Raw genomic sequence first — 72,089 nt, forward strand, 5'->3', positions numbered from 1 at the left:
TCATCATACTGACGCAAATATAAAATAACTCATCAAATACATGTATTGTGAAAAATTGCAACAAACTTTCATAATTTCCATATCATTTTACAGATTCTCATATCATCTTATTTAATTTAATTCATTCATCCCAGTGGCCAGTAATTAGAGCGTTTGCTCTAGAGTCAAGGAGTAAGGAGTCGATCCTTAGGTCGCGGGTTCGAATCCCAGCGGGACGTGGAGACCGGTCCTTCGGATGAGACCGTTAAACTGAGGTCTCGTGTCGCAGTAAGTGCTTGCCAGAAAAAAAAATCCCTCACTGCACAATGGCCCTCAGCGCTGAGTATAGATATAAAATTTGCAGCCCACAAATGGCAATGGTGGCGTCTCATTATGAGTGAAAAATTCCCGAGAGGGACGTTTTAATTAAAGCAAACAACAATCAAACAAAATCATTCATGCCACCGTCTATCAGTACTCACAGTACTTTGATTTATATTTTATATCGAATCTTTAAGATAACTTAATCTCATCTTTGATTTAAACTTAATTCGAAACACTAGTGCATAAAATCATTTCGAATTTGAATCGCTTTCACCGGTCTGTTCACTGTCGACACTCGACACAACAATACATTGAAATCATTTTGAATCTTACATATTATTTTATTTCACACTATCTCAGGTTTATTTTTATCAATCCTAACCGCCAGTGCATTTATTCATTTCAAGTTTTATGCATTTTAATTGCCGACTTAACCATTAAGTTTGCAACAATTTATTTTTCTGTCTCATGTTTTAAACTGCATGTACACATGCATGATAATTGTAAGTGGAGGTGACTTTTTTCAATTCCCGGCATCCTCACAATGTCAAGGTATTGTGATTTCGGAACCTTAATTGACATTGTGAGTATGAATTCTCGGGAAAATCGGAAAGTTTTACGGATACATGCATACATGCATGCAAGTACAGAACGTGCTCTTCATGAATTCGGATGTACAAGTGTACATGTATATGCAAGAGCGCCCCAAATATACGCATATCGAGTGTTTAAAATATAGAGAAATACAAAATTCCCCGTCTCTCTCTATTTTACATTATCTTTGCAACAAAATATCGCTAAATCTGAAATTGATTTTATTGATTTATAGCTTATTTTGAAGTAAATTATCGGTCCGCTGAGTTGATAACGAGTTGTTTTTATAACGGATACATTAAGGGTATTCCGAATCACTTTTTATTGATTTTATTGATTATTTATTGATTTTATTAACAAGTTTATAAATGGTTGGTATTAAAGGAAAGCCAATTCTATGAAAAATCAGATCTACATTACACGGCGAGTCTATCTACGATAGAGCGGCCTTGACAGGGGTTAAATTTACATCACCTTTTGAGTGTATTGCAGGTCACTTCAGGGTATTTCGAATCCCCCCCCCCTCTTGTAGACACACTATAAAACAGCGTTCTCAGAGGCGGATCATGCAGAAAAGCAAATTATACCAACAAAATAATACTTTCAGAAATTACCTGATTGTAAATTGTTGTCATGTAATTAAAATATAATCATGATAATTATGTATTTTTTTTTTCATACATGTGATTTTTTTTAATGCAAAACAATTAACATTGAACTGTAATAATTCTATGAGTAGGCTACCAAAAATGATATAATGATGATAAAAAATTTGTGAAAAGGAATTAAACCAACTCATGTTTAGATATCATGATTATCAAGAATGACATATATATCACTGCATAACTTGCACGTACTCGTACACATCAACAGTGATCAACACTGATAAAGTGTATACGGGACCCGGGATAGTCTTATTAGCTCTTGCTTTGTCAAATCATTACTTTCATACCCCTTGCATTTAAGAAACGATGTTTAAAAAAATTATCTGACAAATAACATGTATGTAGCGTGTGCAAGAACAAGGTACGGTTTCAATACAAATCTGGCCCTGTATTTTTCTAAAATTTAGAAGTGATGTAAGAAATCAAAATTAATCCTTTCTGAATTAAGTAAATCCCATGCAGTAAAAACATACAGATCGTTTTTCCAATATGACCTCCTAAATGCTAATTGTGACGTCATGAACTTGTGCATTTTCCCGTATTTCTTTTAAAGTTGCAGAAGACATCAATTTTCAGTGAAATTTTCTTTCAGAAAACATACAGCGCATGCATCGCCCACAAAGATTTTGAGATATGTGATTTTTCAAAGCATTTTACACAATATATCCAAAACTTGAAGTGGGCGAGGGCTGCGGACACCATTTTCTGAAGGAATATAAGCACAGAAATGAGTCATTTTGAGGCTTTTCTGCATAAAACTTAGAAATGTACAAAATTAATGACGTCATATTTCCAGAATGGTCTTCCTTCATGCCGTATTCTTTAATGATTTATCATATTCATCTACTCAACTCATGTTAAAGCCAATTTCATAACTTTTTTAGAACATTAAATTTTTAGGGCACAATACAGCCCAAACCGTACCTTCTTCTTTATTTGGCTGCGGGCATGTACACACGTGGTTCGAAATACTCCAAACTGTAGGAGGCTACATTTTGAGGTGTTATCAAAAACAAATAATACTCACAGAAGCTTATAAAATTGCCGTTCTATCGATACCTAACATGCCATGTTTCATCCACCAACAACGCCACGACATCGATGAGAAATATCATGCAACGTTTTTACACGGGCATTTTCTTCAAAACGGATAGCAAGTTAATGAATTAAAATATTTAATTTCTACTGGTAAATCAACCTGTCAAATCTAACATGGGCCCACATAATACGACTAAATTCGTTTCATGAATTAACTGGTTCTTAACCAATATATGTACATTATACAGTATCTTTTCTTTAGATCTGTTTGTTTATTATTTTCAAACACAATCTGTACGAAATCCATGCATAACGGCGCTACACCTGTCAATCAAAATCACTCGATATTGTAAACTCAGGCTGGTGCTACGGCAGCATTTCCGAAGTGATTCAAAATATTCTTTCGGTTAATTCTAATTTTTGGCGTTGAATAATAATATTTTGGAACAAAGTTGGAATTAAGGCTGGAGCTGCATGCTGTGAATTTATCACACCTGCAGTCTGCAGTCTTCCCTTCTTACATGTATATTAAGCATCTGTTAAGTAATGAATCAGAGAGCATAATATGCGGAACAAGTTTGATTGAGATTTTTACTTTTCCTCTAAAATAAAATGATTAATAACATAATTTATTCATCTAATAGATACATATAAATGTACATATATAGCTTTTTTTAAAACAAGAATCTAGCTGTAATTGAAAATGTGAAAGTGAAGAGTTTAGGTAATAGTTATTAACAAATGACAGTTCATTCCTTCCTAGTCTATATAGCTTTTAATTACAGTCGTGCCCTCTCCCCTTCAATTGATGTCTTATACATGCTTTTTAATTTTGTTTATGTATCAAGAAATTTCCACAGGTACTTGTGGACAGGAACCCTCCGCCCCAATTCAACCCCGATGTTTGTTGGGACATTTTTTTCCACAAACTATATTTATTACACTTATTCATCAGGTGTACCATAGGAAAAAATCGAGTACAAGTACCTGTGGAAATTTCTGTTTGATCCCCCCCCCCAAAAAAAACTGAAATTGCTTTCTACGGGCTTGACCACAGGTTCTTGTGGACTAGAACACCCCCCCCCCCCCCCGATATTCAACCTCGGGGCTTGTTGTACATTTTTTCACAAATTATATTTTTTGCACTTATTCATCATGTGTACCATATGAAAAAATCGTGAAAACCCCAAAATAATCGTTCCACACAAAAAATGCCTCACTATGTATAGTTCAAAAATTGATTTTTCATATTTCTTGATGAAATCAACATAAAAAAAATTAACACAAAATTAATACCGAATTACATATAACTTGAATTTATCATTTGAATTTATTGTAAAGCATAAAATCTGCTCTGCAGGCTTCAAGGCCAGCTCAGGAACCTAAAGATGTCCTCATTTTCCAAGTCCAGTACAGAACGTAAAATAAATGAAATGAATTACACGATCACTGGGATGAACTCAAAAAAAGAAGGCTCTTGAGGAAAAGATATTTTGATTCTACTTATGGACTGAAATAAACTGATATTCTCTTTTAGTCACTCTTTCCTGGTGCCCTGGGACTCTGAATGTAGGAACAGCTTTTTTTCACAGGTCCGTTGTACGGATTGTACCGGTGGGGGGGGGGGGGGGAGACTTTTCTGAAAATAGTCTTTTGCTGTAGTTTTAATATGTAAATTTTGATTTAGTTGCTGCTTGTCCCCTCCCCACTCTTTGTTCCTCTACGGTCATACATAGGCAAATCCCAGCAAAAATGTAATGACCCCCCACCCTCCAACACACACATTTTTTTTTATTTTTTGAAAATGTGTATTGAGATAGGACTTAAGATTGGAAAATTTTTTCTGTATATCTCTAGATCGAAAAATATAAAACAATTTTTTTTATATTTCCTTATGAACACAACAAGATAATTATGCTTAGCTAATTAAATACTGAATTAAATATTTCTCTTTGCAGACAGTATGACCTGTTCTGCGTTATAGATCATGATGTGAAAGCGTATCGTAATGCACCTTGTAATCCTTTGGATTTTCAGATTTAAGGCCAGTGCGAAAACCCAAAGACGCCGACATTTTTTTTATGCTGCTGTAAACAAAGATCCGGGGGCATACACAGTTTTTGTCCTGTCCGATGGTCTATTTGTCTGTTAGACTGTGTTAGCCTGTTTGTCTGCAAAAACTTTAACTTTGCCCATAAAATTTGATTGGTTGGAACTATTGCTTTCATATTTCTAATGTGTATTCCTTGTAACAATGACTTTCTTCAGGTACCAACATATTTGACCTCTTGACCTTGAACTTGGAGTTTGATCCTCTTTTGCAAAATTTTACCAAACTATAACCTTGGCCAAAACTTTTGAACAGTTGGTGCTAAAGCTTTTATTCTTCACTTCTGTATCCTTTGTGATAAGTCTCCTCCTTGGGTATAAATACGTTTAACCATTTGACCTTGACCTTGGAGTTTGACCGACTTTTAAACAACTTTAGCCTTGACAATAACTTTGGAATGGCTAGTACTAGGGCTTTCATATTTCATAGGTGAATTTCTTATGACAAGGCCTGTCATTGTATACCAACAATTTTGACAATTTTACCTTGACCTTTGAGTATGTCCTACTTTTGAAAAACTTTAACCTTGGTTTTAACTTTTGAACAGTTGGTGCTAAGGCTTTTTTTATACCACATGTGTATTCCTTGTAACAATTAAGACCTTCCCTCGTGTACAAACAATTATGACCTCTTGACCTTGGGGTTTGACCTTTTAAAGAAATTAACCTTGGCCATAACTTTAAAACAGTTGCTACTTTGGCTTTCATATATATTTCACAGTATATTCTCTGTTCAAGACCTTTCTTTGGGTAAAAACATTTCTTTTATCTTTTGACCTACCATGGAGTTTGAAGTACATTTGAGAAACTTTAACTTTCACCATAAGATGACATATGGGGGCATCAGTGTTTCGAAAACACACCTTGTTCAGTATCCAAATCGGGCATAAAACATTTACGATGAACCTTTAAAGCAGTGAGTTGAACCTAATAAATTACGACTATAGAAATTATGATAATTTATTTCGATGTATGGTCTAAAAAAACGTTTATTATACCTCTGTGAAACTAGCTTACAAGTGAAAAATCACTAGTAAAATAGAATTTGATTGGCTAAGAAGGTCACGTGTCCATCATGTTTTTCCTGCAACAAAACGTCGTGTTTCACGATTGTGACGTCACAATTAAACCACTGAGGAGTTAGATTGTTTATAGCAACGCTGCTAACTTCGTTCGCGCGGTAACAACAACTAAAAATTCACCAAAAATCACCTTAATCAATTGAATTGCATACAGATAGTAGATTAAACGTTCTTTGTTAAAATTTTTGCACTTTTCAAAATTCGTTTTTGGAAATACAGCTAACATACGACGTCATGTGACATCACAGTCTAGACGTTCCAAATGTCTCGTGCGGTTTGAAGAGGCGGATCTTAAAATTAAGTGAACAATGCACTCGCCCAACGGTCGCACCGTCAACATATTATCGTTGATTATTGTGTCGATTTAAATGTGTAAAAATGCAATGGGTTGTGTTTGAATGTTACTGGTGTGAAAATCACAAACTTGTCACGTAGGAACTTACACCTGTTTCATATCGTTCTCATCAAATGCATGTTTGCTTTATTCATTGGATCTCCTTTATAATTCCTGCATTGTGCTTGATTCGGTATTATAAACAATTTATTGCATAATAGTGAGGGAGACATGAAGATTTCCTCGCCCATGAAAAATCATATTTCCCTCGGGCGTTGCCCTCGGGGAGTATAATTTTTCATGGGCGAAGAAATCTTCATGTTGCCCTCGGAGAATATGACTTTTTATGGGCGAAGAAATCTTCATGTCTCCCTCACTATCATGCAATAAATATAAAGTGTAAACTTGTCCGAAACATACAAAAGGGTATCGCTGATATCATGCAGAGTGTATCATTGCCTTGATCAGGAAGCAAATTCAGTTGGGGGGGGGGCACAGCCATACATTTTCTGTTGACCAGTTGAGGGGGCACTACCATAAATTTCCTGACAAACAAAAAAAGGTCATCAACTTCCAAAAATTCCTTGACAAGCAAAAAAAAAAAAAAAAAAAAAAGGTCATCAGACATTTTTATTGAGGGGGCACAAGTTATAGTATCTATGTTTACTATAGTAATCTATATATCGGCAAAATTATTGGGGGCACGCCCCCCCCGTGCCCCCCGGTTCCTACGGCCATGTTGATTAAATTCAGGGTCACTAAGGAAAGAATGTTTTGACTGGATGAATGGTCTGAAAGAACATGTGTTAACTTGTCAAGTCGGTAACACATAGATGGGGTTTGCTTATAACCAGAGTGTGTCATGGCTTGATGCAAGGTCATTTGAACGAGTTCAAGGTTATCAACAGAGAAACAACATTCCTTTACTGTCTTTCTGGTGAGACATTGCAAGTTGATACCCCTTACAAGATTGCTTATAGCCTTAGAATGTGGCATGACCTTGACTCAAGGTCACTTCTTCCTGTTCGCAGCTCCAACGGAAGACCTACTCGTTGCTTTGCAACGAGCTCGGCTCTAGTTGTTATTAATGTTTACGTTTCACCGGGTGTGTTCAATTTGTTAAACTCTGCACACATCAATGAGCACGGACTGAGAATACTGGTGAGTTTGTTTTGCTTACTTATATTTCTACTCTTATTATAGCTTGAATATATTTCATTAATACACAACAAAATTTTTTAATTAGTTTTCTTAAGTATTAAGGATAAAGTTTGCTTTATGATAGTGCTAGGATGTGTCAATCAAACGCGTCCCGATATTTGTAGTTTCAATAATTTCCAGATGAAATAAGTTTTTTTCAATTTTATTTCCGTTTGAAATGCTATTGAAACATATAAGTCATGATATAATACCGAAAACTTGAGATCATATTAACTTCAAATCTGTGTCCATTGTCCAAGCACCTTTAAGTGAAAATAGATATTTTAAATTAAACACAAATCGGCACTGCAACTGTGTCCAGGTCTCTTTGAACCTTCGTAGTCTTTCGGCTAATTCAGAAAATGACCCTCACCCATCACATCTAGAAAAGATGAAGTTCCACTCTCTTCAAATAACAACAACTCCTTCTCACGGTTATTCGATCCGTAGAATTTGAAATATATTGTCATTGTATTGTACGTGTTTGTTTCAAGTTTATATATACAATCTGGATGAACTGGTTTGGAAATAACGAAATTTAAATGTATAATGATTTCTTTTTTTAAGTAAGTCAAAATTTTATTGATATTGTTTAAATTGTGTTTGGAAGCACTCATGGGGAACCGGTAGAGTACAAGGCATATGCACTTTTGCTCTACGAACAGGTATCATTTAGCTATTATTAGACAAGGTCGAACTGGTCATGCATAAATTTATTACCTCATTCATGTTCCCAATTAACTTCCAAATATAGCTTGGCCAATCGGATTTCATTTTCTGAAAATCCAGTGTGTTATTGATTGGTTTGGTGAGAGGCACTCCACTTTCTGTTTAGTTTCCGTGCAAAATTTGAGACAAATTGAAAACCGTGCAGGACTGTATCTGAATTTCTTACGGTAAGCATTTTAGACCTACTATAAGGTTATAAGGTAACAGTAATAACAACTGATAAAGTGTCATATTTTTCAGTAAATATCCTATTCCATCTATAGTTTAAAGAAAAAAACAAGTCCAAAGTTTTACTTTCGTTTCTTTAATATTGATCTGTAACTGGCCTGGGACCAGTTTCACAAAGCTAACTTAGGACTAAGTTATATCCTAGGAAAGCTTTTCCTAAGTTCATTACTTATCCATTTCACTAACCTCGTCTTATCTTAGGATATTCCTAAGTTATGTCATAACTTTAAGACAGGTAAATCAATGTCTTAGGAAGGAACTAAATATGGCGGCTCCACTGAACGAGACTCACTGTTATGGAGAGAAAAGGTGTTTAGGGATAGAAATAATCCAGATATGTGTGACTCCCCAAGCTTATGACTGCTCTGTTCTTTGTTACTGGAATCTTCCAAAAGGCTACTGCCGACTTCCCATGGAATTATTTATACAAGGATTTGAAGAATTGTCGATGTGTCTGTATCACTGGTCAAATACCTTGAGTCCAAGGTATATAAAAATGTCTGTTAATGAAACTAGAATTACAAATATATTGTACTTACAGAATGTTTGATTTCTCACGAATTCGTGGATTTCCAAACGATATTAGTGAAACAAATGTAGACGGTACACATGTTGGAATAATTCCCTATATCATACGAAGAGCGTCTTTGTAAACAGAAAAAAATTATATATTTATTATATAAACAGTATGTCTGTATTGCAAAACTTTGCATATCATTTGATTCATCTTTCATGAAATCAAAATTAAAGTAAAATTATGTATATATACATGTAATTTTTTTATCTATAGTAATGTATAAAATAATATCATTTGAATCCATAGTTAGATTTTATATTATAAAAGCAAACATATACATGTATACATGTACAAGTATTATTTAGTATACATTCGACAAACTCATGTTCATAAAAAAGAAAAAGAAAAGGTAGCAAGAGTCAGATTCTTTTGCCCAATGAAGATCTAGAATAAATAAATAGACATTCATGTCTCAGAAAAGTATAAAGATTGTATATTATAAAAATATATTTAACTGCAGTGGGCTGCAAAGGAAAGTGAGAATCGGTGCTACAGGATAGTACATAATATATGTTACATTATAAATGAATCTTCAATTTCACAAACACAAAAAAAGATATAGACAAGTGTTTTTATCAACTTGATGCATGTATCTATAAGATTCATTATGTACAATTACCAACTAAAATATTACTCACTGGACGAAATCTCAAGCATTAATGAAAATTAGTAAAATTTCTTAATTACGTCATTTTTGTTACGTTAAATTTCACAACGTCAAAAGCCCACGCTACATGTTTTAATGATCTCCACTATTTCAACTACAATTCATTTATTGAAAGTTGCTTTTCGAAATTGGTATAATCTTGTCACACATTTTTGATTAGACACTCCTCATTTGAAGGTGCATGATTCTTTTGAACTCATTCAGTATCTGCGGTCTAGGATGGTAGACCCTGTTCCTAAAGAACCCCTACAGAAAAAGACCAAAAATTGAGATTGGCGAATGCAGAGATCAAACTCTTTTCTTGGGGTATTGCATTATTGAAAATTTGTACGCTGATAACTTCATATCATATTTCAAAGTTCAAAATATGCTGGAAATGCTGATATTGCCTGCATAATTTTTCGAAAACATCTATCTGACACTTTTCTCAGGAGTTTGCTAAAATATCTAAGAGTCTACACTTCACCAAATAAATCTTCGACCATTGAAGTCCTTAGGCTTTCTGGAGTACCTTGTCATTTGTTGCATATTACCCGTCCCTTGTTTCTAGCCTTCTGATAAGCATCCTAAAAAGCTTCCATTCTTTTGGAATATTTCCTTCATCAACTTCTGAATGAATATTGGCGACATGTATTGAAAAAAAAACAGCTTTACAATTCAGCAATATCTTGATAAAATAAGTCCACTTCGAAAAATATTCAAATTATGACATCGGCATTTATGTCACAGTTAATCATTGTGATACTAAGATTTCCTTGACTTTTTCATATGGAATAAAAATGCAGGATTTAATGTTTAAAATGATATATAGTTTGTAATAGAATTATGATAGGTAAGAAAAATAATTAGATTTAAAAATGTAACATATATTATGAAACACCCTGAATATATTAATCTACTTTTGACAATTGCAGATTATACCTATAACAAACACAAACAGTTAAACATAAGTGGTGAATTAAAAATACATATAATTAATAATTGAATTAAAAATACATATAATTAATAATCAATATTCATTACTGGCATTAGTGACAAAAATATTAGTGAACTTTTTGTAATTTTGCATAGTTTGCTTGATATCAGCCATAAAAAAAATAGCCACAGAATAAATGGCGGGATGACATTTTAGTTAAATTAGAGAAAACAGAGGAATTAATGATAGACTACGGCATGCATAATGTAAATGAAAATACATTTCATCTTGAACCTCATTAAATTTCCAGTTGAGTTATTACCGTCTTCCTTGGAAGACGGTATACAGAGTTGAAGTATTTTACAGTCTTCGGACTATGCATTTCCTCTCTTTTGCGATTGGTAGAAATTGCATGATGAGAAAATTTTCAATTATTTCATTGGTTGAAATGCTGTTCAAGGCAAGGGAGATAATTTTCTGATGCTCTAATTTTCGTACGACTTAACAATTTTTCAAGATTTTCAATCGTAAAAAAATATGACAAAACGAACAGTGGAAATTGGCAGTAATTAACATGCTAGTTTTTGTTATAGCAATTACCAAAAATTCATTGTTAACAGAATTGATCTTTATTGCATGCAAGCTTTACAGAATGTATTTATTCTTTTCCCCTTTGTTTTGCACAGTCTTTCTAATCTCGGCAGCACTCGGCAATTAACACCTCGACTGATTCGTACATGTACCTCATCTATCAAGAATTATACAGCCTGATAGGTTTAGGTCAGTTTACTGTTTAATGTTGTTGCTTAAGACGGTTAGCTTTTTTGAAAAAGCTCTACTTGTATTATCTCTTCTCTTGGTATTCCAACATGGCTTCCTTTCTCAATCACTATTCTCTGTCCAGAGTTGTCTGCCGCTACCCTTCCGGAGCGTAGTACGGGACCGACAACTCTGGATAAATGAACATTTTCGGAATCTAAGACACCTGACATCCTACTACGGACAGTGGACTTGTGAACAAAAGACAACTTACGGGGAGTGTTTAGAAATACATTTTAACTTTTACCTGAGAATTTTCTTTCATTATGTCTGACATCTATTAAAACGAATAAATCTAAAACAAATTAATAGGTCAGAAATGTAGAGATTGGAAGAGATTAAAAATAGTTCGTTCTTGGCATATTTTACAAACAATTAAACTACCAAATTAATTGATCATAATTAAATATTATGTTTTCTTTATATCATATGCAACATTATGGCGTATTCAGAGGGGTAACGGAAAATGCAACGCCTCCTTTTGATTTTGGAAGAAATAAAAAATAATAAATGAGGATTGTAAAAAAAAAAAAAAAGAAGGAAAAAAAGGGGGAAAAAAGCATTCTGAGAGTATTGCATTAGCAATACTAGTCCCCTACCGGCAAGTGTAATCTGGTTCCCATTAAAAATTCCGTAATTCCGTCAAAAAATCATTGAAGCAGAACGAAATTCAAACTTGATCTGTAACTCATTAATATACACTTACATACCAAAAATCAGCTCAATATCTGCAAGAATGTAGAAAAAAAAATGCGGAAAACCAAGTGGGACAGACTGACAGACAGACGGACAGACAGACAGACGGACGGACCGACTCAGGGGAAACCCAAAGTCCCCTCCGGTTTCACCGGTAGGGGACTAAATATAAGAAGAGGTGAAAAAAGAGAGTTGTGAGTGTAAACATGTTATTGAAATTTTAAGATGCAACAGTCAATAATAAAACTTCATGTTTGATTTATCTTCCTTAGCACAATGAATTCGTTCAAAATTTCAATTTCTCTGGACTGCACACGAGATAGGAAACTGATTTTTTTATTTCAACACTTTATAAACATCAGCTCGGTTAAGATAATATAGACACTAAATGTATATATACACTAATTCATATTCAACCAAGAAATGGCTTAATTAATATGATAGATATAATTCAGAATTTTTGCACGTACATGTGTAATCTATATCAAGTATTTTATCTTTTGAAAATAGAGAGGGAATCTTTTTTAATTGTTTACTTTCATTAAATTTTGAATTCTTAAAATTACTGAATAAAGTCAGCTTAGCAATGTACTTTTTTGTACTTAATTCCTTGTTGTGACTTTTTTTTTCAAAATTATTTTTTTTCATATCCGATTTATTGTTTTAAAAAAAATCAAACAAAAAACAAAGGACAAAAGAAAGAAATCCTTATTTAGAATGGAATTAAAAGTTTCATGTTATTACTTTGATAATTCAAAGTTATTCATTTCCCGAGAAGGTACTTTTTTCTTTAAATTAAATGTTGAATGTCCACAAACAATTCCTCAAACAAAATTGACCATATATTTTTTAGAGTGTCGCCATAACTTACTTTGACAGATTGTTTCTTATTTAAAGATCAAGAGCTCATTAAGGTATCGATATCAAGTTGCAAGTCCTTTACATTTTCTTAGTTCTTGGAGATTTCTGCTTTCTATTTGTTGTTGGGAAAATGGTGCCACTGGAATTAAAAAAATCTCTCGGGAAAGGGGGCAAATCATTATTTTAGGAAAAGTTGAGGGAGACCCCCCCCCCTTTCAATACCACGTGCATGTGTACACTTGTACAATATAGAGTAGTGTTAATACAAATAAGAACGAAATGTGATTATCGAGTACAATTAATCAGAATTACAAAGTTTATTTACGTTATTCACTCTTTGACACGTTCCCTTACGTGTAAAGTCCGCTGTCTGAAGTCAACTGTCGGGTGTCTGAGATTCCGAAAAATGTCCAATAATGTCTCAATCACCTGAAGATTGTGAAGAAAAATCCTTAATTTAGTCAAAACCAAATAGAACCAAATCTTGATAATTTATTTTTGATAAACTTGGTTCCACTTTGTTAATTTAATTAGTAACTGGTGATGAGACCTGGATATACTATTTTGAGCCAAAACATAAGAGTTCTAACAGAATATGGGCATCAAAGAATGCAAAACATCCTTGTTATATTGCTAAAAGGTTACGAACCGTAAAAAAATGTTGTATGTGTTATTTTCTTTGACAATAAAGGCTCTGTCATGCGAGTTCCTGTGTCAAAGGGCAAAACAATCACAGGTTACTTCTATAAAAATGTTGTTATTAAAAAAACTGAAGAAATATTACGAAAGTCGTCTCCCCAAAACGGGTATGAAGTATATCCGACTTTTGCACGACAATGCACCTGCATACAAAGCACGCATTGTGACCGAGTATTTGGAGGCGGAAAAGGTTACTGTTCTACCACACTCCCCTTTTTTAGCTCTACTGGTCAGAGACCAGAAGAGCTTATGCGATAGTAAGGTGTCCGTCGTCCGTCCGTCTGTCTGTCTGTCCGTCCGTCTGTAAACAATTTTTCAAAATGCTACTCCTCCTACAGTTTTGGTCTGATTTCAGTATAACTTGGCACACAAGTAGACTACACTAAGATACATAATTCTATGTATCGGTTTTTGATTTCAATGAACGGTGTTGTCATGGTTACTAAAAATAGAAATTTCTGTGAAAAACATTCAAAATGCTACTCCTCCTACAGTTTTGGTCTGATTTCAATATAACTTGGCACACAAGTAGACTACACTAAGATACATAATTTAGTGCATCGGTTTTTGATTTCGATGGACGGTGTTGCCATGGTTATTAAAAATAGAAATTTCTGTGAAATTCCTTTAAAACGCTACTCCTCCTACAGTTTGGTCCGATTTCAATATAACTTGGCACACAAGTAGACTACACTAAGATACATAATTTAGTGCATCGGTTTTTGATTTCGATGGACGGTGTTGCCATTGTTATTAAAAATAGAAATTTCTGTGAAATTCCTTTAAAACGCTACTCCTCCTACAGTTTTGGTCTGATTTCAATATAACTTGGCACACAAGTAGACTACACTAAGATACATAATTTAGTGTATCAGTTTTTGATTTCGATGAACGATGTTGCCATGGTTACTAAAAATAGAAATTTCTGTGAAATACTTTCAAAATGCTACTCCTCCTACAGTTTTTATCTGATTTCAATATAACTTGGCACACAAGTAGACTATACTAAGATGCGTAATTCTGTTTATCGGTTTTTGATTTCGATGAACGATGTTGCCATGGTTACTAAAATAGAAATTTCTGTGAAATACTTTCAAAATGCTACTCCTCCTACAGTTTTTATCTGATTTCAATATAACTTGGCACACAAGAAGAGTATACTAAGATGGGTAATTCTGTGTATCAGTTTTTGATTTCGATGAAAGGTGTTGCCATGGTTACTAAAAATAGAAATTTCTGTGAAATACTTTCAAAATGCTACTCCTCTTACAGTTTTGGTCTGATTTCAGTATAACTTGGCAAACAAGTAGACTACACTAAGATACATAATTCTTTATATTGATTTTCTGATTTACTAAAACATTGTTGCCATGGTTACTAAAAATAGAAATTTCCTTGAAATACCTTCAAAATGCTACCCCTACAGTTTTGGTCTGATTTTAGTATTACTTAGCTCACAAGTAAACTACACTAAGATACATTATTCTCTGTACCAGTTTCGGATTTCGATGAACGGTGTTGCCATGGTTACTAAAAATAGAAATTTCCTTGAAATACCTTCAAAATGCTACTCCTCCTACAGTTTTGGTCTAATTTTAGTATAACTTAGCACACAATTAGACTACACTAAGATACATAATTCTCTGTACCAGCTTTGGATTTCAATGAACGGTGTTGCCATGGTTACTAAAAGTAGAAATTTTCTTGAAATACTTTCAAAACGCTACTCCTCCTACACTTTTTCTCTGATTTAAGTATAATGTGGCATACAAGTAGACTACAGAGATACATAATTGGTGTTATTGTTTTTAGCTCTACTGGTCAGAGACCAGAAGAGCTTATGCGATAGTAAGGTGTTCGTCGTCCGTCCGTCCGTCTGTCTGTCTGTCTGTCTGTCTGTCTGTCTGTCTGTCTGTCTGTCCGTCTGTCTGTAAACATTTTCTTCAAAACGCTACTCCTCCTACAGTTTTGGTCCGATTTCAATATAACTTGGCACACAAGTAGACTACACTAAGATACATAATTTAGTGCATCGGTTTTTGATTTCGATGGACGGTGTTGCCATGGTTATTAAAAATAGAAATTTCTGTGAAATTCCTTTAAAACGCTACTCCTCCTACAGTTTTGGTCCGATTTCAATATAACTTGGCACACAAGTAGACTACACTAAGATACATAATTTAGTGCATCGGTTTTTGATTTCGATGGACGGTGTTGCCATTGTTATTAAAAATAGAAATTTCTGTGAAATTCCTTTAAAACGCTACTCCTCCTACAGTTTTGGTCCGATTTCAATATAACTTGGCACACAAGTAGACTACACTAAGATACATAATTTAGTGCATCGGTTTTTGATTTCGATGGACGGTGTTGCCATGGTTATTAAAATAGAAATTTCTGTGAAATTCCTTTAAAACGCTACTCCTCCTACAGTTTTGGTCCGATTTCAGTATAACTTGGCACACAAGTAGACTACACTAAGATACATAATTTAGTGCATCGGTTTTTGATTTCGATGGACGGTGTTGCCATGGTTATTAAAAATAGAAATTTCTGTGAAATTCCTTTAAAACGCTACTCCTCCTACAGTTTTGGTCCGATTTCAATATAACTTGGCACACAAGTAGACTACACTAAGATACATAATTTAGTGCATCGGTTTTTGATTTCGATGGACGGTGTTGCCATTGTTATTAAAAATAGAAATTTCTGTGAAATTCCTTTAAAACGCTACTCCTCCTACAGTTTTGGTCCGATTTCAATATAACTTGGCACACAAGTAGACTACACTAAGATACATAATTTAGTGCATCGGTTTTTGATTTCGATGGACGGTGTTGCCATGGTTATTAAAATAGAAATTTCTGTGAAATTCCTTTAAAACGCTACTCCTCCTACAGTTTTGGTCCGATTTCAGTATAACTTGGCACACAAGTAGACTACACTAAGATACATAATTTAGTGCATCGGTTTTTGATTTCGATGGACGGTGTTGCCATGGTTATTAAAAATAGAAATTTCTGTGAAATTCCTTTAAAACGCTACTCCTCCTACAGTTTTGGTCCGATTTCAATATAACTTGGCACACAAGTAGACTACACTAAGATACATAATTTAGTGCATCGGTTTTTGATTTCGATGGACGGTGTTGCCATTGTTATTAAAAATAGAAATTTCTGTGAAATTCCTTTAAAACGCTACTCCTCCTACAGTTTTGGTCCGATTTCAATATAACTTGGCACACAAGTAGACTACACTAAGATACATAATTTAGTGCATCGGTTTTTGATTTCGATGGACGGTGTTGCCATGGTTATTAAAATAGAAATTTCTGTGAAATTCCTTTAAAACGCTACTCCTCCTACAGTTTTGGTCCGATTTCAATATAACTTGGCACACAAGAAGACTACACTAAGATACATAATTTATTGCATCGGTTTTTGAATTCAATGGACGGTGTTGCCATGGTTACTAAAAATAGAAATTTCTGTGAAATTCCTTTAAAACACTACTCCTGCTACAGTTTTAGTCTGCTTCTAATATAATTAGGCATACAAGAAGACTATACTAAGATACATAATTTATTGCATTGGTTTTTGAATTCGATGAACAGTGTTGCCATGGTTACTTAAAATAGAAATTTCTTTGAAATTCCTTTAAAATGTTACTCCTCCTACAATTTTGGTCTGATTTCAATCTAATTTGGCACACAGTTAGAATACACTACGATACATAATATGTATTTCTGTTTTTTTATTTGGGTGAATGGTGTTGTCATGGTTACTAAAAATAGAAATTTCCGTGAAATACTTTCAAAACGCTACTACTCCTAGTTTTCATTTGATTTCAATATAACTTGTCACAAAAGTAGACAACATTAAGATACATAATTCTATTTATTGTTGCATGTTGCAATGTTTCAAATCCAAGTGCTGCTTTTCTTTTGTTATACAAACAGACCAGTAGAGCTACAGTCTCATCAGAGACTTCTGGTTTGATTTTGTTGAATGATGTTGCCATGGTTACTTAAATCAAAATTTCTGTAAAATTGTTTTAAAAGGCTACTCCTCCTACAGTTTTAGTCTGATATGAAAATAAATCTTGCCACAAAAGAGACTAAACCAAGGATCATTATTCTGTATATTGCTGTTGCAAAGTTTCAAGTCAAAGTGCTACTTTTATCTTCCTTTATAAATACAACCAGTAGAGCTACAGTCTCGTCAGAGACTTCTGGTTCCAGATTTAGCCCCGTGTGACTTCTTTCTGTTCCCTAAACTTAAATTACACCTATGTGAAAAAAAGATACAGATCACAAAATGCCCTTGGGTCTGCAATTTTTCAGTAAATGATGGGTGTCCCTATTGAGGAATATAAAAAATGTTTCCAGAAGTGGATTGATCATTTCAGAGAATTTGTGTCCCTCGCTTAGGGAAAAAAGAAGAGCATGCGCAGTTGGGGGAGGGGGGGCCGGACCCCCCCCCCCCCCCGATTTGTAGAATTATTAAATGTATATACATATGTATTTTGAAGCAAATAAAAAATACTAATATGGATATAAAAATTTGATTGCTTATTCTTTTAATATGTGTATAGAAGATTCTTTTTTATATAGAATATTTATCACACTGTAATAATGATTTTATGAGTTTGTACAAGCCTGACGTCATAACTTTTTCATTTCACATGCTGAATACTGTCATTTAGTAAATCCAAAAAAAAAAAAATCAAAAAGGGTCGTCCTGGATTTAAACCCGGCACCTCTCACATGCTAAGCGAGAGCCATACCCCTAGACCACGGAGGCACTTGATTATACAGTAAATTAAATGCAAACAATGTTTATATTCAAGTTTGATATTGTCAAAATTTTGCACAATACATGGTGTCTAATTTAGCCTTTACTAAACAGTTCTAATAGATGTAATGAGAATATAAAAGTCCACCGACAACCTGTATTATACGTAATAACTCTCCACATGCCCCTGTGCTAAAAATAGTGCCAAGCGACTTTTTATACAATAAATAATAATTTAAAAAAAAAACGGAGCGGGACACTTTGAGAGGGACGAGAGAGGCCCTAGGGAGTTATAGTATAAAATTTCATTGGAAAAGCTTTGAGGACAGACCGATCCAAATTAATATCCCCACTTTCAGTGAAAGCGGGGGAGAAAAATCACATTGAAAAGGTCAACATATAGTGGCCAAAAATATGATATTGTTGTACTTACATATTGTCCCCCGCTTTCACTGAAAGTGGGGGATATTAATTTGGGTCTGTCTGTCCGTCCGTTCGTCCGTCTGTATTTCATTCTGTCTGTAACACTTTCGTTTCTGCGCGATATCTCGAGAACCCCTTTAGTTTTCGCAATGAAATTTTGCACAGCAACTCCCTATGGCCTAAAGAAGAACCCAATTGATTTTGAGGTCAAAAGGTCAAGGTCATAAATTCTGTGTTTTAACACTTTCTTTTCCGCGCGATATCTCAAGAATCCTTCAATTTGAGCTTTTGCACTGAAATTTTACATAACAACTCCCTGTGGCCTAAGGAAGACCCCTATTGATTTTGAGGTCAAAAGGTCAAAGTTCAAGGTCGTAAATTCATATATTCCGTCTGTGTGTAACACTTCTGTTTCCGGGCGATATCTCAAGAAGCTTTTGAACTTTTGCAATGAAATTTTACACCATAACGCCCTAGGGCCTCTCTCGTCTCTCTCAAAGTGTCCCGCCCCGGTTTTTTAAAATTATTTATTGTATTAAAAGTCGCTTGGCACTATTTTTAGCACAGGGGCATGTGGAGAGTTATTACGTATAATACAGGTTGTCGGCGGACTTTATATTCTTATTACATCTATTAGAACTGTTTAGTAAAGGCTAAATTAGACACCATGTATTGTGTAAAATTTTGACAACATCGAACGTGAATATAAACATTATATGTGATCTAATGTTTGCATTTAATTTGCAGTATATTCAAGTGCCTCCGTGGTCTAGGGGTATGACTCTCGCTTAGCATGTGAGAGGTGCCGGGTTCAAGTCCCGGACGAGCCTTTTTTTCTTTTTTTTTTTTTTTTTTTTTGAATTTTTTTGTTTTTTTATTTACTAAATGATAGTCCACACTGCACTTCACTAATCACAAAACAACAACAACAGTATATGCATTGTAGCGCATTGTAAAAGGACGCTAGAAAACTACCAAAGAAAGGGAGAGAAAGACGGGGGGGGGGATTAACAAATTTATAAACCTAATTTTTTGGATACTTGAAGCCTCTTAACAACTGAATCTTTTATATAAATATTTTTGCTTGAAACACATTTCCAACGACCGTGTCTTTGTATACATCTTTCGTCAACATTTGAATTGGCTGCAACAGAAGCACCACCTGACTTAAGTGAATGAATTCCAATATTTAAATTCGGAGCCACAGATTTCAACATACATACAATGTTTTCTTTTGCTGCTGTGTAACTAATGGGTTTATTTCTATTTATCAACTTTGCAACACCTTTGCTTCTGAACACTGGCTTAAAAATAAAATCGGAAGACAACAAATTAATATTTGCTGCAGATACATAACTCAAAAACATATTGTATGGACAAGCGCATGTAACACCCTTAGCTATTAACACTTCGTTACCTTCTCTCAACTGATCATTTTTACTTTTTTCAATAAAAAGCTTTAAATAATCATCTTCAACCAAAATATTGCTACATTTTAAAGAGCTAATTTCGTCGAATCTCAAAAACCCTGCAAATCCTAACAATATCATTGCTAAATTTCTTAAAATCAAAATATCGTCTGTGTCTTTATGCAATGAACATAAACTCTGCAACATATCGTTGTCGATGGGATCTTTTCTACGCACAGGTTTTGCAGTTAATCGTTTTGCCGATTCTTGAAGTGATTTTACAAACAAATTTTCTGTGGGATCATCCAAACCGCATAAACTGTGCATCCATTTGATCGAATAAATTGTAGAATTCACGGTGGAATAAGATGCACCATTATCCAATAAATGGGTTATATATAACGCAACATGCACAGGTTTTGCTGGAATTTCACTGTATCCATGATCGCTGGAAAACTTCTTCCATCGCTGAAAACTGTTTGTATACGCTTTATTTGTATTTTCACTTTTGGAAAACAGAAGATACTTTGACATGTGGTTGCTAAGATTTCCCAGATTACTTGTCAAAGGGACACCACTATCTTGTACTGCTCTGTTTACAAACGACTGCAATTTTAATCCTAAAATCAATAAAAAATTTTAAATCACTCATCACTCATATGTACATATACAATATGTATGAAATACATGTCAACCTTTCCATTTTTTTTTTTTAATAATTAAAATTTAATTTTAAGTGCTACCATTTTGAAATCCAGAGGAAATTTGGCAAATACTGATTTTTTACTTTAACCGCAAATTATTAGCTTTTTCTCTGGTAAATATTCCCAAGACTAAACAAAACTTTTAAATTTTTTACCATCAAACAACATCGGCCAGAATGGAGATGATTTCCATTCTGGAATAATCAGTTGCCTTTGCTTTGTCTGAAACAAATTTGTTTATAACTTTTAAAATTAAATTTGGAGGAGGAACCAACCTATATTGTTTTCCTCTGTCCAACAAGCGTTAAAAGCGTTTATACTTTCTGTGCCTGGACACCAATACTTTGAATTAAATCTAATGCATTTTCTGTTGTAATGTGTGGCAAACCTGTCAATTGTATGCACACCCCACAATTTTTCATAATAATAAAAAATTTCATCATCAATTGACCAATCATCCATATCTGTCAAACGACTCAAACTGTCCGCTTTTTTTATTTTCTGCCCTGGGCTTCCAAATAGGATTTATTTGAATATTGTTTTCTGAACAAGTATTAAAAATTTCATCCGCAATATTTTGCAAGTAAGGTTTTCTACTACCAACTTGTAAAATCCCAGAAACATTTTTGTTATCTGAAATAATTTTGATGTTTTCATTGGTTAAATGTAAAATATTACTCTTGACAACCCTCTTAACAGCTTCTAGCTCTCTCCATGTTGAACTATGCTGACTTTCATTTTCTGTCCAACTACCACACACACTTCCGATACTGATTTTTTCGTTGTCATCCGACATACATTCAATAAAACCACCATAGCCTACATCCGAGGCATCACAAAATAAATGAAAATTGCATACATCTGATGCGTCAAAACTTTCAATAAGACAACCATTTCCGTTCAAAGAATTTAAACTTTCCCGCCAAAATTCAATTTCATTTAAAGCATTAGCGAACATTTTTACCTTTGAGTTCCAACTTGCTCTGCTCATTATGCAATCATACAAATGTCTTGTTTTCAGTCTGGCAATATTTCCAATAACTGCCTTCATTGAAATAATCTAGCCCACAATTTTTGCCAATTCTTTAACTTGGAAGAAAGCACTTTTCATAACTTTCAAATGAACAATGTTTAAACAATTTTTAAAACGCTCAATCCTGTCTTCTGTAATAAAAATTTTACCTTTTGCCATATCCCAGAACAATCCTAACCATATTCGGTCTTGGGTAGGATGCTATTCACATTTATCTTCAGCAAACAAAAATCCTAGCTTTTCAAAATGTTGCTTAACGTAAATGCTAACATATTTTGCGCTATCTAAACAAGATTCAGCTCCAATACCATCATCTAAAAAAGTAATGATTCTCATACCCTTTACTCTCAAAAACTTAACCGGTTCTCTCAGAACTTTCGTAAATATATAGCTGCAGTAGATATACCGAAAGGTAAAACATTAAAAACATAATAATGAATTTTCCCATCGACTTCCCATGAAAACCCTAGAAAATCTCTGTGATCATTGAAAATCTCAATATGATGATAAGCGGATTTAAGATCAAATGTGAAAATAAAATCCCCCCTTTTTTTAACATTTCTTTAGCTACTGAAGCATCTTCATATCTGTACTTAAATTTATGTAAATGTAGATTTATATGTCTGCAGTCAAGTTTTAGGCGTGGCTTACCGTTTCTGTTTCTCGCGACAGTCAGTGGATTGACAACTTTAGGAATATTACAAACCTTTGAAATACACCTCTTCTTTAATAGATTTTCTATTTCCTTTGTAACAAATTCTTTGTCATTCAATGCTGACCTGTTATTACGTAATACTACCAATGGTGGTTCAGTTTTGAATGGAATTCTATAACCTACCTTGATCAATTGAACAATGCTTTCATTCGCTCCCATAGCTTCCCATTCACTCACCTGTGACCTCAAACGCCCAACCAGACTAATAATTTTTTTAAAAATTTCGTCAACTTTTGGATAAATTTTATTTTCAAATTCGCTAACTATTGCATTGAAATTTTCACTTATCTTATTCTCTTCTTTTCTTGGGCAGTCCCGGCTCCAATGGCCCTTCGCCCCACAGTCATAGCATCTGCCTGGCTTGCTTGTAGAATTCTTTTCATCCGTCTCCAAGCGAGAAAAAGTTTCTGCAGGTGGCCTCTTGAAGTAAGGTGCAAATCTGTAAGATCTTCTTTTCAAATATCTGTCCTCTTTTGCTTTCCGTTCTACTCTCATTGTGGCTCGATACATTTTCTTTTCATCGTCGGAGTCGGCCGCAATAGGATTTGTTTCGTATTCTTTTACTACTTTCCATCCTAACTGAGACGTGTCTGCTAACTTTATAAGCTTTTGTCTATTCTTTACTAACTCAATACCTTCTGTGATGCTAGATTTGTCTGACTCGATATTTTCTTTGTTTACCGTGGCTGAACTAAGATGCTGTGTGCTTCTTTTAGTTTTGATAGCACACGCGCCTCATGCTTGTATTGATTTTCATTGCCTTTCTTCCGGAAAACGTAATGGTCGCTGAGATTCTCTTCGATTCTGTTTATCTGCGAAGTTGAGATTTGTTGAATATTCTGCTGAAAATTCGAGAGCTTAGAGTCTATCATGGTCTGCAAACTGTTCAATAAATCTGCTTGCTGTCTAGAAACTGCTAAATTGACTTCTTCAGAAATAGTTTGAGCAAACTCCATTCTCCTAGCGTCCATCCCGCAAAAATTAGACTTGCTCGGGCAGAGCGTGCGCTAGAAACTGAACTCTAACACTACAAGAAAACTATTCAAACACGTCATTATCAAAATCTAATTTCATTGGCTGTTACCCAGTATACAAATGCTACTAATACATAAACGAGACTTCCGTTTCGGTACACACAATTTGTTTACATGTCGTTGGGACAACTATTTCTCGCTATACTATCGTAACGCGAGAAATTATAAGTATTCAGCATTTTGAAATGAAAAAGTTATGACGTCTGGCTTGTACAAACTCATGAAATCATTATTACAGTGTGATAAATATTATGTATATAAAAAGAATCTTCTATACGCATATTAAAGAATAAGCAATCAAATCTTTATATCCATATTAGTATTTTTTTATTTGCTTCAAAATGCATGTATACATTTAATAATTCTACAAATCCAGGGGGAGGGGAGTCCTCCCCCTCCCCCGAACTGCGAAAGCTCCTTTTTTCCCCTAAGCGGGGGACACAAATTCTCTGAATTAGCTTGTTCGTTACAGATTTCATCATACCCTGAAGCTTTATTATTTTTCAGTTTGTTAACTGCTTGCAAGATTTCTTCTGCAGAGATTTGACAATTTAAAGGGGTCGAGTTATTATCGAGGTTGACATCAAAATCATCTACAGCACCTTCATCATTTTCAGATTCATTAATTTTTTTCAAAAAATCGTACATTGCTTTGATATCAACTTCAGTTTTACATCTAGCCTTCGAACTATTTAAAATTCTCCAATATTTATTAATACTACTTTTCTGTAGATTTTCTAATTTTGACGTTATAGATAAAGTATGTTCTTTAAAACATTTATCCATTGTTTTCTTTACTTGTGATCTTAAGATTTTCGGAGTTCCCCAATGTTTTGTGTTTGTTGTCAAGACGTTTTTCTTCTTGCAGTCCGGCATGACGCATTGTACGACGTTATGTTGTTGACGTAATGATGTTGTTAAGTGTGCTCCGGGGTTACCAAACATGTTTATTTTAAAGTTAAGTAAATTGATTTCCATTACATCGAATGGAACGAAACTTCATATATCAACAAAATAAATATCTTTACATATGATAATGTGCTCATTTTGAATTTCTTGAAAGTAGTAAAACGAAGATTGACATGGTCCGCGAACTTTCCGAACAACCCATATATATATAATTATATATATATATATATATATATATATATATATATATATATATATATATATATATATATGTCAGAGAGGTTTTGGCGGTCCAGAAGCATCTGATTAAACATCATCCTAGCTTAATAACATGCAAAGGATTTTTTCATGATTGCTGTCAAATGTGTTTAAAGCAACAACTTTTTTAAAGCGTTGCACTTTACCGGGTATATTATGTTTTGTTTGTTGTATATAAAGACAACTTATTCAAATTTTTACATTTTTTAGATTCAAGATAACTTCAAGACAAAAGTGTCAGCATGACCTGCACAACTCCGAAGGAAAACTTTGTAAAATTTTCTTCACTATTATTAGATGAAGGGACATTTACGCTTGCTGAGAGGGTCAAGCAAGAGATTGCCAAAGATAACACTTGCTTATCGTTTGCTGTATTCATTGAAAGAAACAAGCATACACTTTTTCATCTTTTTGAAAAAAGAAATTGTTGCCAATGCATAACACCGGTATACAGGAATGATAAAGTGATGTCATACGAACAGTGGTCTTGTATGTTCAAAGAAACAAAAAAGAAATGCCAAAGGTCAACGTCAAAAATCCAATGTTGTTGTCAGTTTAGTGTAGATTCAAACTTGGATTTATCAACTCTAGATATATCATTGCTTTCTCTTATTTTGATAAACATTTGCTCTCTTGGTAAGATTGAAAAGGAAAAAGTTAAACATATACGAAAGCAAAGAAACAAATATTTTGCACATTCATCAATGACAGAAATGGATGAAAATACGTTCCTCAAAGAATTCAAGGACACAAAATGCACTTTGGAAACTATTGGAAAAATAATAGGAGATGAAATGCATAAAAAGATCAAAAAACAAATTGAAGACCTAGAGGCAGCCACAATAAGTAATAATCTTTGTAGGCATCTCATCGGTATGCTTCATCTTCAGAAAGAAACAAGTAGAGAAGATATAGAAAGAATAGAAGGAAAACTACTTCATATTCAAAATACATTGGAAGAGATTCGGGTAAGTTTTAAGCAAAACCAATGCTGCATTCTGAATTATAAAGAAACATGAAAGCAGATAAGCGAATATAAACATGATTTTGATTATAGGATAAGGAAAAAGGCCTCGAGCGTGAACAATATGAAGCTCAAGGAGCGAGACCGAAAACAAAATCTCATAACTGTAAAAAGGAACAACCAGGAGGTACAATTTTGAATACTAGTATACTTCGTATATGAGGAAAACATTCCTTGTATTTCATTAATGTGTAAAACGAGAACATATCGCATCTCTCATTAGACATTTTTTCAGCATATATCTCAAGTCTAAATTTACCATTTATTACACTTTGAGATGATGTCAAGAGAAATTTTTGGTCTTACTGGCGCTAAGGCTCACCTGCGCCACTTTGCTACTACTTTTCTTTATCACCAGGTTTTCACCCTATTATTCTCTAAGTCCATTATCGCCCAACCCTACCCTGGTAGTCATTATTCGCACAGACTTTACACTACCTGAGGATACTTCCACATCAATATGACTAATCATTCCTTTGCTGTTTTTATGAAAAGATTTTAAAGATTTTTTTTCCTAAATGCTTGTTTTAATCTTCGATTACCTATTGTGGCCCTAACCTACATCCGGGGTCATAATTTTTTATCTACACAATGTTATGAAGCTTTCTCATAAGTCTTCTTGTCCAGTTGTTCTTGAGAAAGAAATTTTTGAAGTTGTTTCCTATATAAACCTATGTAAAACAACTATTGTTGCCCCACCCTTACCTCGGAGGCCATGATTTGAACAAATTTGAACCTACATTAGTTAGGTTTTCACATACCTACTCTAATCTTGCCTTTTCTTGATTATTTCAAAAGAGTGTGGCCCTTCATTTAAAAAAAAATTCTTTTCACAGAAATGCTTTGGGGCAGGTTTTGCTAAAATATGGTTCTAGAAAAGAAGTCAAGAATGTGAAAACTGATATCTCAATAAAAATGGAACGCTTTAGATTAGTCATTTTACAAAACTCTATTAAAAATATGTAAGAAGTTGATTCCTTACTTCGCGGCTTTGAATCCCACTGCGGGTCATGGATACCGGTCCTTTAGATGAGACCGTAAAAACCGAGGTCCCGTATTGCAGGAGGTGCTGGCACGAAAAAAAAAAACCTTACTGCTCAAAGACTTTAAGTGCACTGTACAGGTCTTAAATTGCAGCCCTCCACCGACAAGTGGTGGCATCTCAATGTGAGTAAAAATTCTTGAAGGAGCGTTAAAAAACAACGAACAAATCAGTCGTGGAAATAAAGTATCATTTACTAGTTCTTAAAAGGGTCATTTTCAGAACTGATAAGAGTTCTTGATTGAAAATCCATGCACATGATTTGGATCAAAAGAAAATTCACGACCACAAACTGGCAATTGGAACTGTATATGTTCAAAGACAATATTCTTTCATTAATTGAAATGTACTAGACGTTATTCTTTCATTAAATAAAATGTACTATATGTCTTCATCTGTAAATTGTAACCAAGCATACTGGATAATGTTATTTGAAATATCATTTTTTTTTTCATTTATTCCCATTTTATATTTATGTAGAGACTTCTGATGAGGACGTTTGGAACAACATTCTGATACGCGTCTTAACAAGGGAGTTGCAACCGGGATCAAAAGGAATTCCTCTTCAGAAGCTGGAAACGTCTTTTCGAAGTGACTACGGCTCTTTGAATGGGGTACCAAAATCGTTTAAGGATGTTGCTGGCATAAGGCTCCTCCGATTTCTTCAAAATTTCAAGGAAACGTACACTGTTGTTCAGATTCAATCTAAATGGATTGTCACCTTAAAAACATCGCCACATTATGAAGAATTGTATCAGAAAGAGACTAGAAATGAATATGAAGTTATGTTTGATGGCACACAAAAAAATTTTAACGATCTTCCAGAGCAAACGTTCGCAAACATTACTTCATCTAGGGCTGATAAATCAAATCCAAAACCTTTACATCAAACAGAGAGCAGTGAGGATACTTCATTTCAAAAGACAGAAGACTTTAAAAAATCTTATGCTTCCATTACAGCATCTGGAGTCGCAAGTGATAAAACCGAAGACGAAAAGGAAAAGGACATGAGCAGAAAATCGCCATCGCGTTCATCATGTAGTGACATTGAAAATTTCATGGAATATGTAAACAATTTTCAACGAGGGCATTTTATTTTGTTTTGCTCAAAACTTTCAAATTTGAAATATGTTGAGGCTATTTCTTTGGTACGGTGGCTATGTGTGTTTGATTTTGATGAAAACAGCAGAAGTGATGGTATGTTATCAAGAATTGAGGATAAAATTAGAGAAAGAAGACCATTGCACGTTTGTACATGGAAAGATACTCCACAACTTTCGCACAAAGGAACTCAGTGGTGTCTTTTACGGGGCTCTGTTCAAGAGGCCGAAAGTAGAACACCCTCTGATTATAAATCATGGATGGCAAATATTCGCCAGGATTACGAAAAACATTTAAACGAAATTACAAAGTTTTCAGACTTCACAACTCTAAAAGCTGTTGTTTTCTGGCCAAACGATGAAAATATTCAGTTCATGTTTTGGGCTTTGTTGAAAATGGTAGAAATACTAGGCATAGATGTGATTCTGTGCGATCATTTACTCAATCAATCGACAGATGAACAATCTTTTCTTAAAATCATCCAACCTAATTTTGTTATCAAACAACCGTTACAGGATATATTCAGGCATATGTCAGTTGTGTTGAATGCCAACAAAAATTGCTCGCAAAAGCAGCATGTATATCAATTGCCTACTGCAGATGGAACAAACAATCCAGGCATTGATGATAAAATGGCAGCCGATTTGCGAGAAGATCTTCATGTCCTGTACTTAAATAATCCCTACCAAAGAGGTAGCGAAGAAGATTTCAGTTTGTTTGACTTGGAAGAAGAAGAGAAGAACTTTCTTCGTGGAGGAAATCTTCACTGGTTTGCTTTCTACGAAGCAGGTGTTGGACATTTTGCTGCAGAGAGGGATCTCACAAAATTGATAGTTGAGCGTATAAAAACAAAATATATTGATACATTCAAATCTGGAAAAATTACCGTTTTTCATGAGCCTGGATCAGGTGGAACTACCTTAGGTCAACAAATATTGTGGTCACTTCGAACAGAGACACCATGTTTGCAAGTTGAAATGAACATGACGTCAACAGTTCCCTCCCTTATCAACAGAATAGAGGTAATATCTAAGAAAACCAATCTTCCACTTGTGCTGCTCATTGACGGTGATGATAGACATAAAGTGAAAGGACTTTACAATCTTGTCAATCATCTCATGGTCATTTTTATACATATTCGAAGACTCATAGTAAAACCAAAAACGATCAGTGAAAATGAATTCTGGCTTCCTGGAAAAGTTTCCCGACAAGAAGTTAAGAAACTTGCAATTAAATTTACTTGTCATTGCGACAGTGATTTAAAGAAAGATAAAATCACTGACTTGGTTAAGGATGTTGAACGTGGCAAACTACGTTTAATGTATGAATTTGGGATGACAGTGTTTATGGAAGATTTCAGGGGAATCCATTCCTACGTAAAAGGATATCTTCAACTGGATGAAAACCCTCAACACGATCGAGAACTTCAACCATGGCAAAAAATCCTTGGTTACCTTTCATTAGTTTACTATTATGGGCAAACATCAATCCCATGTCAATTTTTTGTTACGCTTCTGTGCTGGCAGAATAATTACGATGTTGGCATAGAAGATTTTCCATTTCAAGTACGACAATTTATTGTATCTTGTAGGTTTGAAGGAAAACCAAACTGCATTAGAATTTGCCACTACGTTGTGGCAAAAGAAATCCTTGAACAACTTCTGACATGGAGAAAACGAAAACTTCAGAAAGATGAAAAAACCAGTAAATATGGTCTCAGTCATACGGCTAAGATGGGAATGTACGACTTTGTTATCCATTTGTTAGACGACATCAGAAATCGAAAAATAAAGACCTCTGTCAAATCTGGACGAATAACTGATATACTGACACGGACTCTAATTGTTCGATACAATCGTGATGTGGAAGACAATGAATTGGTGCGGGGAAGAATTTCGAGACTTCTTGAAGATATACCTTGCAAAGCACCTTTTACAGAGCGAATTAATATTTTAAAGAAAATAACTGAAATATTCCCAAGTGATCCTAATTTTCATGCCCATTTAGGAAGAATGTACTCCATTTGTCGCCCTGAAGATGAAAAAAAAGCAGAGGATTGTTTCGCTACAGCAGTCAACTTAGTGGCAAGGATGAAAGAAATATCAGATTTTGATGAAAGTAAAAAACTGACGATGAAATACGTATATCATATGTATGGTATTTTCTGCAATCAGAAAATAACAAAGCTAACAAAGAAACAACAATTGCAAGCAAAGGCAAAACTGGCACCAGAGGACTTTGATAGGATAATGGAAACTCTTCTTGCTCATGCAAAGGATGCTTGTCTTTATTTCTCGAAGACAAGAGCCATAACTCTATATGGCTTTGAGGATGGTTATGGCTATGTTGGAGAAATGACAACACGATTACTTATTTGTGAATTTGTACATCGACAGACTTTCTTTAAGGATTTGAATGAAGTATATACCCATAGAGTTGAAATGGTAGATTTCGTGAAAGAGAGTATTACAATAATTTTGGAACTGATTTATCAGTGTTATAGCTGTGTTAATCCTGATGATCTTCATGTGGAATTCTTGAGGAAAATTCATTGGTATAATGCTCTTTTCGAATCAATCATGATTACATATGACTTGGACAATCTTATGAAAACCGAGAATGTTCATACGCGTCGGGTGCATAATGCAGTGACAAAACTTCAGTTTGGGGTGGAGAGCACATTACACACCCTAGATTGTATAACTTCAGCCTCGAGTATAAATGAAATTGTTCGGAATTGTGAAAAGAATTTCAAAGACTTAACTTTTGAAGATATAGACCTTAAAAGAGCAGCCATTGATTTGGATTATAAGGACTGGCTCCATGCAATTCGACATAAGAAATTCGTCCAGATTTACAGTCTTGAGGATGTTTTACTTCAAGTTCGATTCTGGCATGAACTGCTTAAAAGTCCAAGTTCAAAGCTCTACCTGTTTATATTACTTAGTGTTCTCGGTTTTGGGGATATTGAGGAGAGCAATCCAAGAATAGAACTATTGACTGAGGCAAAGGAAATTTTGGAAGATTTGACCAAAATAGGCAGAACAATATCTCGACAACGATCGCCAAAGGAATGGCTTGGAAGAGGACCTGGGATTCGTTGTCTTATACCAGCTAGATTTGACTACAAAGCTTGTGAAACTGAGGATCAATATTATGACTCGGAATATAGTGACAGGGTTGTTCTCAAAGGTACAATCTGCCGACCAAATGAAAAACGACAAACTGGATTTATAGAGCTGGATCTTGGGGATAACATAACTCCAATTCGTATCCATTTTGTACCGATTAGAACAATTGGACCTCTTATTGGTAAAAGATATGCTGGAGAACGTGTTGAGTTTGTTTTGGCGTTTACTTACGCTTCTGGTTACAATGCTTTCAATGTAGCTCTTTTAAAAAAATATCCCTGTGTTTGCTCTCGAATGGTGGAGATTACCAGTGACAAAAGACAAGCCCAGTGTTTATGTGGAGAGTATGTTTCGCGAGAAGATGAATAGAATGAAAGGGATTTGCTATGAACATACTTAAATCGAGTGAATCATTTGAAACTTTGATTGTTATTATTATTATTTGGGAGGGGGGGGGGGGCTTAGAATGTCATTTTACAAAATCTGATCACATGGCAAAATTCTCATTCTTTTAATTGTCATTTATCTACATCACAGTCTCAATGTACATTTAACGCAATCTTCTGAAATGCTTTAATTAGCGATGCTCAGAGCATGCTTAAAAGACTTGGCAGATAGCCAAATAGCCAATTATTTTTCTATTTAGTGTCATAAGAAATAGATGGCACATCACCAAGCCTGTCCTCCACAGATATAAAATATTTTTATCTACATCTTTTCATAATTAAATGAAGTGTGATAGTCTTGTTATGAATATATTTTATTGTGTAATAGATAAAAAGCAATTGCATAAAGTTCTGACAACATCCTTTTTTCTCATTTAAAAACATATGCATTGTTAATGAAATATGGAGATAATGAACAGTATTCAAGTTCAAAGTCCATTTCAACAATACATATTGGGAGCAGAGCAAACACGGACCTCCAAAACATCAAAGATGGGATTAAGTGCCAAGGAGTGAGCATCCCCTGTCGACAGTTCCTGCCCACCGTGTGCTCCCTCTCATGATTGGTAAAAATGGAAAAAAAAATCCAAGAAAATTCAATGTGTGAATAATGGCCTAACAATTAGAATGAAAAACGTCAATCTGCATTTGTCTTAATGATGAAATGTATGGAGATAACGAACAGTATTCAAGCTATAAATTCACATGTACACAATGTATAAATTCCCAAGTAAAACTTTGAAATCGTATTGTTGCCCACTCTGCCTGCAGGACAGTCTATAGGGAACTTAAACTATCTCCCTAGTGAGCTAGTTTTTCTAGTGAAGAGTCTCCCTCGATTTCAGGCTAGTTAAGCTACGGCGAGTCTGTATAGCCCTTGGATGGGTGACTACTTCATGTAACAAGATGATGGCTAGAAGGACACCGGACAAAATGTGATCAGGAAAACTCACCTTAGCTCTCCGCTCAGGCGAGCTCATGAAAATTTACTCCCATAGTATTATTATACTGTGGGGTAAACTTATATTACAGAAATAAGTGAACCAGTTATAATATAATTTAAAAATGTACATTTTTTTTATGCTGAACATACACTTTTGTTAATAGATATATTAATAAATTTAAAAAATTAAAAATTAAAATCAAAAGCCTGAAAGGCTTCAATGACGTCGAAGAAGAAAAACAATTTCAAAAGATCATTTTGAAATTGAAGATAGCAATAAGTCAAGTGAGTGACTCAGGGGACATAATAAAAAAAATAGTTTAAACAAAATATCACAATTACAGTCTGGAGCCTTATGTCATGGTCCGAATGGAGCAGGGTTCGAATTGACCAGACACCGTCGAACATGTTCATGCTAAATTCTTTTCAGTCAGTTGAAGAACTATGAAGGATTTCATGAATTTATATAACATTTTTTCTAATTGCCAATGTCAAAGCATTGTATTAGTGATTGCATCTAAACTACAACCAACACTCTGTTCTGTTACAATTACGATCGAGTTACGATCGGGCGTGGTATACGGTATACTGGGAAATGGAGGAAATGGAGAAATACAGCAATACTGGTCAATATCATCGGTTTTTAGGATAGAGTTGGTTAGAAGATTGTATAAGTAAAGCTAAGATTTAGAAATTCAATCTTTTTTGTCTTGTAGTATTCGTGTTTATGTAATTTTGTAATTATTTTACCTCCTGTTGTGTTGTTTATGTTGCACGGTTATCGTTCCGAAATGTTATTCATGTCATTCAACGCACCCTTTCTGTAAAAATTCATCCGCAACAACCATCACGTTTTTCTTGTGTGAGAATAAAACATAATATTGTTGTTTGCAATAGAATTAATTGCAGATATAATTGATGCAATTTTATTTTCAAGCCATTATTCATTTTGAGCGTTTTCAAAGAAATTGGTTTATAGCTATTGCTATTTTCTATTGCGGATGCATCGACTAACACATTCGGTCGTGTACATATCCGGTTGCGATTTCAACTGGGCGCTTGCTAGATGACGTTCGAGCTCCAAGAGCTCGACGTCATAAAAAAAGAAAGAAAAACATTTTACAGGATATATTGAATTAAAAATGACTTGATAGATTGTTCTGTGTATATGCATTGAAATTTGGGTAATTTATTCATACAGGTAAATCTACCTGTATCCCTTAAAGGGCCCCTTAATTGGGTGTGATAATTAGATGTTAATTTTGGCGAGTAGCTGTTCGGGGAATAAGCCATCTGAAGGCGGTGCTCAGGCTTTAAGATAAAACGTTTTTATTTTTTGTGTATTGTTGTTTGTTATGAAAGTATAACATATTACACACATTCATTTCAAATCAAACATTATACTTTCATGCTTCACATTGTATTAATTTAAAAACACCATACACAACATTTTGTACAAGTCACAAGAAATTTAGAAAAACATGTAATTTTATATTAAATAATTCAAATAGATATCAAAATACAGAGGAAAAGTGCATTTTAAGCATGGAGTAGATGCTCTCTTTGAGTTTTTTTTTAATCATAATTCTAGATAACCTTTTTGATCTGGTTAATCTCAGGCAGCATTTGAACTTTGATATAATGACATACTGAAGATTTCCTGTTTTATTTCACAAAAAAAGTCTCTTTATGCATATGATCCTTAATTGTTCTGAACTCCTGTGGTTCAGCAGTAAGCTTCTTATCATTTCTAGTTGCTCCATGGGTTATAAGATGACTGTATTTGAATATGGAATTTTAGGGAAAGTAAAATTTTAAAAACCTGTAGAAAAAAAAAGAAGTAATGATGGCACTGCAAAGAAATATATCTCATTGCAACAAAATTTTATTGAAAGATCACCATTTCTTACAATGAATACATTACAAACATCAATCACTGAATCACTGTCCTTGACTATTGAACATCTTTACCTTCTTTTCACATCCAATATAACTGTAGTATGCATTAGAGTGAAAGAGCAGTGATAACCTTCAAATTGTGTCCTGAACATTACACTACCATTACATTACCCTTTTCTTTTACCCTGGAATATATTAGGTTTTTCTTTCTTGCCTTTGAAATAATAAACTGATAGTCATATAAATCAACCCCACAATTTGAAATCTACAAAAATTTATGCACTCATGTAAATTTGACCTTGATTTTTTTAAGCTTACATGAAAAGACACATTTTCATGTACATGATAGATCAAAAGATCAAATTGTTCTTCACAAATTCTGTCATCAGCATTCAATTTGATAAGAAGTTATCCTAGTAAGATGGGGACCCTTTATCATATGTCCCTTTTTTAAATGATTAAAGTTACTGTGTTCATTTACATATAATACAATGGGATTCATATTAATTTTAAAATTTTAGTAGAATTTGGATATTGGATGTTACAGTGGACCTTAAATTCAGATATTCGGATGCCAGATGCTACATCTTCAGGACAATTTTTTTAAAGATATTTTGTCTCTTTCATCTGGTACATGTATTCTGCATTTCAGATCATCTTTTTTCAAAACAAAATGCATTTTTACTTTATGGTTATGACATTAATTTTAGCTAGGTTATTACTGATATGTATGCACAAGACTTTCACTTCTCTGATGAGGGAGAAATTACATTATTGCATTGAATAGGGAAACTTATACATGTATATATCAATAATGTTTTTATTGACAAAAATATTTTTTTACAGTATACATATACTGCTATTTATAGACATGGCATTGGCTTTTTTGCACAGTATTTTAAACACAAATTGTTATTATAATTTTTCCATTGAATCTGTAATTTGAAAACATAAAAAACAAGAGGCCCAAGGACCTTGAATCACTTTTTTGATAAACTGTACAACCTATCACTTCTATTTGAAGCCTCTAATTATCCTGTATATTTCGATAGAGCCTTGAAATTCCAAAGGTTACATAGGTCATCATGACCTACATTTTAGATAAAACACTCCGAGAACCCAAGATGATTCTTAGCCAATTACAATGTAGTATCTGAGAGTAGGTCATGGTGACCTACTATCACTTGACATTCTCTGAGAACCCAAGATGCATCAACTGACTAGGTTTGATCATTCTAAGCCAAATTGTACCTGAAATATTTATATAAAGTCATAAAATTTCAAAGTAGGTCATGTTGACCTACTTTTCAGTTGACATACTTTGAGGACCCAAGATGCATTAACTGACAAAGTTTGATGATTCTAAGCCAATTAGTACCTGAAAAAATATTAATATCAGGTCACAGTGACCTACTTTTCAGTCGATGTACTCCAAGCATCCAAGAAGCATCAACCAACAAAAATTGATGACTCTAAGCAAATTAATACCCGAAAAATGTAAGTCAGAGTGACCTACATTCAAATCAACATACTTCAAGGACCAAAGATGCATCAACTGACAAAGTTTGATGATTCTAAGCCAATTAGAACCTGATATATGTAAATAAAGCCATAAAATTTCAAAAATAGGTCACAGTGACCTACTTTTCAGTCCACTAACTCTGCGGAACCAAGATGCATCAACTGACAAAGTTTGGTGATTCTAAGTCAATTAGTACCTAGAAATCTTTAAATAAAGAAATATTGAGGTGACAGTGACCTACTTTTCAGCCAACTTACTCCGAGGACCCAAGATGCATCAACCGACAAAGTTTAATGATTCTAAGCCAATTAGTACCCCAAAATATTTCATTATAGCCATATAAATTGAAAAGTAGGTCCCCATGACCTACTTTTCAGTAGGCATACTCTGAGATCCCAAGATGCATCAACTGACAAATTTTGATGACTTTAAGCTAAATAGTACATGAAAATACATGTATTTAAATACAGTCACAAAATTTCAAAAGAAGGTCACAGTGATCTACTTTTCAGTTGTTGTACTCTGAGGACCCAAGATGCATCATTTGACAAAGTTTGGTGATTCTAAGCCAATCAGTACCTGAAATATTTAATAAAAGCCATAAATTTTCAAAAGTAGGTCACAGTTACCTAATTTGACTTACTCCAAAGACCCAAGATGCATCAACTGACAAAGTTTGATAATTCTAAGCCAAATAGTACCCAAAATATTTAAATAGAGCCATAAAATTTCAAAAGTAGGTCACGGTGACCTATTTTTCAGTTGATGTTTTTCGTGGTCTAAAGATGCATCAACTTACAAAGTTTTATGATCATTGGCCTTAAAATGTCCAAAATATGCATCTAAATCATTTGAAAAAGAATGGCCACAAAATTTCAAAAGTAGGTCACCATGACCTACATTTGAGTCAACATGATATGAGGTCCCTAGATGCATCAACTGACAAGATTTGATGATCCTAGTCCTTATTAGTAAGCAAAATATCAACATTTTAATAAAATGTAATTTTTGGTCAACTTTGAAGTGACCTTGAGACCATGTCCTTATCCCCATGGTGATGCCTTGAACAAATTTTAATCTACAGCATATCCTCATCCCTGTATGTAAGTTTTGTGATAATCTGCCCAGTGGTTCTTGAGAAGGAGACTTTTTTAGCAACCAGTACTTTTGGTTTTATTTACCTAATTATCTCCCCCTGTTTAAGGGTCATAACCCTAGTTTTAGTATAAACAGGAGCCCTTGGGCCAAGGATACCCTGTGACAAATTTGACAATAATTGGTCAAGGGGTTCTTGAGTTTTGGCCCATATTCTAAAAAGTGTACGCACACCACACAAATGGCCATAGCATTAGCTCTTTGAGCTTTTGGCTCAGAAGGGCTAATGATGAGACTATAGCTCTACTGGTTTGTACTTATAACAGAAGAGAAAGTAGTACTTGCACTTGAAACTATGCAACAGCAATAAATAGAACTAGAACTGTCCAAAATGGACAAATACCTGCCACAGGGTTTTTCAGAGAAGGTGCCAAGTCACTAATACTAGTATTTAATGGATCTAAGAGGTGTTCACAATTTGTTTAAACATTTAGAGTGAAAATTTACCAGTAATTGCTCATTATATTTTTTAATGAATGAAACTAAAGCACAGCCTAATAAAACATCAATACTTATGATAACATTTTTTTTATTACATTGAAAAAATAAATAACAATTTTTCAAGTATTCCTCTCAACATTATTCTCCATAGGAAAGATACAGCCAGACATGAATTATGAACTTTTTTCTGTCAGTGACCTTGAACTTGCACAAATGACCTTGGGTCAAGGTCATGACACATCCTTAGGTCATTAGCAATCTTTGTGTAAAATGGAATCTCACCAAGTTTATCCATAAGAAAGATACTGACCAGACACAAATTATGAACTTTTTCTTTCAGTGACCTTGAACTTGCCCAAAGGACCTTGTGTCAAGGTCATGACACACCCTCAGGTCATAAGCAATCTTTTTGTAAAATGGGAATTCACCAAGTTTATCAATAAGAAAGATATGGACTGGACACAAATTATGAACTTTTTCTTTAAGTGACTTTGAACTGCCTATATGACCTTGGCTCAAGGTCTTGACACACCCTCAGGTCATAAGCAATCTTTTTGTAAAATGGGAACTTACCAAGTTTATCAATAAGAAAGATATGGACTGAACACAAATTATGAACTTTTTCTTTCAGTGACCTTAAACTGCCTATAAGACCTTGGGTCAAGGTCTTGACACACCCTCAGGTCATAAGCAATCTTTTTTTACAATGGAAACTTACCAAGTTTACCCATAAGAAAGATATGGACAGGACACGAATTATGAACTTTTTCTTCCAGTGACCTTGAACTTGCCCAAATGACCTTGGGTCAAGGTCATGACACACCCTCAAGTCATGAACAATCTTTGTATGAAGTAGTAGATTCTAATGTTCCTCCATAAGAAAGATATGGACCGGAAACGTTTGCACAGTCAGACAGACAGACAGCTAGACAGACGGACGGGCAGACAGACAAGGTGATTCTTATATACCCCCCAAACTTTGTTTGTGGGGGTATAATAAAGGTCCTTGGTTTAGTCTCTTTGTTGCAAGATTTATTGCAATCAGACTAAAACTGTTAAAGAAGTAGCCTTTTGAAAGAATTTCACCAAAATTTCTTTTTTTAAGTAACATGGCAAGACTGCCAAAAACCAATAAGCAGACAGTGAGACTTATGTATCTCAGTGTAGTCTGCATGTGTGCAAAGTTATATTGAAGTCAGATAAAAACTGTAGGAGAAGTAGCAATTTGAAAGCATTTCAAAGAAAATTCTATTTTTAGAAAATATGGCAACATCATTGGCCTAGAAAAAATGTTTGTTTCCACTTTCAGGCTGAAAAAAATTAGGGTAGGTAGGTAGGCAAATTTTTTTTTGATTTATTTTTTTACTTACTTTAATCAAAACATCTATAGAAGTAACACTAATGACATAAGAAATGGTGCTTTCAAGATTTTTATGACTTAAATTTATAGTAGAATTTTTCATGCATGACAGGGACCAACAAAACATGAACTTTATTCTCATATTAACTGACAAAGCAGTGAAGAGAAGATATGTACAATACATGTATATTAAACAGAAAATATTACATGCATGAAGAAAGGATAACAGAGAGTAATACAAATGTATCAACCAAGAGAGCCAACTCTCTCAATTATAATATCTACCAATTTACAAATTTTGCTAAGTTGATTAATATTTGTTACATTAAAAAGCATTTCAAATTTCAAAACATTTGGATTCGATTGAAAATATGTTGACAAATACATAAGTCTTGAGTTCTTTATAGACACGTCAGTACATTTAAATAAGTAATAAAATTCATCCCCAATTTCATTGCAGTTACATAATTTACAAATTCTATTTTCTCTGGGGATGTTAAACTATCTACCAGTCTCAATAGGTAATTTTGTATTCCCAGTTCTAAAACATAGGTTATGACAGATTACGAAGCTCACCTCAATGAATGTTATCTTTAAGTAAGGCAAATTTCACATCATATTCTTTTTTTTAGTTAGTGTACATCCCAAGATCAATATCCATGCAAGTTTGGTTTAAGTACGACTTATAGTTACTTGGAAATAGGCCTGTTCAAGAAACGTTTATCCTGTTTACTAATCAAGAAAATTTTGGTCAGTTATAACATCCAAAATAAGTCTGGAAGTTTTCATCCTTAGATGCACCATCTATGCAAGTTTAATCATAACAGGCCATAATGTTATATAGCTACTCAAAAAAAATTCTTCGGGTCACTCATCTGGAAAATGTAGGTCAGATTTAGAATCCAAAGCAAGTCTGGAAGTGACCATCCCTAGCTACATCATCCATGCTAATTTGGTTAAAATATGGCTAAAATTCACTCATGTGGAAATCTAGGTCAAATCCAGCATCCGAAGCAGGTTGGTTAGCGTACATCCCAAGATGCATCATCCATGCAAGTTTGGTCAAGGTAGGGCTTATAATTACTTGAGAATGGATGTACTCCAAAAACTTTAACCTGGTCACTCATCTGGAATATCTTGGTCAGATCCAGCATCAGAAGAAAGTGTGGTAGTGTCCATCCTAAGATGGATCATCCATGCAAGTTTGCTCAAGGTAGAGCTAATAGTTACTTGGGAATGGACCTGCTCCAAATACTTTAACCTGGTCACTCATCTGGAAAATGTAGGTCAAATCCAGCATCCGAAGCAAGTGTGGTAGTGTCCATCCCTACATGCATCATCCATGCAAGTTTATTCAAGGTAGGGCTAATATTTACTTGGGAATAGTCCTGCTGCAAAAACTTTAACCTGGTCACTCATCTGGAAATCTAGGTCAGATCCAGCATCCGTAGCAATTGTGGTAGTGTCCATCCCTAGATGCATCATCCATGCAAGTTTTGTCAAGATAGGGCTTATAGTTACTTGGCAATGGACCTGCTCTAAAAACTATAACCAGTGGTCACTCAACTGGAAAATGTAGGTCAGATCCAGCATCCGAATTAAGTGTGGTAATGTCCATCCCTATATGTATCATCCATGCAAGTTTGGTCAAGGTAATGCCAATAGTTACTTGGGTATGGACCTGCTCCAAAAACTTTAACCTGGTCACTCATCTGGAAAATCTAAGTCATATCCCGCAGCCAAAGCAAGTGTGGTAGTGTCCATTCTTAGATGCATCATCCATGCAAGTTTGGTCCAGGTAGGGCTAATAGTTACTTGGGAATGGACCTGCTCCAAAAACTTTAACCTGGTCACTCATCTGGAAAATCTAAGTCATATCCCGCAGCCAAAGCAAGTGTGATAGTGTCCATTCTTAGATGCATCATCCATGCAAGTTTGGTCCAGGTAGGGCTAATAGTTACTTGGGAATGGACCTGCTCCAAAAACATTAACCTGGTCATTCATCTGGAAATCTAGGTCAGATCCAGCATCTGAAGCAAGTGTGGTACTGTCCATCCCTAGATGCATCATCCATGCAAGTTTGGTCAAGGTAGGGCTTAATTATAGTTACCTGGCAATGGACGTGCTCCAAAAACTTTAACCTGGTCACTCATCTGGAAAATTTAAGTCATATCCAGCAGCCAAAGCAAGCATGGTAGTATCCATTCTTAGATGCATCATCCATGCAAGTTTGGTCCAGGTAGGGCTAATAGTTACTTGGGAATGGACCTGCTCCAAAAACTTTAACCTGGTTATTCATCTGGAAATCTAGGTCAGATCCAGCATCTGAAGCAAGTGTGGTATTGCCCATCCCTAGATGCATCTTCCAAGCAAGTTTGGTCCAAGTAGGGCTAATAGTTACTTGGGAATGGACCTGCTCCAAAAACTTTAACCTGGTCATTCATCTGGAAATCTAGGTCAGATCCAGCATCTGAAGCAAGTGTGGTATTGCCCATCCCTAGATGCATCTTCCAAGCAAGTTTGGTCCAAGTTGGGCTAATAGTTACTTGGGAATGGACCTGCTCCAAAAACTTTAACCTGGTCATTCATATGGAAATCTAGGTCAGATCCAGCATCTGAAGCAAGTGTGGTATTGCCCATCCCTAGATGCATCTTCCATGCAAGTTTGGTCCAGGTAGGGCTTATAGTTACTTGGGAATGGACTTTCTCCTAAAACTTAAACCAGGACGTCAACGCTGGGGGTATAGCATAAGTTCATTTCGACTTCGTCGAGGTGAGCTAAAAACAATATTTCTTGGATTGTTTTGGAGGCAAATTCAACAAATAGTCTTCAAAGATTAATTATTTTTTAAAAATTCTATAGTTCAAACCTTTAGTGGATGTATGTAGATTTCTAAACCATCTTTGCTTAAACTGATTTAAAAGAGTGATATATATATATACATTATTTTTTTAGCCAAGATATATTAATTGAATTTTCATACCACAAGAGTCAATCCACATTCATTTAAAATTTTCTGAACAATTCACACCATGGATTCTTAAATATTTTCAATGCAGATAAAAGTTTTGCAGACAATTTATAGCTCTGAGCATTAATGAGTTTACCCCAAAATGAATTCATTCTATTTTACTTTGATATCAATTATTAAAGGATGTCTACAAGTCCTCCATACACCATAAAGTTCGGTGTTGATGTTTTGAAGCTCAAAATATGTTTACAAAATTTTATGTGTAACTTCTCTATTAATTTATAAATATTGTGAAAACCCCAAATTTTGCATCCTGATATAGGAGTATTGGTTAGACAATTTTATCAAACATGTCTAATTTACAATCAATTGCTAAATTATGTTTTCTAAATCTTCCAATAACACTATATTGCTTTGGTTGCTTTGTCATATAATTCTTTCATTGGTATTTAAACTAAAGATTTACTTTTACAAAATGTAACACCTAAATATTTAAAGTTATCAACTATATCAAATTGGCAGCCTTCAAATGTAAAAGATCGAGCTATTATTTTTACCTCTACCAAATATTACAACTTTTATTTCCTTACTATTGACCTTAAGGTGCCACTTTTTGCAATATTTAGAAAAAGTATTCAGCATATACTGAAAATCCTCTGAATTTTCTGACAACAAGATAGTATCATCTGCACATAATAAAACAAAAAGCTTTAAGTAGACATTAATTAGTTTTCTCTTGAGTTTTTCTGACAAACAAGATAAAGTCTGCACTTTAATTGTTACTAGATAAAAATTCCTCAAGGTCATTTAAGTACAATGAAAATAAAAAAGGTGACAAATTCTCTCCTTATAGAACTCCAATAATACATTCAAACATTTCTGAACTTATTCCATTAACTACTACCTTTGATTTGATACCTTTATACATGTTAGTTATAATCTTAAGGTAGTTCTATACTCGGACCTGGAATGCTCAATCATGGTGTCAATTACATGGGCTCAATCTTGAAAAATCTGCTTTTATAAGATAGACATATATCCCAGCAATGGAAAAACATAAAAAAAATTATATGTCAACATATTTATTTTTCTGCTATTGCCTCTCAGACTATATACCTTGAAACGCAAAATACTGAAAATGTACCTGTCCATGAATTTGTCTATATACATGTATAAGAATTAAAATCTAAACAGTCAACTTTAATACACAAAATAGAATAGAAAAATGTTAAGGAACCATATTAAAACATTGTTTTGTGTGAATTATTTTAAATATTTGCACGTTGTTAGGCTAATATATCAAAATTTAGTACGAGAAAATATGCTTCACAGGTCGATTTCAGTCATTTTTTAATATTTTTATGGACTCAATCTTCAAAAATTTGCTTTCTTTCTACTAAATAACATTTAGAAAAAGAACACGCTAAAAAAAATTATATGTTGACGCATTACTTTTCATGATATGGGCTCTGACTCAAACTAAAGGTACACCCATGAAATTTCTCTTCCAAAAGTAAGATATTGCCACAAGATATTCCTATAATAAAGTTAAAGTTTAAGTGTACATTTGTATTTACAAAGTTGTACATATTTAAAACAATAATAATACATACCCAATACCTATTGACCCTAAAATTTATCTTGTTTTACATAAAAAAAAAACTTGTCAGTAAATTAGAGACAATGAATCAGAACGTGATTGATCGATTCTCACAAACTTGATGATCTGGTTAAAGAAGTAAGTGTGCTGCAAGTGAATCAACTATTTTCATATACTAGTATTCTAAAGATAATTTTGCTTTGTGATTAAATGTGAAGGGTTCGCAGGGGAGGGGGTATGCGTCTAATGTAATAAGTATTATTCAAGATATATATTGCAATGTTTGAAATAATAAAATTTGTCACTGTCAAATCATAGCAACTCCTTTCCTTGTGAACTACATGTATCAGTGTTAGCTTCAACTTGTCTGCCGACAATAGTCAATGTTTGTAAGTTTGTTGACGCAGCCAACTCAGAGCAAAATCATTACCGGATGTTTAAAACTACAAGTAAAAGTCAAACCAATATAGTTCAAAAATCACATCTCGGAAATAAGAAGTGTGGTTCCGGTTTTACTAATTGCTAGTGACGTAGTGCGAGTATTGGACTACTTTAAAACATTTTCTATCAATATTATTTTGTAAAACTTTAGTCCAACATGCCAAACCGAATCAAATGCTTTCCCAAAATCTATAAATGCACAGTACAATTTCATTTTGTGCCTTTTAAAAAGTTCAACAAGAGAATATAATGAGAAAATAATCTATTTAAAAAATGATTTATTGTACTCAGTCTGAAAAAGCCTGCTTGGTTTTCTAAAATGAGTTGTACATTATCAGCATATGATGAGTTAAGTCTTTTATTAATAATAGCAGTAAATAATTTTCCTAGACAACTCGGAAGTGTAATAGGCCTATAATTCTTAGGTTCAGTATTGTCCCCTTAACTTTATTTTTGTGTACTGGGATAATGTTTCCACAAGCAAACTAAGTGGGTATTACACCAGAATCAAAAATTTTGTTGAATAATTCAGTGTATAAATTCAACATGCATTGCAGTCACATGTATTTTAATATAAAGATTCTATCATCGCCACAGGCCTTGTTATTTTTCAACATATCAATACTGTTGCATACTTCAGGCCAAAATAAAAAATATGTTTGTTTCCCCTAACATGACCAACCCAATTAAAACGCGCCGACTGGAAAGTTTTTTACATAAGATTATTCCAATATATTTTTTTTAAAGTTTGTCAACTTTTATAAAATAGAATTCCATCAAAATCCGTTTTTATCAGAATGACTGATTTTGTTCCGTGATTTTCAAGCATTTGTTGGAAACAAAATGGTGCCTGCCCAAAACATGCCTCAGTCACAGAGGGTTAGTTCATGTTTTAAAAGAAAGACGACGTATCAACCTTATGCCTTTAGCATATAAGAATCCTACACTACTGAAACACTTTGTTAATAAAATAAAATATACAATGACCTAGTAAGCGTGTTTCGGTTATACACTATTTACCAACCTGTCTTAAAATTAAGTATGTAGAGAGCATGCTTAGGCCCATAGGCCCTCCTCATGATACCTTCATGAGCAGACAAGGGGCCCACCTTGTGAACAAACCAAATCAAGTTTACTGCATTTTATTTAATTTGAGTTTTGATCTTATAAACAGTTCATCAATATTCCTATGTTTACTACATGTATATGGGACCATAAGAGTTATAAATAATTCTGCATATTTCATCCTAATGAATAGAATTCAAACGCCCTTTCTTCATGCCTTTTATTCATGGGTTAAACTTCATGCCTTTGACATTGTGTATGACATTTTATCGTTTTTAGATAAGGATTGTCTCAATAAAATATGGTCAACATACTTTTTCCAAATGGATTTGAAATTATGATACAAGCTTCCTGAGACATCCGTGTATTTTTCTTTAATAAGACCCTTGAAGATTGGTTGTTTCTTTGATTTGAACTCCTTTGATAATTATTGGGACAACATTTATTTAAACAATTGTCTGGTGAAGGGCTCCAAATTTAGACTTTAGGCCACTGAGCATTGAGGGATATTTTTGTGCCAGTATCTACTGTGACACTGGACCAAAGTTTTTATGGTCTCATTCGAAGAACCGGTCTCAATGTCCCGCATTGGGATTTGAACTTGCAGCTTAGAAATAGTTCCTTATTTCGAGACTTAAAAGCGAAATGCTCTAAAACCACTGCACAATTCAAAGCCTGTGAAAAAGTACATTGTGTAACAGTCCAGTGATTTGACAGATTTTCGATACAAGTCTTGGAAGATTTTAAAATGCACGAAATGACAGCTCCCTTTTTCATCATAGCTATGCAATTTATTTATCAGCTCAACACTAAGGAGAAGACAGAATTAGTTAATGATTAATTAATAGAATTAATGCTTTTTCACTATATAATCAATAGAGCCCCCCCCCCCCCCCTCCACAAGAACCCCCAACCCTGAGGCCATACATTTCAAAATTTTGGAAGAGGCATCCTTGCCTATCATAATCATGCACTTAGTATGTTTAAATAATCTCCAGTAGCAAAGAAGAAGATTTTCAAAGAATTAAATAAATGCATTTTCCTTATATATATTAATCAATAGAGCCCAACCTTAACACCAGAACCCCTTACCAAGGGGCCATGAAATTCACAATTTTGGAAGAGTCATCCTTGCACATCATAACTATGTACTCAGTTAGTTTGTTTAATACCCAGGAGCAGAGAAGACGATTTTCAAAGAATTAATGCATTTTCTCTATATAATCAATAGAGTCCCATCCTAACACCTGAACCCCTGACCCAGGGGCCATGAAATTCACAATTTTGGAAGAGGACCCCTTCCTCATCATAACTATGTATTTAGTTTATTACTTTAATGCCCAGGAGCAGAGGAGAAGATTTTCAAAGAATTAATGCATTTTCACTATATAATCATTAGAGCCCCGCCCTAACACCAGAACCCTTGAGCCAGGGGCCATGAAATTCACAATTTTGGAAGAGGCAACCTTACTCATCATAACTAGGCATTTAGTTTGTTTGCATAATACCCAGGAGAAGAGGAGAAGATTTTTAAGAAATAATGCATTTTCACTATATATTCAACAGAGCCCCACCCTAGCACCAGAACCCCTGCCCCTGGGGCCATGAATTTCACAATTTTGGTAGAGGGCTCAATGCTTATTACAATCATGCCAACAGTTTGACTGCTTGATGTCCAGGAGTAAAGAAGATTTTTAAAGATTGCATTAATTTTAGTGGTTTTGGCCCCATCCCTCAGGCCCCAGGGGGGGGCAGGGACCATGAATTTCAAAATTTTTATTTCCCTTCACCCATAGATGCTATATGCCAAAATTGGTTGAAATTGGTTGATCGGTTTCAGAAAAGAAGATGAAAATGTTCGAATGATTACTCACATCCCACAATGCACAATGACGGACGAAAACAGATAACAATAGGTCACCTGAGTTTACTCAGGTGATCTAAAAATCAGAGAGAGCTACATTATTGCAGCTTTAGGAGTAGTAGCATTTTAAAGGATTTTCAAAGAAATTTCTAATTTTAGTAGCCATGGCAACACTGCTCATTGAAATCAAAAACTGGTGCACTGAATCATGTATCTTAGTGTAGTCTAGTTGTGTGCCAATTTATATTGAAATCAGACCAAAACTATAGGAGGAGTAGCATTTTGAACAATTGGACAGACAGATGGACAGCTAAACAGACAGATGGACGACAGACACTTACTATCACATAAGCTCTTCTGGTCTCTGACCAGTAGAGCTAAAAATCACATTCAATAGTTAACTTATATCAAAAGTAAAAATTACTAAGGCATCTCAGCAGTCAGTTGGGAAGATAAGCTTACATATACATGTACATGTTTCAGTTAATGATGTATATTATCACAGATGACTTTTAAGACTTTTTTGGGGTATATTTATCTTTATAGCAGCTCTACCAAATAGTTTGTTTTGGGGGGCCAGAGTACAGTCATTAGAAATTGGCTTGCAGGGATTATAGTATGGCAATACATCCAATGTTACTGTTTATTTTACTTTAAAAACTGTTAAGTTGATTTGCTTATGTATAATAAAAGTATTTAACAAGAGGCCCATGGGCCACATTGCTCACCTGAGCACATTGGCTAGGCAAAAGCACAAGTCAGTTCAGTATTGAAAAGATTACCCTGAGGGTGCTTCCATATCAATATGGCTAAACATAGCTTTCCTGTTCTTGAGAAGAAATATTTTTTCTATATGTTCTTATGTAAAACTTTCTATCCCCCAATGGACCCCAACCAACCCCTGGGGGTCATCATTTGAACAAAACTGAATCTACACTACCTGAGGATGCTTCCATATCAAAATGACTAATCATGGTTTGCAGCTCTTCAGAACAAGATATTTTCCTATATATTTCTATTTAAGACTTTGATCCTCCATTGTGGCCCCATACTACCCACAGGGGTCATGATTTGAACAAAATAGAATCTACACTACCTGAGGATGCTTCCACATAAATATGATCAATCAGGGCTTTACTGTTCCTGAGAAGAAGATTTTTAAAATTTTTCCTATACATTTCTATGTAAAACTTTGAACCTCCATTGTGGCCCCACCCTACCCCTGGGGGCCATGATTTGAGTAAATTTGAATCTACACTACCTGTGGATGCTTCCATATAAATATGAACAATCTGGGTTTTGTTGTTCCTGAGAAGAAGATTTATCCTATATATTTCTATGTACAACTTTGATAGTCCATTGCGGCCCCGCCCTACCCCCGGTGGTCATGATTTGAACAAACTTGAATCTACACTACCTGAGGATGCTTTCATATAACTATGACTCATCATGGCTTTGCTGTTCTTGAGAAGAAGATTTTTAAAGATTTTCCCTATATATTTCTATGTAAAACTTTGATCCTCCATTGTGGCCCCGCCCTACCCCCCGGGGGTCATGGTTTGAACAAACTTGAATATACACTACCTGAGGATGCTTCCATGTAAATATGACTCGTCATGGCTTTGCTGTTCTTGAGAAGAAGATTTTTAAAGATTTTTCCTATATATTTCTATGTAAAACTTTGATCCTCCATTGTGGCCCCGTCCTACCCCCGGGGGTCATGTTTTGATCAAACTTGAATCTACACTTCCTGAGGATGCTTCCACATGAGTTTCATCTTTCCTGGCCCTATGGTTCTTGAGAAGAAGATTTTTAAATGATGCCATTATTTTTTCACTAATTCCTAATTATCTCCCCTTGAAAGAGGGCATGGCCCTTCATTTGAACAAACTTGAATCCCCTTTACCCAAGGATACTTTGTGGAAAGTTTGGTTGAAATTGGCCCAGTGGTTCTTGAGAAGAAGTCGAAAATTTGAAAAGTTTACAGACAGACGGACAGACAGACGGACACCAGACAAAATGTGATCAGAAAAGCTCATGATGACAGCAATGACATTAATATTTAGACCATACCACCACAGTGACTCCTTCGTTGTGTCCTCTGCGACATTGATCTCTTTGTTTTTATCGTACAGGAGATTGACGGTGATGTTGGTGTACAGAGGCTCCTGGGATTTACTGAGTACTTTGTACGTCATCGTTTTAGGGCTGTGGAGCCCGTCTTGTAGCCATCTGCCTCTCCAACCCAGAAAACGCTCATATCTACAAATCAGTGTTATATCAAAATATGTGTATTCATGACAAATTTTTATTACTTCAGAAATTGTTAACATTTTTTTTATATATATATGAAAAATAGAGAAGTGAGCTGTATAAAATGTTTTATCATACCTCTACTGTTATTACTCTATAAAAAATTAATACCATAAATCTTGTCTATTTCCCCGAGAAGATACTTTTTCCCCCATCTGTGGACTACTCCCTGAAAAACCAGAGCTACTCCCTGGGACTACTCCCTAATGAATATTTATTAATAATTTTAACCAATTAAAATGAACAGTGGGCGGAAGGAATCTCGAGTCTGTGACCTAATGTTATTAGCAATGTAACTATGACGTCAAAGCATTTCGACATGCGATGTCAAAATCATACTGGAATTTCTTAGCAAAATGAAGACAACGATAATCCTTCAGAATGTCAGTGAAATTAATTATTTTTTATTTTTTAAATAACTTCATTTTTTTCATATTGATGCATTATATATTTAACAAAATTGGAATCACATGCATTTGTAATTATTTAAATAAATGCCTCTATATTGTTTTAAAAATGTCTAAGTCTCTAGTTAATAAATCTTCTGTGTTGTTTTCGGTATAATAAAACAGTTATGGAATGGGTACTTGGGAAATAGCAAATTTATGGTTCCCCTCAGTAGAAAACTATTTCCTTCCTTGGGGAACCATAAATTTCTATTTCCCTCATACCCATTCCATAACTGTATAATATTAGAGAGAAATTATCAAAAATATTTTGAGATTTTCATTAAAATTGAAGGATTTAGCAACTGTGCAAATCTTTAGAATTGTTTCATGTTTTTAGTATGTACCCATTTTCTGATCTAGATTCCTTTTTGTGCCGCACCATTTTATATCTTCCTATATGTTCTGGAGGTCTTGTTAATAAATATCCTGCTTCTTGTATTCTGAAAAACAGATTATGGTTAAACTTTTCATAAATTGATAAGCAATCTTACTATAATAATTAATCTTCAAAAAAGATGAGACTACATACTAAATAACAGTACATGTATAAACTTTTTAATTATGCTTTTTAATACCAATTTTGTCCTTGGACATTGAATGGAAAAGATGAATCGATTTTCCTAGAATTGTGCACTACATCAAAAAACCTAAAGGTTTGCCTGCTTATATCGAATTTTTTTCCTCCCCTAATTTTGTTACAGTATTTGCACTCTACTGATTATGAGTAACTGAACAGTAATTCAGTAAACTTTCTGATCTAGCTACCTTGCTGAGAGGTCATCATCTTCATTTCCCCATCCCCAGTAAGAATTGGCATAGCCATTGATGACTTTAAAAACATCCTTCTTCATGGCAATAACACCTCCAGCATAATTATAGTACATCACACTGAAAAGTATAGGAATTTGGAATTTTTTCAATCTGATTACATAAAAATTTAAAGCATGTATAGGTATCTTTGACTTAAGATTTTTTTCAATGTTTTTTAAAAAATAAAATTCTAATTGTGCAACATTCACGAACCACTCTGCTGCCTTGACTTTATGATCAATTATATGAATTCCCCATCCATTTATAATTTTACCACATTTTTTTTAGCATACATGAGCCACAAGTTTTTAACTTTGTATAAAGTTATCAAAATGGCTACCTTGGTATTTCATTGGTTATAAAGGGGGAAAGTTTTAACAATTAAAATACATACTGATATCGCATTTCATCAATGGCAGATGATAAATGTCTGGCATGATCGTCACAAATGTATAGGTTTTTATTATTTTCAGGAATCATGTCTACATCATGGAAGACAAAGCAATCATACTGCTCCTCCTTAAGTGCCTCTTTAAATCCTACATTCATCAGCTTCCCTCTGTTAAAACTGTCATTTGTAGCCTACAACCAATGTGAGGAATATCATGCATATGTACTGTAGGTATATGTAAATCACCAAGCAAAAAAGTTTGAATTCAACTCAAAAGTAAAATTTTCACCAAAAAATTTTCCACCAAATTATCAAATTCATACTCTTTGCAATTTGAAGAGTATGACTTATACAGAGCCAATACTGGACAATGTCAGAAAATGTCTGAAGAGAAACCCTTGGAAATTAACCATATGAAAGAGTAAAAAGGCATATTGTACACACCTGTTCTATGACAAATATTTTATAATGAATTTTCTGCTTCCTCAGCATGGGATGAAGTCTAGAGAGCAATAACTTTAAATGAAAATATCTGTTTCTGTATGGAACAATAATGGCCACTTTCTGGTATGATAAGCATCCCTCTGGCTTCCCCACCCCTCCTTTCTGTACAAGTGGGTTCTGATGTTTTATTGAGGTTAAATCATGATCATGAAAAATGTCAACATCTTCAACTCCTGAAAAAATAAGATCCAATAGTTTTTGTAACTTAATTCTTGACAAAATTAAAAACCAATGACAAATTCAACATGTGATCAACATAAAGAAGTAACTTGTCTAGTATAAAGCATAATTACACTTGAAACATAGACTGTTTCACAGAAACTGCAGTACTGCTCTTTTGTAGGGCAAAATGATATAGTTTGGTGAAATATGATGTAAAAGTAATTGTTAAATATATGTCATTTAATTATCTCTCAATAAAAACTTCGCCATTATTATTTTGCCCTGCAAAAGAGTAGTACCGCAGTTACCATGAAGGGGCTAATTCTGTTTAATTAATGAAACAAATATATCTGATAATTCCAATTCATTATCAGCATTGTGACTTAACTCACTGATTGTTAACTTTGGGTACCCTGAATAGCTTAGTGTAAACACTAGTACAAGAAGTATATTATTTGTACCTAGAGAATCCCAAGGAATTCTACACAATTTATCTGCCTCTTCTTGTTCAAGTAAGTGGTATTTAATAAGTGTAGTTGGCTCAGTAAATAAACAGTGACTTCGATAATTAAATAATGCAAAAGTCACAAATCCAATGTATATCACAAACACTGCTAAAGGTACGCTTTTCTTCCCAACTGCCAAAAGTGACACGGCATACCGCCTTGAAATTGTAATCTGAAATATATTTTTAAAAAATGTATACACGTTTTAAAAAAAATTCTCTTCAAAACACTGTTCCACAAGAAAAAAGAATTTGTAATAACAAGAGTAGTTTTTTTAAAAAAAACTATTTACAACTCTATTTACCATCACTAAACATCAACTAGATTTTCTTTAATTTTTGTACTCTTCATCGGAAATTTTATTTGGAAACTAAATGTAGAATGAACATGAAAAGGATATGGAATTCCGGAGCAGAGGGAGAAATACATGCGCGGATCTAGAAGGGGGGAGGGGTAGGAGTCCGCCCGAAGGGATTTTCGGAGTTTGATTTATAGAGGAAAGCAACAAATAATGACCTTGGATCCCCCCTCCCTTCCTAGAAAAAATTAAATCCCCCGGTAAACTTCTTCACAAGCCAAATCCATAGGGGCTTGTCTTCCGGATTGTTAAAAATAAAATAAATTTTAAAAATTTTGAATCTTCTTTAAATACACTTAAAAGTTGTTAAAATAGAGATTCTGACACTTTCAGTCAAGAAAAACCACGTTTAAAAAATACGCACCACACCTACACGTATATACATAAACTCTATGTAGAGTTTATGTATATAGGTGCATGTGGTACACGTCTTTTTTAAACATGGTTTTTCTTGACTGAAAGTGTCAGAATCTCTATTTTAACAACTTTTAAGTGTATTTAAAGAAGATTCAAAATTTTTAAAATTTATTTTATTTTTAACAATCCGAAAGACAAGCCCCTATGGCCATGTTGGCCAAATCTTGTTGAGAGCAAAGCGGACCGAAAACCCCCTTGGCTTGCGAAGATGCCCGGTATTAAGGCTAAGCGACTTGTTCACACCCCGACCGAAGGCGCGGATCCAGGAATTTTTTCCAGGGGGGGGGGGGGGGGTCCATCTCGGTCAAAAATACCTTGACAAGCAAAACAAAACAAAACAAAAACCAGGGACCTATATACTTAGTATATAGGTCCCTGCAAAAACAAAAACAAACAAACAAAACCTAAAATCCATTTCTCAAACGTGAAAAACACCCATTTCGTGGTAGTGATGGTGGGTCCACGATTTCTAAGGGGGGGGGGGATCAAAAGTCATTTTTTTATTTGCTTCAGTATATTCTTTTAATAACTCCGGACCCCCACCCCCTCTAGATCCGCACATGGCCCCGACCCATGAAATATGATTTGAAATCGGGTTTGGAGATTACATTTTTTTTTAGTGGATGTGGACCCCTCCCCCTTGAAAAAATCCTAGATCCACGATATTTTAAAAGACCATTAGATCTTTAGATTGCTCCATAGCTCTTTCTAAAATTGATTAGAAGAACGATATTTAGAGATGGGAGCAACTCCTAGAACTAAACATGCTAAATGAATGATCCACAGTTAACAGGTGCACGGTTAACGGATCCAGATGAGGGGAGGGGGTCCGGGCCCCCCTTTCTGGAGAATTATTATAGCTAACCAGTGGTTAAGTAACCGAAAAGCGAGTTTGGATCCCTTAAAAGAAAAAAACAGGGAGCCCTCGTAAGTTTCATACATGAAGAAACGAGAAATGCACGGTACGAGTCTAACCCCCCCCCCCCTCCCCGGGCTCGGCTGTGTTTGTTTCCTTTATTTATTTCTTCTTTGTCAAAAAAATTATGTTTTTTTTTTACTTTCCCTGCTCAGAGAGCAACAAAAGCCTATTGGTACGAAGTAAAAAATAATAATAACAATAATAATAATAACGCTCCATTATCTTGTAATTATGAAATAATTTTCATGGAATTCAATTTTGAAATAATGTCAAAAGTAACCCCGTTACCTATATTCAATTTAATATCATTTTAAATAAGAGGTCAAGAAAATATGAAAAACTGTTTTCTGCGAGATTGTAGGCAATATTTATACATTTCCTTTTTCTAAGATGAAAAAAATCCAATATTCATACCTGACTTCCTTCATTTTTCATTGAAAATGACAGTTTAGAGTACTACAACAAAAAGGGGGGACCACCCTTTCAATAAACATTTTCAATAGTAATAGGTTAGGTATGGAAATAAGTAGGGGCAGGCCACCCCCTGCCCCCTATACTACGTGCCTGCTGGTGAGGACCCAGAAGCTCCGAGTTTTACCAAATATTTCATTCATTTTCTTGCAAAATATAAATATTGTCATTTAGCTTTTGTTTATAAAATAAAAGACATTATATTAATATTTATTGTTTTAACGCAAAATTAAAACTTCCTTGGAATCTTATTGTACATGTAGTTAGGCTTAATATTTAACCGATATATTGGTATCATATACTCTTTTTTAACGTTCAAAAACACGTATACTAAAAGTTAATTATTAACAAAAAAAATATCGTAATATAAATCATATACTAGTAGATCAGAACATTCAACGATGTGTTAGAAATTTAATTTCTAAAAGATCTTTTAAAAAAAAAATAATCAGTGTATTAAAGAACAATTAAAAATTATTGGATGATTTATTTGGATTTGGCAATGATCCAATAAGGAATTCAAATTTTATTATATAATTGTGATAAAATTCAAATCGAAACAGTATGACACAAACACAGATATTTGTTGGATGGTACAGAACGGAGATTTTTTCTTCGAATACTCCCCCTCCCCTCTCTCCTTTTTTTTTTTTTTTTTTTTTTTTTTTTTGAAAATGATGTGTACGCACTTGCGTATTTGCGTATAGGCAGCTACGCCCCTGTAAAAATTATGTCCAGATACACCTAATTTCACCAAGCTATATTTGTAAAGAATCATTGAAAGAACTTGTTTCTCAAATTTGAGAAATCTGAAGGCACCTTTCATTTACTAGATCTTGACCTAAAAATTATGTCCCGATGTACATTATTTTACAAAGCTATAGTTATTAAGCATCTTTAAATGAATTCATTTCTTAAATTTGAAGACACCTTTCACTTACCAGATCTTGACCTTATGAACAAGAAAAGATCGTGAAATTACGAGAAAGTGTGACGTATTTTTCTTTTATTTGATACTAACAAGCTTTCGTAGGCAGCCGAAAATTTTTCTTCATTTTTCTCCACCGACCTGTTGTAATCGCAGGCACGCAGTAGCATCATTATTGAAAGGGGGGTGTTAATTGATCAAAAAAGGGAAAATTGTCCAAACTTCCGGAAGGGGGGGGGTAAGTATCAATTTAATGGCCATTGAACACTGGGAAGATTTGACCATACAAAAAGTAGTGATGGGTGGGTGGGCAACCGGCCTTTCAATGAACATTTTCATACCAAATTAACAGTAGCACACGGTTTAGAAATGGAAAAGGAGGGCGCAACCCTCTCAACAGCTACGAATGGTTCATTTTTTGGAGGAAAAGTAAGGATTTCATAGCTGTAACTAAAATTAGAATGTGTATCAAAATGTCACCCTTGTTCTAAGCCCAAATGATTTTACATATACAGTTCTGGATTTCAGAGACGTGATCAATTATGATTTTCAACAGTTTTCATTTAATTGCTGTATCAGAGATGCATTTTCCATACAACACCATTATTATGAAGTGATTTAATTGTCATACTCCATCTCAGGAAAAACTGTATTTTTATTACGGCAATACCGCATGCCTGTAAGATTATAGTGTAAATAAAGATAATCAAAAGTCCAATGTAAGTGATTTATATCTCTTTAATAATGTAAATAACAGAACATATTCCTACAAATCATTCATTAACAACAATAAATATATCACAATTTTGTATACAGTGTCTGTATCACAGACATCATAAGTAATAAGAAATTAAAATTCAAAAAAGAATTAGTTACTGATTATCAAGCATAATCCATAAGCATCAAGGGACAAAACTCCAGATATCCTTATAGTTTTCTTTCAAATTCACAATTTAATATTTATAAAATACATAATCATTTCCTCTAAACATGAACTGTGAATCCATATGCTAATCATTATTAATCATTTATTTACAATAAATTTTATCTCTAAAAAAATACTTTTATCAATTTTTTTTTATTATGAAAAAAAAAACTTAATCAATACACTCAGTTCTACAGTTTAAAATGAAATCTGTTGTCTTTTTATGTAGTGCAAATATCTAAGATCATATATCACTAAAGAGTTAGTGTGGTACATGCATGCATACCAACATCAGAAAACACACTTTTTTAAAAATGAAATACAAAATGCTACATTACGAAAAATAAAAATACTTTGGTTTAGTAGCATGAAAGTGTATTAAAGTACATACACAATAATTTCATTAAAAAAAAATTATGCAATGAACGTATCAGTCAATCACAAAATATTATTCTGCATGATTTATAAATAACGGACGGAATTCAAAAATCCATATCAAAATTGATCTTTATCCAGGAAAAGTGTTCCAGAACACATCCATAAAATTCCATACTTTATGGAAGATACAGCTCTAAGACAAAAGGCATTACATAAGTACATGTATATAAAGTTAATATTCAACAGAAAATGCAAAAATGTCAACATGCCATACTTTCCTTTTTTTACGTCTGCTACATTTAAATATGTTCGCCATGAAAAATACATCTTCAAAATTCTTTTAATTACTGTCAGAGAAGAATTAGACATTATAAGTATAAACTATTAACATCTACTCTCCCTTACATGAAATAAACCATGATATATAATTTATGTCATATTTACTATGATATGAAATAAAATGGGTAAGACATTAATTTCAGACTAGCATTTTTGCACAAAAACTGATGTGCATGTAAATAAAATAACAATTGAAAATTACGATAAAAAAACTCATTTATATAGTTTTAAGGATAATAATTAAGTCATTTTTTCAAAAACAATTTCATTTGTGTACTTTATCAGATTAAAAATCCATACCAATATGAAGCATAAAACTAGAAGCAAAATAATCCAAAAGTTCTCATATTCACTTAACAAAGAAATGTCTATTCATCTTCAATCTGTTGAAGTTTCTTTTTGAGGCCAGACATGTCAGTTGCATCAGCCCCACGGGATGGTGTGAAATTGTAAGAGTACCTGCTGGATTTTCTTGATGGGTTATCATTGATTCGTACATCTCTCAAGTTTCCTAAAAAAAATACCAACAATAAACCTACTTTATTCTGAACATGCGATATGAGTACATAACTTGTATGTGATTGCCAATGCTTTTGTGAGACTGCTGCCAGCATTTCAAAAACCTAAAGATCAGTACTTAAAAATTTCAGATGCAACTGAATGTATAGACATTGATTTGTTCTAGATGGTGAAATTTTAATGAAGGTGTAATTTTTAATCTCTTAACAAAAATCAAATGCTGTAAAAATCAATCCCAATCTGTTTTTTTTTTTTTTCAGAACAACACTGGTTTGATAATCAAAAGTGCATGTACTACTGTTTAAATCACCCAAAATTTGCCAAGCTTGTAGATCACAGTCCTGCTTTTACACAGTAAATTTTTAATATGATGATTTGTTTTTAGTTGCATATGACTTACTGTCAAAAAAAAAAAAAAAAAAAAAAAATCTGGCTCATTTTTCAAAATTCACGGAGGAATATATTTTTTTTATGCTAATGTAAACCTATATGCATAAGCAACATCTTGAGGAAAATTACTTCAAATATCAAGCCATCCTTTCATATTGATGAAACTAAAAAAATATTTATTCTCCTACTTCTCCAGTATAGAAATATCCAAAAATATGTTTTTTGTATCTCATTTTCTGTTTCATTATTCAAAACTACTTACTTTCTAAATCTTCATCTTCCATTGGCTTCCAGTCGAAATCTCTAGGATGCCCAGAATCATCAAGAAATGGTGTTGGAAGGAATCCTCTCTTGGCCAGTGGATGATAGTTATCAACAGCAAAGTTATAAGATAATGCTGTGTAAAGAAATAAACAAGATGTGTTTGTGAAACACTATGCCCCCGTATGGCAGCTTATGTCGAAGGTTAAAGTTTCTCAAATGCAAGTCAAAATCCAGGCCAAAAGATAAAAAATGTTGATACCCAAAGAAAGATCTTGTCTCGAGGAAAACACCTGTGAAATTTGAAAGACCTAGATACAACTGTTCAAAAGTTATGGTGAAGGTAAAAGTTTTTTAAATAAAAGTCAAACGTCAAGGTCAAGGTCAAAGTGATTGGTATCCAAAGGAAGATCTCGTCAGAAGGATTACATATGTGAAGTATGAAAGCCCTAGCACCAACCATTCAAAAGTTATGGCCAAGGTTAAAGTTTTTCAAAAGTAGGTCAAACTCCTAGGTCAAGGTCAAAGGGTCAAAGTGGTTGGTATCCAAAGGAAGGTCTTGTCACAAGGATTACATATGTGAAGTATGAAAGCCCTAGCATCAACCATTCAAAAGTTATGGCCAAGGTTAAAGTTTTTCAAAAGTAGGTCAAACTCCTAGGTCAAGGTCAAAGTCGTTGGTATTCAAAGGAAGGTCTTGTCACAAGGATTACATATGTGAAGTATGAAAGCCCTAGCTCCAACCATTCAAAAATTATGGCCAAGTTTAAAGTTTTTCAAAAGTAGGTCAAACTCCTAGGTCAAGGTCAAAAGGGTCAAAGTGGTTGATATCCAGAGGAAGGTCTTGTCACAAGGAATACACATGTGAAGTTTGAAACCCTAAGCACCAATTGTTCAAAAGTTATGGCCAAGGTTAAAGTTTTTCAAAAGTAGGTCAAAGTCCAAGGTCAAGGTCAAAAGGTCAAAGTGGTTGGTATCCAAAAGAAGGCCTTGTCACAAAGAATACACATGTGAAGTTTGAAACCCCAAGCTCCAACTGTTCAGAAGTTATGGCCAAGGTTAAAGTCGCATAAAATTTTGCAAAAGTGGGTCAAACTCCAAGGTCAAGGTCAAAAGGTCAAATATGATGGTACCCAAAGAAAGGTCTTGTCACAAGAAATACACATGTGAAATATGAAAGTCATAGCTCCAACCAATCAAAAGTTATGGGCAAGGTTAAAGTTGACAACAGACAGACAGACAAACAGACAAACAAACAGACAAACAGACAGACAGGACAGAAACAATATACCCCCGGGATCTTTTGATCCGGGGGCATAAAAAGCAGAATAAATCATGAGAAACAAGGTGATATGTGGTGAAGAAACAATAATGAATGTCCAAAGCTTAACATGTTCCAGTCCTCTACTTCCTGTCTAAATCATCATCTGGAATGATTCATAATTAAACTTGATACATACACAAGACTAATACAATGTATCTCCATGGGGCATTTTCATACCAAGGCATGCTTTAAACTACAGAATGTACAAATCATACACAACTATACAAGTGCTTCAGTAGAGGAAGTCTTGTTTACATTCCACAACAATCAGATGAAAACAGACCTGATATATTGTTTTCCTTTACCTGAATACTCAAGCTTAAAATGTATGTCAGATGCTGCATCATCAGACAATGGATAGGACTTGTTTGCATACCATGTGATATAAAGCTGGCAAAAGAACTACAAGCTGACCATAATAAGAGTCAGTCAGGCTAAAAACGTAGGTCAGATGCACCACTAAAATATGTGTCAGACTTAGCATCCATGGATGGACCAAGCTTAAAGGTCTAGTTTTGACACACTTGTCAACAGTCACGAATAGAACTGTTGCCAGTTGCTGACCTTGAATAAAGGTACTCAAGTGTAAATGTAGGTTAGATGCAGTTGCAATGCTCAATGCATGCATCAGAGGAAGCAATTAAAGATTCACCAGTGTGAGTTTGGTTTGGATATTTGTGATACTACAGCTATACAGATCATTACACAGACACAGCAATTCCAGAATAAGCCCCTGGCCCCTGACCAAAACAGGGAATATAGCAATACTGTGCAGAATTTAAATATATGGATTAACTTCCTATACAAACCAGCTGGTGAGGGGATCCACTTTGCCCAGTAAGGCCTTGTCTGTTTCCTCTGCTGTGGATGCCAAAATGTTGCATTGACTTTCTCTCCTGTAAAATAAACAACTTTTTGAATATATAAAGCCCTCCCATTTTCTGTCTTGTTCATAAAAAATTTAATATCTTTGATATGCCTTCTTAAACAGGGATTTTGGGGCATATAGTTTTTGGTCTCTCTGTCTGCATGCTGATCTGTTTGTCCACAAAAGTTTAACCTTCCCTTAACTTTTGAACCGTTAACTAGGGCTTTCATATTTAAATGTATATTCCTTGTGATGAGATCTTTTTGAGAGGTACCACTATTTCTGACCCCCTGACCTTGACTTTGGAGTATGACCTATTTTAAAATCTGGCCATATCTTTTGAACAGTTAGAGCTAGATTTTTCATATTTCATATGTGCATTTCAGTCCCGTAGGAAGCAATTTCAGTTTGGGGGGGCACAGCCATACATTTTCAGTTGAGGGGGCACTATTAACTACCAAAAATTTCTTGACAAGGAAAAAAAAAAAAAAAAAAAAAAAAAAAGGTCATCAGACGTTTTTATTGAGGGGGCACAAGCATATAGCAGCTATGTTTTCTGTTGTAATCTATCTATCGGCAAAATTATTGGGGGGGCACGCCCCCCCCCCGTGCCCCCCCCCCCCCCCCCCCCCCGGTTCCTACGGCCATGTATTTCCTTGACAAGACCAGTCTTTGGGCACCACCGTTTTAACCTTGGAGTTTGGCCTACTTTTGAAAAACTTTAACCTTGGCCTTAACTTTTTGAACAGCTGGTGATAGGGCTTTCGTAGTTCATACATGTATTTCTTGCAACCAGACCTTTTGGGTACCAACATTTTTTACCTCATGACCTTGACCTTGGAGTTTGACCTACTTTTAAAAAACTTTAACCCTAGCCATAACTTTTAAATGGGTGTTGCTGGGGATTTCTTATTTCACCTATGTATTTCTTGTGACAAGATCTTTCCTTTGGTACCCAAATTTTTGACCACCTTGACCTTGGAGTTTTAATCTTGCCCATGAGCTGCCATATGGGGACAAAGGCACCTTGTTTTTAATATTCATTCAAAGAAAATTGCATCAATGCAGATTGCCTCTTTAATCCTTGTATAGTACACACATTACTTCAAGGCAAACACAGTGTTATTTTAATACCTACTCAGAATATCATGATTGAAGCAATTCCAAATTGAAGATAATAGTCACAAGTTTGATAACAATTTAACAGATGCTGGAGATTTATCAATGACTGACATATACCTTAGAATAATTCAAGTCTTACATTTTGAAATCTTTGATACTAACCATAAACTGACTTGACTAGTGCTCTTTGTTTCATGGCTATAACTTCAGGATCCCACATATGAAGCTGGCGTTTATTGGGATGTAGTTGGCGTAGTAATTTCCGCCTGAAAAATCAAATAAAATAGTCTTCATGAAAAATGTGGAATGAAATTAAAGCATGAATTCATAAACAATAGCAAAAACCTATAGTCCCCTTCGGTTTCACCGGTAGGGGACTAAAAACTACCCAGATGCAGGTAAAACTGAAACAGTGATTGTGGTTCAAAATCATAACATAGAATACGTAGATGACCTTAAACTTATCAACCAGGTTTGATTCAGTTATACTGTGCAAGAAAAGGTAGTACATCAAATTGTAACATGGATTAGGGTCTGGACAAGTGCATCTAGGTGCGAGATGCCTATCCAATACCCTTCCTGGTTGTGGAATACTGTTAAATAGAGGAGAAATGAAAGGGAAAGGGGTGGGATGAGATAAAGGAAAATTATGTACACCAACTGAAATAAACGCCATCTCATAAAAGCAACGAAATTCTCGATTCTATTTACTATTCGATATCTTCAACATGATATGAATAAAAAAATTCATTTGCTTTATAAAGTAAATATACTGCTCATGCGATAAGAGATTTAATCACAGGTTTGTTTTCATCACTTCAAAGCCATATATTTTCAAGGTCACAAATGATTCATGACAATGGGAATGTCATAAAACTCTGCATATTATACTTTACACAATAGTATTTAATAAAAGTATAATTTGTACAAAAATTGAACACCTACCTTTAAAAAATGACAATTGATGAATTCAAATCATATTTTCTCTTTCATGTCTATTATGAATACACAACATTGCAATATACCCTTCTCTCTTTTCATAAAAAAAGAATATCTCACTGAAATTGATTTGTCAATAGCAACGTGCACTGTTCAACGACATTCAGATTTGAATTTTGCTGTAGAATGTATTGCCAAGTGTGTGTGATTTTCACTTGAAGACAAAGAGTGTATTGCAATGGATTTGAGATTAAAATGGGAACAATAGAAGATTTAGCCCTTTAAACATTCATGGTCTTAACCCAAAAGTTTAGGAAAGCAGACAGACATAATTAATAAAGAAAACATTTTTAAAGGAAATCCTTACTGTTTGATCAAATATTTTCTGCCTAATTGCTTGTATTGAACATTGGAAAAAGCAGTTTTAGCTTAAATGAAACGCAATGCAGATAAAAAAAACTTTACTTGGTTTTAATAACTTTTGGTTTAAATAAATTGTTCAAAATTGATGCCAAAACTTTTAGCCCACCCTGTAGATATCGGTTTTCACTTACAATGTTATTAAAAAATCAATTTTGATTTGATAATATGCTGAGGATTTTATTTCAAATGCATTTATATTATGGCAGTATGAATTTATCGATATCAATTAAGGCGCACCCAATAAGCAGTCACACATAATCCTATTAAGACTCCCATATATGATCAATGCCATTTTTATCATAGATCTTTTTCTGAGAGGAAAAATTGATTCATTGAAATAACATTGAGTAAGTTTGTTGGTGAATGTAAAAGCACAATTATAAATGTATATAAACAACAGTAATGGATTTATATTCATTATTTAGCATTTGACAAAGTTTGCCACTTAAAATAACTGATCCCGCTCTGTTGAATCATCTTCAAAAAACTGTATAGCTTTTAGTCCTGAATAACAGAACTACTTAATTAAGCATATCTGCATAAAAAAATTTTTTTCTCCTTAAGATTTTGAAATTCTAAAAATACACATACAGTCAATCCTTGTTATCTCAAACTCTATGTTACCTAGAAAAAACTTTGAGATATCTGAGGATTCGAGATAAAGGGAAAATACTAAAGGAATAATGTGGTTTGGACATTAACCACTTTGACATATCCATAGTATTCAAGATATAGGCGTTAGAGATACCGAAGTTCAAATATATATATATATGCACTTATAACAAACATGCTTATAATGAAATGACGCTTTCAGCGAAGTGATTTTCATTCCCTGTGGCTTTAAAATATATTGTGAAATTATAATTAATGGATATATTAACGAATTACATTTATAATGAAGCAAAATCGTCCATCCCTGGTGCTTCATTATAAGAGTGTTTTACTGTAAATAGTCTTGAACTTGAATAGTACCAAGAAAAAAATTCAAGATATTAGAGGATTCAAGGTTAAAATACATAAAAGTGGTTGGGACTTTCAATTCACTTCCATATATCCACTGTATTCAAGATATAGGTGTTCAAGATACTGAAGTTTAACTGTATATATGTGATACATGAAAGTACAGAAACTCATGTTTATAGTGAACACAGGTATATTATTAAATTTGAACATATTTAAAAAAGTAAGATTTTCTGCACCCAGTTCCAGAAAACAGCAAATTATTCATAGGATAAAAAGAAAATAGATACAGGCAATGAAATACCAAAAAGATGTAAGAAGAAGCAGTCTCATGCATGCAGCTACAGGTCAATGGAATTGGCTAGCTCATAAGTATATTTTACTGTACATGATATGATTTTTGTCATTGACAGCAAATTTGCTCTGCTAGTTTAATTTTCTATACATTTTAACAAACTTCAAAACACAGAAATCCTAAGATCCAGATTAAAATTAATTAAATCAATGTAAATAAGCTTACCATTTCAAAATTCACTTTAAAAAACCAAGATCCAGCCAAGAGGAATCATGCTATCCATCTAACTGACATTAATGTATCTTTTTTGTCATTCATAATAAATCATGGATATAATAATCAATAGTTTTCCTCCTTCAGATCAATGTATTGGCTCTGTAGGAAGGCTTGCCTCAGAGTGGATGCAACTTTAATGTGTATAAAGATTAAAATGTGGAAAGAAGTTAAAAGGTTGATGAAGTTTAACAAAAGCCGTTTAAAAATGACATACATGGGTCTCTTTAAATGACCCCGCTGCTTTACAGAGGAAGAAAAGAGAGCTGTGCATATGATACATGTATCACTGATTCTACATTCTTGAGCAATCAAGAGAACTAAGACATGCTTAAATAGTGATTATATGTTTGTATGTAAATGATTATGATATCATACTTAATGAGCTCTCTTTATAAATCTCCAAAACTGTCCAATACATTTGAACCAGATTTGACTTTTTATGATCAAATTTGACTTTTTATGAAAAAAATTAATCAACAAAGCAGAGCAAAAATGTGAATTTGGTCTGTAATTCATCAAGATAGACTCACACACCAAAAATGACAGACTGATATATGCAAGCATCTAGAAAAAAAGACCAGAAAAGCAAATGGGACATACTGATTGACATACAGATACTCATATAGATGGTCAGACAGTTGGAGAGAAGACCTGTTAGTTCCCTTTGATTTCATTCATTTGGTAACTTGGTAACCTGCTCTTACAATTTTAAAGGAATAACCATCTCTTATTTCATTTGAGGTGACAGTAAATACTGGTTAAATGGTTGTTAAGTATAAAGTAAAATCCACCTTTGACGTCACTCTTTTGTTTGAGCGCTCCATTATTTTTCAGGAATGGAAAGTTGTGAATTACATTGAAAACAGAATTAGTTATGTTCATATTCTCCTTTCCGTACCTCTACTGAGGAAAGAACTTAGAAAATTTTAACAAGTTTATTTACACGTAAAGAAAATAAATATGGCACTGATGAGAATCAAACCCTGTACCTTCACCTTCGGAGTCTGATACACATCTCACTACGCTATCGATGCTGTTGAATGACAGCAGATTTAAATAACTTTAGTACACTTTTTTTCGCCTTACTTTCTCTCTGTATATAAATATTAAATACTGCTAATATGTTAAATGTATATTTACAGTGTATCTCAAAAATATTCTTTATTATATATTATCAAATAATAATCACAAGCATTTAAAAAGGTGGATTTTACGTGGGTTAATAGACTCATAGCGCTCCATTCCTTAAAAGCAATGGGCCTTGGCCCCTTCGGGGCCTCAGCTCCATTACTTAGGAATGGAGCACTACTTGTACATTAACCCTTACGTAATACAGGTAACATGTTAGCAGAGCCAATACATTTAATATGGATATTTGTATTCTTAGGCATTTTTCACCTCAGATCTAATAAAGGAATTCTACTCAATGTTTCTACTTACATTTAAAAGTATTATTATTGTTTGCGTAATGTAAGCATTCAATTAACTGCCTCAAACATTTACACATGCATCAGCTGATCAAAATTCATAACATCACAGTTGTATTTACAGATTTAATTTTCTAATATTTCTCACCACCTTTTTCTTAGCAATTCACATGTTCAAACAATATAATCCAAGTAGTGGGTAATTTTGATTAAAAATATTTTGATTTTTGATTATATAAAGATTTGGGATTAATAAATCTGCTACAATTCTATTTTTTGCAAGTTTGCCTGTACACAACAAAACTCCACAAACAAGAGATGTTTGTGAAACACTTATGTCCCCCTCCCCCAAATCATTGGCACTTTTCTAAGTCCAAGGGGCATAACTCTGTCCGAAATTGCTCAATCGTACCCAAAACAGAACTTGACCTAGATATTTTTATGATAAATCTGTATACCAAATTTCATTTCAGTATGGGCAACCTCTGCGAAGAAAATGAACGGAAACTGCAAATAATTGGAATTTTTCTAAGTCCAAGGGGCATAACTCTGTCCAAAATTGCTCGATCATACCCAAATCAGAACTGACCTAGATATTCTTATGATAAATCTGTATACCAAATTTAATTCCAGTATGTGCAACCTCTGTGAAGAAAATGAACGGAAACTATTGGTGGACCGACCAACCGACCTACCGACAGACTGCAGCAAAGCAATATGCCCTCCCTTCTTCGAAGGGGGGCATAAATATTGGGCATGCGCAACTTCAGAAATCACCTGTTGTACAGTTATAAACTTAACAGAGATTTGTTACCTGTAGTATTTGCGCCAGGCTAGCTGAATAGTCAGAGCAGCAATAGACTTCTCGAATTCCTCAGCCCCCGCTCGTAACCTCATGGTTCTTATGGATTGTTTGGCCACTTTCAGAATTCCAACTTGTCGCATTTTGTAGCTATAAAGATAGAAATTAATCGGTCACTTCATTGAAGTTTATGACAAAATGTATTACATGTACACTGCTCAGTACCGATCTTCAAAATTTTTTTTCTGAACGACTACAGCTATACATCATAACCCTGATTACCAGACATCCAAACAAACAGACCATGCACTGATATATTACACAGCTAATCTTTTTATCTATACAAAATATCAGAATTAATACTTTGATGCTTCCATAAAAATAATTGATAGTGTTACCTTCTAAAGCCTTATCTCAAAAAAGAAGCTATTTTAAACATAAAATCAATGAAAGTAAATCTTACAGGATTGAGAATTTGCCTTCTAAATGTTGATGAACTAACAGACGTTAAGGTGTTTGTTGGGCGTTATCTACCTGGAGTAAAATTCTGGTCAGGTTTTTACTTTGATAACACTGGTCTATTTCCTCAATGGGCATTTCACACTGAATAAAGGGCTATGAGAGCTAATTGGTTTTAATGCTAATAGTGTGTGATCAAGACATTTGCAGTGATTATTACAAAAAGTGGTTATAATTTATGCTTATTTCTATGCCATTTTTATGCATATTTTCCATATTTTGCATATATTACTGATAAATGTTTGTTTTAAAAATGCATGATTTCAATTTTTAACAAAACTTACAAATATATTTTCTTAAAAAGCCTGTCAAGTTTAAAAGTTCTCAGACTTTGAATTCAAGATGGCTTCTATTCAAGCCACAGTGCTGACATGGGTTACCTTTTATACTGTTTACAATCTAAATTTTAAAATCTAGATTTTCGGTGATATATGCATGTATCTTCTTTATATCAGTATCGTCTAAAAATGTTAATAAGATTTTTGTCTGAAAAAAAAAAAACTTGATAAAATATCTAATAACTCTTTCTTGATGATTTTCTTTTCCGTAGTTGATTCCTTTTTGTCCATGCTTGGTTTTGTTATTTAAAGTTTGTAGTTCCAGGTTGCTATGTTTAAATGCATGGCTAAAGAATGTGAACAAGGGAAGGGTTTTCAAAAAAAAGTTGAGACAAAGAATTAAAATGAACATTAAATCTAAAGGACTGAAATAAAACTGTGTTATTAGTCCCCTACCGGTGAAACCGGAGGGGACTATAGGTTTCCTCTGAGTCTGTCCATCTGTCTGTCTGTTTAGCTGTCCCTCTGTCTGTCTGTCCCACTTGGTTTTCCACACTTTTTCCTAAACGCTTGCAGATATTGAGCTGATTTTTGGTATGTGAGTGTATCTTGATGAGTTACAGATCAAGTCTGCATTTCATTCTGCTTCATTGGTTTTTGACGGAATTATGGCCTTTTCAATTTTTAAGGGTTTTCCGCAATTTTCTTCTAAACGCTTTCAGATATTGAGCTGATTTTTGGTATGTGTCTTTACCTTGATTAGTTATAGATCAAGTTTGCATTTCGTTCCGCTTCATTGATTTTTGATGGAGTTATGACATTTTCAATTCTTAACGGGAACCAGATTACACTTGCCGGTAGGGGACTAGTATTGCTAATGCAATTCTCTCAGAATGCTTGTTCTATTTGTCACACTTTTTAACAAAGGGGGGGAGGGGGGAATGGCTAGTAAAATGTGATTAGGCTGTTAAAGTTTTGCTATTACTAGCCATATTGGGTATAGTGTTCAAAAAAAAAAAAAAAAAAAAAATTGGTGCACACTGCACAAGCATATGAATTGGGATTCAAAAACAACCATTTTCATGCACTTTAAGATCTTAGGGTTGGTATAAGACCACAGTAATGTGTTTAAATTTTAGATTATTATACTGAAACAAAATTAGGCAGTTCAGGTTAACTTCATGGCCCATGGTTCTCTCATGTTTTTGTACTTATTTTGTAAAATTGTTAAAAATTTATGTCTCCTCTTTTTTTTTTTTTTTACATATTATGCAATAGGCAGATTCACAATTTTTAGTCACAAAGAAGTCAGAAAAAAGTACAGTCATGCATAATTATGAATGTTCTGGTTCATTATAGGCACAGTTGAGCTAAAACAAGAATTTTATTATGCTTGGAACTAGCAGCTGGAGGCATAAGGGAACTCTAGTTGGGAATTTTTTTCTCCAATTATACCTGCAGAGAAATTTTAAAGGATTGGAACTTATTAGTACCTTTCCCTCATAAGATCAGATTAGCCCCTGACCCCTGCTTCTAATATACAGACTTTATTTAAACTATTCATAAAAACTTTCAATATACAGACACTATTTTATTTTACTATTCATAGAAAACAATACAGCAAGACAATTAACCCACTGTCCCTGGTTTTCTAATCAGTATAAAAGTCAACAGTAAAACATCTACCCATATTTTGCCCTTTTTAAAAAACAAATATCCAGAATATATACACAACATGAAAGAATCCTATCTCATTCTTTTCATCAGTTCTTACATAATTTGTCACCCAGGCAGGAAATTGAACAAGTTTCTTACCATAATCTTCCATGGCCATGATCATAGATTCCGAATATTACACATAACTGATGTATATTAAATCAAACACTTGCCGTGAAGATCTCTCGTTTCAAACTTTCAATGGGGACTTTACTTAGGTATTATGCAGTATGTGTGTACAAGCATTCAATACCCTGTAATTTCAGCCATATGAGATAAAGGGGTCCTTTTTCCTTCAAAAACGTATTTGGCAACTACTCAATGAGTTCTGATAAATGGCATCCATTGAGATGCATTAAATGACTGGAAACTAAGAAGTCTTTAAATTTTGAACAAATACTGATTATAACCTGAAATTTTTGACAGGTAAAACGTGTGTAAGTGGTCAGGTATTCTAAAGGTAGAGAACAGGTAACAGGGAGGAAACAGACGAGGCCTTCTTCTTAACAATCCATCCAAAAACAATATACGTTGGGATCTCATTATATTGCATGACAAAAAGCATGCAAAGAAACTTAACTGATGTTTATAAAATAATTAATGAAATGTTTGGATTCCTCTGATGCTAGGATTTAAATAATTAGGTTCCTCTGAGTTTGATACTAACAGAAAACTGTTGATACTAGATTTTACCTGAAATATACCTCTTGATTTTTTTTTAATTCTATTTGTTTTGTTTTGTTTTTTGTTGTTTTTTTTTAAAACTGTTATCATAGTTTGATTAACATATATCACTACATTCTCAATAAATGGAAAGTACATGATTGTATATAGTCAACTACATGTAGTTCAATCTTGCTGTCTCCATTGACAGAGGTAATTTTAACAGCAAATAGCAGGCTGCACTCAGGCAATACCAATAAGGTCATAAACGGAGACCAATTTCAGTATAATCTATACAGATTTTTTTTATAACAAATCAAACAAAATCAGATTTCTCAAGCATTCAGCAAACTTTTTTTTATTAAATCATTAGGGGACTATGATTAGATCAGGTTAAAGGAAGTAAAGAATATATTCAAGCCTTAATAAATTGGCAGCACTGTCTTTTATTTAATAAGATTTATTTCCCTTTGGTCTATTAAAGGTGTGAAATTTTTTTTCATGAAATCATTTTCAGTGTAAAATTTAATATTATTACAAAAGTTGAAGCTTGTGAGACTACACATAACAGTACCAAAACAGGGTCCCCATCAGGTTCTTGGAAATGGGGGTGCAGGAGAGAATATGGGAGGGGTACCCCTCCACTAAATTGTAAATATAGATAAAATTTTAGCGAGTCTCTGGTGGATTTATAAAAATTATTTTTTTTCAAATATCAAATAAATAAAATCTTGCAGTATTATATTTGAAACAGAAGAATAATGAATTCATTTTGTTTATTTAAAAATAAAGGTATTTTCCTGGATTTTTGGTGTGTGTTTTTTTTTTTAATCAAAGGGGATGCAATCCCTGCTCCCAACAGCCTTGCAAAAGATGCTTTACTTAAAGAATGTGAATGTATCGTCATATTCAATTGGAAACTGTTCAGAATGATATAGATAATAAAATATGATATTTCTTTTGGGCTTAAAACTTGTGAACTCCTTACAGAAAAAAATAACAAAGTCTTAAGATAATTAAAGCTCCCCTCAATTCAACTTTCAAAGGAGTGTTTCAAAAAACCCTAGGCTTACTTTTATCAACTTGTAGTGGTATATTTTAATTTGCTAATTTTTCATGACTTAACAAGAAGTTGACTACAATGTATGTACATGTACTTACTTTTTCCATGCCTTCTGGATTTTGGATGCTGCCTTTTGCTTTAGCTTGTATTGTCGTTGTCGTGATTTTTCTGTACTTTTGATTTGCTTCTGGTTTTCTTTTTGCCACAGGACTATTTCCTGCTCTGAGAGTTCTCTTTCCTTCCGCCTGTAAAATTTAGATGGACCATGTTGAGAATGCTGTGAAGATTTGAAGAAATTTTGAAACGTGGCAGAGAGTGCTCGGAAGAATTGTGGCATTTCTGGTTATTTCCCTTAAATAAGGCACTCCAAGAATAAATTTAAACTTTCCAATCACTCAAAAAGAGAAACTTTAGTCATACGAATTTTCACTCTTCAAAAAATCTAAGATTTTTTCAGTGTCTCCAGAGATTTTTGGAAATGTTTAAAATGTCGTGGAGAATATTAAACCATGTCCATGTTGAAGAGTTATTGTATACAAGATTATAAATCAAATTTAGAATCTTGACCAATTTAAATGGGATATATTTATTCCAGTATCCAGTCTTGTAAAGAATTCCTTATTCTTTCTCCAAATATTGACGGAAGTGATTGAAAAGGGAAAGGTGTTTAAATCTCTATCAAACACACTTTTTGTTTTTATATCAATAATAATGAAAGGAAGTGTTCAAACACCTGCACCATAAAAATTTCCACTACACTTTTAAAAAAAAACACCCAGAAAAAGTGTACAATGTACGTAATTCAAAGATACACTTTTGCAATTAATGACCTTATGCTTTCTGTCAAACACTGTTTCTTTAGACATATACATTTAACATCCAATTATTAGCCCTCTACGATTTATCTGGTTTTTTGAAGAAAACCTTAATCCTTTCTGTTATGGTATTTAAACAGCCACAGAGCTTAAAAATCTGTAGTTTCTTTAGAAATGTTTGTCAAAAGATTGGATGTAAACTATTGAACTACCAATTTGTAAACTGACAATTCTGTATTCAAACAGGCAAATAATCACAATGCTAATCTCCCACATTCAATTTACCCTTGATTTCAAAGTTATTGAAAGGAAATGGTGTATTTAAAAGATATATTCAATAAAATTTCAATCAAAGGTTGTACTTTAAGAATATATAATCATGATTATATTGTAAACAAGAAAGTGTGACATTCATGAATTTGGAAATTAATATTTGAAAACTTCTCAAATTATGCACTGCAACAGAAATCTTAACTTGCTTAATGTAAACGACTTGAGATCAGAGACTACATGTAATTCTATGATACTGAGATCTGAGACTAAATATATAACATTGAGATCAAATGAGATTAAATCAACATAACTGAGATCTGTAATGTGCTTTCACTAATTTTTTTGCCAAAAATAGTCTCCAGAGATTACTAAATTCACACAGATGCAGAGTGTTTTCGAAGAACCAAATGACATTGATTTGGGTTGTCATTCATCATTAATGCTAAAGTCTTCTACATAATCATTTTAGTAAATGAAAAGCACTG

General features: G+C 33.9%; 3 protein-coding genes and 1 pseudogene across 6 annotated transcripts in view; 1 reads left to right on the forward strand and 3 right to left on the reverse strand.

The window, feature by feature from the left end:
- Window positions 1-22,163: 22,163 nt before the first annotated feature.
- Window positions 22,164-23,565, reverse strand: LOC133192880 (uncharacterized; annotated as a pseudogene).
- A 4,081-nt stretch (window positions 23,566-27,646) lies between these two features.
- LOC133192881 (uncharacterized) lies at window positions 27,647-31,462 on the forward strand. Its single transcript, XM_061328886.1, has one exon. The coding sequence runs from the start codon at window positions 27,647-27,649 to the stop codon at window positions 31,460-31,462; it is 3,816 nt and encodes a 1,271-aa protein (XP_061184870.1).
- A 12,035-nt stretch (window positions 31,463-43,497) lies between these two features.
- Window positions 43,498-52,243, reverse strand: LOC133192882 (beta-1,4-galactosyltransferase 4-like). The gene is made up of 9 exons (XM_061328887.1): window positions 52,229-52,243; window positions 51,892-52,108; window positions 51,209-51,441; window positions 50,768-50,955; window positions 50,329-50,451; window positions 49,908-50,003; window positions 48,875-49,063; window positions 43,862-43,874; window positions 43,498-43,578 (listed from the first exon to the last, which is right to left on the reverse strand). Exons 1-9 carry the CDS (start codon window positions 52,241-52,243, stop codon window positions 43,498-43,500), a joined length of 1,155 nt encoding a protein of 384 aa, XP_061184871.1.
- A 4,661-nt stretch (window positions 52,244-56,904) lies between these two features.
- The window catches only part of LOC133191969 (inversin-like), a 41,771-nt gene continuing 26,586 nt past the window's right edge, over window positions 56,905-72,089 (reverse strand). For all 4 annotated transcript variants that reach the window (XM_061327762.1, XM_061327763.1, XM_061327761.1 and 1 more), the window contains 6 exons: window positions 70,615-70,761; window positions 66,290-66,427; window positions 61,318-61,421; window positions 59,975-60,061; window positions 57,843-57,977; window positions 56,905-57,182 (listed from right to left, as the gene is read on the reverse strand). In XM_061327762.1, the coding sequence (XP_061183746.1) occupies window positions 57,040-57,182; window positions 57,843-57,977; window positions 59,975-60,061; window positions 61,318-61,421; window positions 66,290-66,427; window positions 70,615-70,761 (754 nt within the window). In that variant the 3' untranslated portion in view covers window positions 56,905-57,039. The remainder of the gene's footprint in view (window positions 57,183-57,842; window positions 57,978-59,974; window positions 60,062-61,317; window positions 61,422-66,289; window positions 66,428-70,614; window positions 70,762-72,089) is intronic.

The sequence above is a fragment of the Saccostrea echinata genome, unplaced genomic scaffold (assembly GCF_033153115.1).
Source record: "Saccostrea echinata isolate AGI-Se365-2 ecotype Australia unplaced genomic scaffold, CSIRO_AGI_Sech_v1 ptg000025l, whole genome shotgun sequence".
Taxonomy (NCBI): Eukaryota; Metazoa; Mollusca; class Bivalvia; order Ostreida; family Ostreidae; genus Saccostrea; species Saccostrea echinata.

Coding starts and splice junctions, on each gene's coding strand:
- LOC133192882 (XM_061328887.1), bottom strand. Junction 50,452..50,767: donor ATTGATGAAATGCGATATCA/GTATGTATTTTA, acceptor TATACTTTTCAG/TGTGATGTACTATAATTATG. Junction 50,004..50,328: donor GATGATGACCTCTCAGCAAG/GTAGCTAGATCA, acceptor TCTGTTTTTCAG/AATACAAGAAGCAGGATATT.
- LOC133192881 (XM_061328886.1), top strand. CDS start 27,647: ATGTTTGATGGCACACAAAAAAATTTTAACGATCTTCCAGAGCAAACG.